A 72,089-nucleotide genomic window follows, 5' to 3' on the forward strand; every position below is an offset into this window, starting at 1 on the left:
CAGGTTGTTACGGACACTACTAAGGAAGAATCCAAGAAAATTCGACCCGGACCCCCGGCACCTAAAAAATCTGTGGGCTAACACACACGAAAAAGTGGCAAAATTTCTTAATTCCTATTGTGCCGCCAATAAAATGCTTCTAAACCCCTCTAAAGCACCGTCGGGGCTACTGGAGTCGTTCCCCAGGTCGTTACGGACGTTACTATGGAAGAAATCAAAAAAATCGACCCAGACCCCCAGCACCTAAAAATTCGTGGGTTAACACACACGAAAAACTAACAAAATCACCTAATTTCTATTGCGTCACCAATAAAATGCTCCTGAACCCCTCTAAAGCGCCATCGGGGCTACTGGAGTCATTCCCCAGGTCGTTACGGACGCTACTATGGAAGAATCCAAGAAAATTCGACCCGGACCCCCGGCACCTAAAAAATCTATGGGCTAACACACACGAAAAACTGGCAAAATCGCCTAATTCCTACTGCGTCGCCAATAAAATACTCCTAAGCCCCTCTAAAGTGCCGTCGGGGCTACTATAGTCATTCTCCAGGTCGTTACTGACGCTACTAAGGAAAAATCCAAGAAAATTTGACCCGGACCCCCTTCACCTAAAAAATATGTGGGCTAACACACAAGAAAAACTGGCAAAATTGCCTAATTCCTATTGCGTAGCCAATAAAATGCTCCTAAACCCGTCTAGATCGCCGCCGGGGCTACTGGAGTCGTTCCCCAGGTCGTTACAAACGCTACTATGGAAAAATACAAGAAAATTCGACTCGGACCCCCAACACCTAAAAAATCAATGGGCTAACACACTCGAAAAATTGGCAAAATCGCCTAATTCTATTGCATCGCAAATAAAATGATCCTAAACCCCTCTAAAGCGCTGTCGGAGCTACAAGAGTCGTTCTATAGGTCATAACGGATGTTACTATGGACGAAATAAAGAAAATTCGACCCGGACCCCCGGCACCTAAAAAATCTGTGGGCTAACACACACGAAAAAGTGGCAAAATTTCTTAATTCCTATTGCGCCGCCAATAAAATTCTCCTAAACCCCTCTAAAGCGCCGTCGGGGCTACTGGAGTCGTTCCTCAGGTCGTTACGGACGTTACTATGGAAGAAATCAAAAAAATCAACCCAGACCCCCAGCACCTAAAAATTCGTGGGTTAACACACACGAAAAACTAACAAAATCGCCTAATTCCTATTGCGTCGCCAATAAAATGCTCCTGAACCCCTCTAAAGCGCCATCGGGGCTACTGGAGTCATTCCCCAGGTCGTTACGGACGCTACTATGGAAGAATCCAAGAAAATTCGACCCGGACCCACGGCACCTAAAAAATCTATGGGCTAACACACACGAAAAACTGGCAAAATTGCCTAATTCCTACTGCGTCGCCAATTAAATGCTCCTAAGCCCCTCTAAAGTGCCGCCGGGGCTACTATAGTCATTCTCCAGGTTGATACTTACGCTACTAAGGAAAAATCTAAGAAAATTTGACCCGGACCCCCTTTACCTAAAAAATCTGTGGGCTAACACACAAGAAAAACTGGCAAAATTGCCTAATTCCTATTGCGTCGCCAATAAAATGCTCCTAAACCCGTCTAGATCGCCGTCGGGGCTACTGAAGTCATTCCCCAGGTCGTTACAAACGCTACTATGGAAGAATACAAGAAAATTCGACTCGGACCCCCAACACCTAAAAAATCAATGGGCTAACTCACTCGAAAAATTGGCAAAATCGCCTAATTCTATTGCGTCGCAAATAAAATGATCCTAAACCCCTCTAAAGCGCTGTCGGAGCTACTGGAGTCGTTCTATAGGTCGTAACGGATGTTACAATGGACGAAATAAAGAAAATTCAACTCGGAACCCTGGTACCTAAAAATTCTGTGGGCTAACACACACGAAAAACTAGCAAAATTGCCTAATTCCTATTGCGTCGCCAATAAATGCTCCTAAACCCCTCTATTGCACCGCCAGGGCTACTGGAGTCGTTCCACAGGTCGTTACGAACGCTACTATGGAAGAAATCAAGAAAAATCGACCCAGACCCCCAGCACCTAAAAATTCGTGGGTTAACACACACGAAAAACTAGCAAAATTGCCTAATTCCTATTGCATCGCCAATAAAATGCTCCTAAACCCCTCTAAAACGCCGCTGAGGCTATTGGATTCGTTCCCCTGGTTGTTACGGATGCTACTATTGAAGAATCCAACAAAATTTGACCCAAACCCCCGGCACCTAAAAATCTGAGGGTTAACACACACGAAAAACTGGCAAAATCGCCTAATTCCTATTGCGTCGCTAATAAAATGCTCCTAAACCACTCTATAGCGCCCCCGGGGCTACTGGAGTCGTTCCCCAGGTTGTTACGAACACTACTATGGAAGAATCCAAGAAAATTCGACCCGGACCCCCGGCACCTAAAACATCTGTGGGCTAACACACACGAAAAAGTGACAAAATTTCTTAATTCCTATTGCGCCGTCAATAAAATGCTCCTAAACCCCTCTAAAGTGCCGTCGGGGCTACTGGAGTCGTTACCCAGGTCGTTACGGACGTTACTATGGAAGAAATCAAAAAAATCGATCCAGACCCCCAGCACCTAAAAATTCGTGGGTTAACACACACGAAAAACTAACAAAATCGCCTAATTCCTATTGCGTCGCCAATAAAATGCTCCTGAACCCCTCTAAAGCGCCGCCGGGGCTACTGGAGTCATTCCCCAGGTCATTACGGACGCTACTATGGAAGAATCCAAGAAAATTTGACCCGGACCCCCGGCACCTAAAAAATCTATGGGCTAACACACACGAAAAACTGGCAAAATCGCCTAATTCCTACTGCGTCGCCAATAAAATGCTCCTTACCCCGTCTAAAGTGCCGCCGGGGCTACTATAGTCATTTTGCAGGTCGTTACTGACGCTACTAAGGAAAAATCCAAGAAAATTTGACCCGGACCCCCTTCACCTAAAAAATCTGTGGGCTAACACACAAGAAATATTGGCAAAATCGCCTAATTCCTATTGCGCCGCCAATAAAATGCTCTTAAACGGCTTTAAAGCGCCGTCGGGGCTACTGGAGTTGTTACCCAGGTCGTTAAGGACGCTACTATTGAAAAATCCATGAAAATTTAACCCAGACCCACGGCGCCTAAAAAATCTGTGGGATAACACACACGAAAAATTGGCAAAATCCCCTAATTCCTATTGCGTCGCCAATAAAATTCTCCTAAACCCCTCTATAGCACCTCTGGGCTACTAAAGTCCTTCCCCAGGTCGTTACGGACGCTACTATGGAAGAATCCAAGAGAATTTGACCCGGACCCCCGGCACATAAAATATCTGTGGGCTAACACACACGAAAAAGTGGCAAAATTACTTAATTTCTATTACGCCGCCAATAAAATGCTCCTAAACCCCTCTAAAGCGCCGCCGGGGCTACTAGAGTCGTTCCCCAGGTCATTACGTATGCTACTATGAAATAATTCTAAAAAATTTGATTCGTACCCCCTTCACCTAAAAAATCTGTGGGCTAACACACAAGAAATACTGGCAAAATTGCCTAATTCCTATTGCGTCGCCAATAAAATGCACCTAAACCCCTCTATAGAACCTCCGGGGCTACTGGAGTCCTTCCCCAGGTCATTACAGACGCTACTATGGAAGATTCCAAGAAATTTTGACCCGTCCTCCCGGCACGTAAAAAATCTGTGTGCTAACACACACGAAAAACTGGCAAAATCACCCAATTCCTATTGCGTCTCAAATAAAATGCTCCTAAACCCCTTTAAAGCCCCGCCGGGGCTACTGGAGTCGTTCCCCAGGTCGTTACGGATGCTACTGTGGAAGTATCTAAGAAAATTTGACTCGGACCCCCGGCACCTAAAAAATCCGTGGGCTAACACACACGAAAAACTGGCAAAATCGCCTAATTCCTATTGCGTCGCCAATAAAATGCCCCTAAACCCCTCTATAGCACCTCCGGGGCTACTGGAGTCCTTCCCCAGGTCGTTACGGACGCTACTATGGAAGAAATCAAGAAAATTCGACCCGTACCCCCGGCACCTAAAATTTCTATGGGCTAACACACACGAAAATCTAGAAAAATTGCTTAATACCTATTGCGTCTCTAATATAATGATCCTAAACACCTCTAAAGCACCGCCGGGGTGGATGGAGTCGTTCCCCAGGTCGTTACGGACGCTACTATGATAGAATGCAAAAAATTTGACCCATACCCCCTTCACCTAAAAAGTCTGTGGGATAACACACAAGAAATAATGGCAAAATCGCCTAATTCCTATTGCGTCGCCAATAAAATACTCCTAAACCCCTCTATAGAATCGCCGGGGTTACTGGAGTCGTTCCCCAGGTCGTTGCGGATGCTACTATGGCAGAATAGAAGAAAATTCGACTCGGACCCCCAACACCTAAAAAAGCCGTGGGCTAACACACACGAAAAACTGGCAAAATCGCCTAATTCTATTGCATCGCAAATAAAATGATCCTAATCCCCTCTAAAGCGCTGCTGGAGCTAGTGGAGTCGTTCCCCAGGTCGTAACGGACGCTACTATGGAAGAAATCAAGAAAATTCAACCCAGACCCCCGGCACCTTAAATATTCAGTGGGCTAACACACACGAAAAATTGGCAAATTCACCTAATTCCTATTACGTCTCCAATAAATGCTCCTAAACCCCTTTATTGCACCGCCGAGGCTACTGGAGTCTTTCCCGAGGTCGTTACGGACGCTACTATGGAAGAATCCAAGAAAACTCGACACGGACCCCTGGCACGTAAAAATTCGTGGTCTAACACACACGAAAATCTAGCAAAATCGCTTAATTCCTATTGCGTCTCTAATAAAATGATCCTAAACCCCTCTAAAGCGCAGACGGGGCTACTGGAGTCTTTCCCCAGGTCGTTATGGACGCTAGTATGGAAGAATCCAAGAAAATTTGACCCAGACCCCCGGTACCTAAAAAATCCGTGGTCTAACACACACGAAAAACTGGCAAAATTGCCTAATTCCTATTGTGTCTCCAATAAAATGCTCCTATACCCCTCTAAAGCGCCGCTGGGGCAACTGGAGTCGTTCCTCGGGTCGTTACAGACGCTACTATGGAAGAATCCAAGAAAATTTAACCCGAACCCCCGTCACCTAAAATATCCGTGGGTTAACACACACGAAAAAGTGGCAAAATTTCTTAATTCCTATTGCGCCGCCAATAAAATGCTCCTAAACCCCTCTAAAGCACCGTCGGGGCTACTGGAGTCGTTCCCCAGGTCGTTTCGGATGCTACTATGGAAAAATCCAAGAAAATTTGACCCGTACCCCCGACACCTAAAAAATCTGTGGGCTAACACACACAAAAAACTAGCAAAATCCCCTAATTCCTATTGCGTCACCAATAAAATGCTCCTACGCCCCTCTATAGCACCTCTGGGGCTACTGGATTCATTCCCCAGTTCGTTACGGACGCTACTATGGAAGAATACAAGAAAATTTGACCCAGACCCCTTTCACCTAAAAAATATGTAGGCTAACACACAAGAAAAACTGGCAAAATCTGCTAATTCCTATTGCGTCACCAATACAATGCTCCTAAACCCCTCTATAGTGACACCGGGGCTACTGGAGTCGTTCCTTAGGTCGTTATAGTTGCTACTATGAAAGAATAAAAGAAAATTTGACACGAACCCCCGGCACCTAAAAAATCCGTGGGCTAACACACATGAAAAACTGGCAAAATCGCCTAATTCCTATTGCGTCGCCAATAAAATGCTCCTAAACCCCTCAATAGCATCGCCGGGGCTATTGGAGTCGTTCCCCAGGTCGTTACGGACTCTACTATGGAAGAATCCAAGAAAATTTGACCCGGACCCCCGGCACCTAAAAAATCCGTGGGGTAACACACACGAAAAACTGGCAAAATCGCCTAATTCCTATTACGTCGCCAATAAAATGCCCCTAAACCCCTCTATAGCATCGCCGGGGCTATTAGAGTCGTTCCCCAGGTCGTTACGGACTCTACTATGGAAGAATCCAAGAAAATTTGACCCAGACCCCCGGCACCTAAAATATCCGTGGGCTAACACACATGAAAAACTTGCAAAATCGCCTAATTCCTATTGCGTCGCCAATAAAATGCTCCTGAACCACTCTAAAGTGCCGCTCGGGCTACTGGAGTCGTTCCCCAGGTCGTTACGGATGCTACTATGGAAGAATCCAAGAAATTTTGACTCGAACCCCCGACACCTAAAAAATTCGTGGGCTAACACACAGGAAAAACTGGCGAAATCGCCTAATTCCTATTGCGTCGCCAATAAAATGCTCCTAAACCTCTCTATAGCTCCGTCAGGGCTACTGAAGTCTTTCCCCAAGTAGTTACGGACGCTATTATGGAAGAATGGAAGAAATTTCGACCCGTACCCCCGGCACTTAAAAAGTCCGTGGACTAAATCACACGAAAAACTTGCAAAATCGCCTAATTCCTATTGCGTCACCAATAAAATGCTCCTAAACCACTATAAAGCGCCGCCGGGGCTACTGGAGTTGTTCCCTAGGTTGTTACGGAAGCTACTATGGACGAATCCAAGAAAATTTGACCCGGACCCCCGGTACCTTAAAAATTCAATGGGATAACACACACGAAAAACTGGCAAAATCGCCTAATTCTCATTGCGTCGCCAATAAAATGCTCCTAAACCCCTCTATAGCACCATCGGGGCTACTAGATTCATTCCCCAGGTCGTTACGGATTCTACTATGGAAGAATCCAAGAAAATTCGACTCGGACCCCTAGCACGTAAAAAATCTGTGGGCTAACACACACGAAAATCTGGAAAAATTACCTAATTCCTATTGCATCTCTAATAAAATGATCCTAAACCCCTCTAAAGCACCGCCGGAGCTACTGGAGTCATTCCCCAGGTCGTTACGGACGCTAGTATGGAAGAATCTAAGAAAATTTGACCAGACCCCGGTACCTAAAATATCCGTGGGCTAACACACACGAAAAACTGGCAAAATTGCCTAATTCCTATTCTGTCTCTAATAAAATGCTCCTATACCCATCTAAAGCACCGCTGGGGCAACTGGAGTCGTTCCCCAGGTCGTTACAGACGCTACTATGGAAGAATCCAAGAAAATTTGACACGAACCCCCGTCACCTAAAAAATCTGTGGGTTAACACACACGAAAAACTGGCAAAATCGCCTAATTCCTATTGCGTCGCCAATAAAATGCTCCTAAATCCCTCTATAGCACCGCCGGGGCTACTACAGTCGTTCCCCAGGTCGTTACGGACGCTACTATGCAAGAATCCAAGAAAATTCGACCTGGACCTCCGGCACCTAAAAAATCTGTGGGCTAACACACACGAAAAACTGGCAAAATTGCCTAATTCCTATTGCATCTCTAATAAAATGCTCCTATACCCCTCTAAAGCGCCGCTGGGGCTACTAGAGTCATTCCCCAGGTCGTTACGGATGCTACTATGGAAGAATCCAAGAAACTTTTACCCGGACCCCCTTCACCTAAAAAATATGTGGGCTAACACACAAGAAAAACTGGCAAAATCTGCTAATTCCTATTGTGTCGCCAATAAAATGCTCCTAAACCCCTCTATAGTGCCGCCGGGGCTACTGGAGCCGTTCCCCAGGTCTTTACGGATGCTACTATGGAAAAATAATAAAAAAAATTGACCCGAACCCCCGGCACCTAAAAAATCCGTGGGCTAACATACACAAAAAATTGACAAAATCGCCTAATTCCTATTGCGTTGCCAATAAAATGCCCCTAAACCCCTCTATAGAATCACCGGGGTTATTGGAGTCGTTCCCCAGGTCGTTACGGACTCTACTATTGAAGAATCCAAGAAAATTTAACCCGGATTCCCGGCACCTAAAAAATCCGTGGGCTAACACACACGAAAAACTTGCAAAATCGCCTAATTCTTATTGCGTCGCCAAATAACGGACGCTACTATCAAAAAAATCAAGAAAATTCGACCCGGACCCCCTTCACCTAAAAAATATGTGTGCTAACACACAAGAAATACTGGCAAAATCGCCCAATTCCTATTGCGTCTCCAATAAAATGCTCCTAAACCCCTCTAAAGTGCCGCCGGGGCTACTGGAGTCGTTCCCCAGGTCATTACGGATGCTACTGTGTAATAATCCAAGAAAATTTGACCCGGCCCCCCGGCACGTAAAAACTCTGTGTGCTAACACACACGAAAAACTGGCAAAATCACCTAATTCCTATTGCGTCTCAAATAAAATGCTCCTAAACCCCTCTAAAGCGCCGCCGGGGCTACTGGAGTCGTTCCCCAGGTCGTTACGGATGCTACTGTGGAAAATTGCAAGAAAATTTGACCCCGACCCCCGGCACCTAAAAAATCCGTAGGCTAACACACACGAAAAACTGGCAAAATCGCCTAATTCCTATTGCGTCGCCAATAAAATGCCCCTAAACCCCTCTATAGCATCGCCGTGGCTATTTGAGTCGTTCCCCAGGTCGTTACGAACTCTACTATGGAAGAAATCAAGAAAATTCAACCCGGACCCCCGGCACCTAAAAAATCCGTGGGCTAACACACACGAAAAACTTGCAAAATCGACTAATTCCTATTGCGTTGCCAATAAAATGCCCCTAAACCCCTCTATAGAATCACCGGGGTTATTGGAGTCGTTCCCCAGGTCATTACGGATGCTACTATGGAAGAATCTAAGAAATTTTGACTCGAACCCCCAGGACCTAAAAAATTTGTGGGTTAACACACACGAAAAACTGGCGAAATTGCCTAATTCCTATTGCGTCGCCAATAAAATGCTCTAAAACCCCTTTATAACGCCACCGGGGCTACTGGAGTCGTTCCCCAGGCCGTTACCAACGCTACTATAGAAGAATCCAAGAAAATTTGACCCGGACCCCCGGCACTTAAAAAATCCGTGGGCTAACACACACGAAAAACTAGCAAAATTGCTTAATTCCTATCGCCAATAAAATGCTCCTAAACCCCTCTAAAGCGCCGCCAGGGATACTGGAGTCGTTCCCCAGGTCGTTACGGACGATACTATGGAAAAATCCAATAAACTTTGACCCGGACCCCGGCACCTAAAACATCTGTGGGCTAACACACACGAAAAACTGACAAAAGCCCCTAATTCCTATTGCGTCGCCACTAAAATGCTCCTAAACCCTCTATAGCACTTCCGTGGCTACTGGAGTCATTCCCTTGTTCGTTACGGACACTACTATGGAAGAATCCAAGAAAATTTGACCCAGACCCCCGGCACCTAAAATATCCGTGGGCTAACACACACGAAAAAGTGGCAAAATTACTTAATTCCTATTGCGCCGCCAATAAAATGCTCCTAAACCCCCCTAAAGTGCCGCCGGGGCTACTAGAGTCGTTCCCCAAGTCGTTACGGATGCTACTATAGAAGAATTCAAGAAACTTTGACCCGGACCCCGTTCACCTACAAAATCTGTGGGCTAACACACAAGAAATACCGGCAAAATCGCCAAATTCCTATTGCGTTGCCAATAAAATGATCCTAAACCCGTCTAAAGCGCCACCGGGGCTACTGGAGTCATTCCCCAGGTCGTTACGGACGCTACTCTGGAAGAAATCAAGAAAATTCGACCCATACCCCCGGCATCTAAAATTTCAGTGGGCTAACACACACGAAAAACTGGCAAAATCGCCTAATTCCTATTGCGTCGCTAATAAAATGCTCCTAAACCACTCTATAGCGCCGCCGGGGCTACTGGAGTCGTTCCCCAGGTTGTTACGGACACTACTATGGAAGAATCCAAGAAAATTCGACCCGGACCCCCGGCACCTAAAAAATCTGTGGGCTAACACACAAGAAAAAGTGGCAAAATTTCTTAATTCCTATTGCGCCGTCAATAAAATGCTCCTAAATCCCTATATAGCGCCGCCGGGGCTACTGACGTCATTGCCAGGTCGTTACGGATGCTATTATAGAAGAATCCAAGAAAATTCTACCCAGACCCCCGGCACCTAAAAAATCTGTGAGCTAACACACACAAAAACTGGCAAAATCGCCTAATTCCTATTGCGTCTCCAATAAAATTCTCCTATACCCCTCTAAAGCGCCGCCGGGGCTACTGGAGTAGTTCCCCAGGTCGTTACGGACCCTACTATGGAAGAATCCAAGAAAATTTGACGTGGACCCCCGGCACCTAAAAAATCTGTGAGCTAACACACACGAAAAACTGGCAAAATCTCTTAATTCCTATTGCGTCGCCAATAAAATGCTCCTAAACCCCTCTATAGCACCGTCGGGGCTACTGGAGTCGTTCTCCAGGTCATTACGGACGCTACTATGGAAGAAATCAAGAAATTTGACCCGCACCCCCGACACCTAAAAAATCTGTGGGCTAACACACATGAAAAATTGGAAGAATCGCCTAATTCCTATTGCGTCGCCAATAAAATGCTCTTAAACCCCTCTAAAGCGCCGCCGGGGCTACTAGAGTTGTTCTCCAGGTCGTAACGGATTCTACTATGGAAGAAATCAAGAAAATTCCACCCGAACCCCCGGTACCTAAAAATTCTGTGGGTTAACACACACGAAAATCTTGGCAAAATCGCCTAATTCCCATTGCGTCGCCAATAAAATGCTCATGAACCCCTTTAAAGCACCGCCGGGGCTACTGGAGTCTTTCCCCAGGTCGTTACAGACGCTACTATGGAAGAATCCAAGAAAATTTGACCCGAACCCCCGGCACCTAAAAAATCTGTGGGTTAACACAAACGAAAAACTAGCAAAATCGCCTAATTCCTATTGCGTCGCCAATAAAATGCTCCTGAACCACTTTAAAGCGCCGCCAGGGCTACTGGAGTCGTTCCCCAGGTCGTTATGGATGCTACTATAGAAGAATCTAAGAAATTTTGACCCGAACCTCCGGGACCTAAAAAATTCGTGGGTTAACACACACGAAAAACTGGCGAAATTGCCTAATTCCTATTGCGTCGCCAATAAAATGCTCCAAAACCCCTCTATAACGCCGCCGGGGCTACTGGAGTCGTTCCCCAGGCCGTTACCAACGCTACTATAGAAGAATCCAAGAAAATTTGACCCGGACCCCCGGCACCTAAAAAATCTGTGGGCTAACACACACGAAAAACTAGCAAAATCGCCTAATTCCTATTGCATCGCAAATAAAATGATTCATAACCCCTCTAAAGCGCGGACGGGGCTGCTGGAGTCATTCCCCAGGTCGTTACGGACGCTATTATGTAACAATCCAAGAAAATTTGACCCAAACCCCCGAGACCTAAAAAATCTGTGGGTTAACACACACGAAAAACTGGCAAAATCGCCTAATTCCTATTGCGTCGCCAATAAAATGCTACTAAACCCCTCTATAGCGACGCCGGGCTACTGGAGTCTTTCCCCAGGTCGTTAAAGACGCTACTATGGAAGAATCCAAGAAAATTTGACCCGAACCCCCGGCACCTAAAAAATCTATGGGTTAACACACACGAAAAACTAGCAAAATCGCCTAATTCCTATTGCGTCGCCAATAAAATGCTCCTGAACCACTTTAAAGCGCCGCCAGGGCTACTGGAGTCGTTCCCCAGGTCGTTACGGATGCTACTATGGAAGAATCTAAGAAATTTTGACCCGAACCCCCGGGACCTAAAAAATTCGTGGGTTAACACACACGAAAAACTGGCGAAATCGCCTAATTCCTATTGCATCGCCAATAAAATGCTCCAAAACCCCTCTATAACGCCGCCGGGGCTACTGGAGTCGTTCCCCAGGCCGTTACCAACGCTACTATAGAAGAATCCAAGAAAATTTGACCCGGACCCCCGGCACCTAAAAAATCCGTGGGCTAACACACACGAAAAACTAGCAAAATCGCCTAATTCCTATTGCATCGCAAATAAAATGATTCATAACCCCTCTAAAGCGCGGACGGGGCTGTTGGAGTCATTCCCCAGGTCGTTACGGACGCTATTATGTAACAATCCAAGAAAATTTGACCCAAACCCCCGAGACCTAAAAAATCTGTGGGTTAACACACACGAAAAACTGGCAAAATCGCCTAATTCCTATTGCGTCGCCAATAAAATGCTACTAAACCCCTCTATAGCAACGCCGGGCTACTAAAGTCGTTCCCCAGGTCGTTACGGAAGCTACTATGGAAGAATCCAAGAAATTTCGACCCAGACCCTCAGCACCTAAAAAATCCATGGGCTAACACACATGAAAAACTGGCAAAATCGCCTAATTCCTATTGCGTCGCTAATAAAATTCTCCTAAACCCCTCTAAAGCGCTACCGGGGCTAGTGTAGTCATTCTCAAGGTTGTTATGGACGCTACAATGGAAGAATCCAAGAAAATTTGACCCGGACCCCCGACACCAAAAAAATCCGTGGGCTAACACACACGAAAAAGTGGCAAAATCGCCTAATTTCTATTGCGTCGCCAATAAAATGCTCCTAAACCCCTCTAAAGCGCCGTCGGGGCTACTGGAGTCATTTGCCAAGTCGTTACGGACGTTACTATAGATGAATCCAAGAAAATTTGACCCGGACCCCCAACACCTAAAAAATCTGTTGTCTAACACACACGAAAAACTGGCAAAATAGCCTAATTCCTATTATGTCGCCAATAAAATGCTCCTAAACCTCTCTAAAGCATCGCCGGGGCTACTGGAGTCGTTCCCCAGGTCGTTATGGACGCTACTATGGAAGAATCCAAGAAACTTCGACCCAGACCCCCGGCACCTAAGAAATCTGTGGCTAACACACACAAAAAACTTGCAAAATTGCCTATTCCTATTGCATCGCCAATAAAATGCTCCTGAACCACTCTAAAGCGCCGCCGGGGCTACTAGAGTCGTTATCCAGGTCATTACAGACGCTACTATGGAAGAATCTAAGAAAATTTGAACCGAACCCCCGACACCTAAAAAATTCGTGGGTTAACACACACGAACAACTGGCAAAATCGCCTAATTCCCATTGTATCGCCAATAAAATGCTCCTAAATCCCTCTATAGCACCGCCGGGGCTACTGGAGTCATTCCCCAGGTCGTTACGGATGCTACTATAGAAAAATCGAAGAAAATGTGACCCAGACCCCTGGCACCTAAAAAATCTGTGGGCTAACACACACGAAAAACTTGCAAAATTGCCTAAATCCTATTGCGTCTCCAATAAAGTGCTCCTAAACCCCTCTATAGCACCGCTGGGGCTACTGAGTCTTTCCCCAGGTCGTTACGGACGCTAATATGGAAGAATGGAAGAAAATTTGACTCGTACCCCCAGCACCTAAAAAATCCGCGGGCTAGCACACACGAAAAACTGGCAAAATCGCCTAATTCCTATTGCGTCGCCAATAAAATGCTCCTAAACCACTCTAAAGCGCCGCCGGGGCTACTAGAGTCGTTCCCCTGGTCGTTACGGATGCTACTATGGAAGAATCCAAAAATATTCGACCCTTACCTCCGGCACCTAAAAAATCCGCGGGCCAACACACACGAAAAACTGGAAAAATCGCCTAATTCCTATTGTGTCGCCAATAAAATGCTCCTAAACCACTCTATAGCGCTGCCGGGGCTACTGGAGTCGTTCCCCAGGTCGTTACGGATGCTACTATGGAAGAATTAGAAAAAAATTCAACCCGGACCCCCTGCACCTGAAAAATCCTTACGATAATACACACGAAAAACTAGCAAAATTGTCTAATTTTTATTGCGTCTCCAATAAAATTCTTCTAAACCCCTCTACAGCGCCGCCGGGGCTACTTGAGTCATTCGCCAAGTCGTTACGGACACTAATATTGAAGAATCCAAGAAAATTTGACCCGAACCCCCGGCACGTAAAAATTCGTGGTCTAACACACACGAAAATCTAGCAAAATCGCTTAATTCCTATTGCGTCTCTAATAAAATAATCCTAAACCCCTCTAAAGCGCAGACGGGGCTACTGGAGTCTTTCCCCAGGTCGTTATGGACGCTAGTATGGAAGAATCCAAGAAAATTTGACCCAGACCCCCGGTACCTAAAAAATCCGTGGTCTAACACACACGAAAAACTGGCAAAATTGCCTAATTCCTATTGTGTCTCCAATAAAATGCTCCTATACCCCTCTAAAGCGCCGCTGGGGCAACTGGACTCGTTCCCCGGGTCGTTACAGACGCTACTATGGAAGAATCCAAGAAAATTTGACCCGAACCCCCGTCACCTAAAATATCCGTGGGTTAACACACACGAAAAAGTGGCAAAATTTCTTAATTCCTATTGCGCCGCCAATAAAATGCTCCTAAACCCCTCTAAAGCGCCGTCGGGGCTACTGGAGTCGTTCCCCAGGTCGTTTCGGATGCTACTATGGAAATTTCCAAGAAAATTTGACCCGGACCCCCGGCGCCTAAAAAATCTGTGGGCTAACACACACGAAAAACTGGCAAAATCCCCTAATTCCTATTACGTCGCCAATAAAATGCTCCTAAACCCCTCTATAGCACCTACGGGGCTACTGGAGTCATTCCCCAGTTCGTTACGGACGCTACTATGGAAGAATACAAGAAAATTTGACCTAGACCCCCTTCACCTAAAAAATATGTAGGCTAACACACAAGAAAAACTGGCAAAATCTGCTAATTCCTATTGCGTCGCCAATAAAATGCTCCTAAACCCCTCTATAGTGATGCCGGGGCTACTGGAGTGGTACCTTAGGTCGTTATAGATGCTACTATGAAAGAATAAAAGAAAATTTGACCCGGACCCCCGGCACGTAAAAATTCGTGGGCTAACACACACAAAAATCTAGCAAAATCGCTTAATTCCTATTGCGTCTCTAATAAAATGATCCTAAACCCCTCTAAAGCGCAGACGGGGCTACTGGAGTCTTTCCCCAGGTCGTTATGGACGCTAGTATGGAAGAATCCAAGAAAATTTGACCCAGACCCCCGGTACCTAAAAAATCCGTGGTCTAAAACACACGAAAAACTGGCAAAATTGCCTAATTCCTATTGTGTCTCCAATAAAATGCTCCTATACCCCTCTAAAGCGCCGCTGGGGCAACTGGAGTCGTTCCCCGGGTCGTTAAAGACGCTACTATAGAAGAATCCAAGAAAATTTGACCCGAACCCCCGTCACCTAAAATATCCGTGGGTTAACACACACGAAAAAGTGGCAAAATTTCTTAATTCCTAATGCGCCGCCAATAAAATGCTCCTAAACCCCTCTAAAGCGCCGTCGGGGCTACTGGAGTCGTTCCCCAGGTCGCTTCGGATGCTACTATGGAAAAATCCAAGAAAATTTGACCTGGACCCCCGGCGCCTAAAAAATCTGTGGGCTAACACACACGAAAAGCTGGCAAAATCGCCTAATTCCTATTGCGCCGCCAATAAAATGCTCCTAAACCCCCTAAAGCGCCGCCAGGGCTACTAGAGTCGTTCCCCAGGTTTTTACGGACGCTAAAATAGAGGAATGGAATAAAATTTGACCCGTACCCCCGGCACATAAAAAATCCACAGGCTAACACACACGAAAAACTGGCAAAATCGCCTAATTTCTATTGCGTCGCCAATAAAATGCTCCTAAACCACTCTAAAGCGCCGCCGGGGCTACTAGAGTCGTTCCCCAGGTCATTACGGAAGCTACTATGGAAGAATCCAAGAAAATTTGACCCGTACCCCCGGTACCTTAAAAATCCGTGAGCTAACACACACGAAAAACTAGCAAAATTACCTAATTTCTATTGCGTATCCAATAAAATGCTTCTAAACCCCTCTACAGCGTCGCCGGGGCTACTGGAGTCGTTCCCCAGGTTGTTACGGACACTACTATGGAAGAATCCAAGAAAATTCGACCCGGACCCCCGGCACCTAAAAAATCTGTGGGCTAACACATACGAAAAAGTGGCAAAATTTCTTAATTCCTATTGCGCCGTCAATAAAATGCTCCTAAATCCCTATATAGCACCGCCGGGGCTACTGACGTCATTGCCAGGTCGTTACGGATGCTACTATGGAAGAATCCAAGAAAATTCGACCCAGACCTCCGGCACCTAAAAAATCTGTGAGCTAACACACACAAAAAACTGGCAAAATCGCCTAATTCCTATTGCGTCTCCAATAAAATTCTCCTATACCCCTCTAAAGCGCCGCCGGGGCTACTGGAGTAGTTCCCCAGGTCGTTACGGACGCTACTATGGAAGAATCCAAGAAAATTTGACGTGGACCCCCGGCACCTAAAAAATCTGTGAGCTAACACACACGAAAAACTAGCAAAATCTCTTAATTCCTATTGCGTCGCCAATAAAATGCTCCTAAACCCCTCTATAGCACCGTCGGGGCTACTGGAGTCGTTCTCCAGGTCGTTACGGATGCTACTATGGAAGAAATCAAGAAATTTGACCCGCACCCTTGACACCTAAAAAATCTGTGGGCTAACACACACGAAAAATTGGAAGAATCGCCTAATTCCTATTGCGTCGCCAATAAAATGCTCTTAAACCCCTCTAAAGCGCCGCCGGGGCTACTAGAGTCGTTCTCCAGGTCGTAACAGATTCTACTATGGAAGAAATCAAGAAAATTCCACCTGAACCCCCGGTACCTAAAAATTCTGTGGGTTAACACACACGAAAATCTTGGCAAAATCGCCTAATTCCCATTGCGTCGCCAATAAAATGCTCATGAACCCCTTTAAAGCACCGCCGGGGCTACCGGAGTCTTTCCCCAGGTCGTTACAGACGCTACTATGGAAGAATCCAAGAAAATTTGACCCAAACCCCCGGCACCTAAAAAATCTGTGGGTTAACACATACGAAAAACTAGCAAAATCGCCTAATTCCTATTGCATCGCAAATAAAATGATTCATAACCCCTCTAAATTGCGGACGGGGCTGCTGGAGTCATTCCCCAAGTCGTTACGGACGCTATTATGTAACAATCCAAGAAAATTTGACCCAAACCCCCGAGACCTAAAAAATCTGTGGGTTAACACACACGAAAAACTGGCAAAATCGCCTAATTCCTATTGCGTCGCCAATAAAATGCTACTAAACCCCTCTATAGCAACGCCGGGCTACTGAAGTCGTTCCCCAGGTCGTTACGGAAGCTACTATGGAAGAATCCAAGAAATTTCGACCCAGACCCTCAGCACCTAAAAAATCCATGGGCTAACACACATGAAAAACTGGCAAAATCGCCTAATTCCTATTGCGTCGCTAATAAAATTCTCCTAAACCCCTCTAAAGCGCTACCGGGGCTAGTGTAGTCATTCTCAAGGTTGTTACGGACGCTACAATGGAAGATTCCAAGAAAATTTGACCCGGACCCCCGACACCAAAAAAATCCATGGGCTAACACACACGAAAAAGTGGCAAAATCGCCTAATTTCTATTGCGTCGCCAATAAAATGCTCCTAAACCCCTCTAAAGCGCCGTCGGGGCTACTAGAGTCATTTCCAAAGTCGTTATGGACGTTACTACAGATGAATCCAAGAAAATTTAACCCGGACCCCCAGCACCTAAAAAATCCGTTGGCTAACACACACGAAAAACTGGCAAAATAGCCTAATTCCTATTATGTCGCCAATAAAATGCTCCTAAACCTCTCTAAAGCGTCGCCGGGGCTACTGGAGTCGTTCCCCAGGTCGTTACAGACGCTACTATGGAAGAATCCAAGAAACTTCGACCCAGACCCCCGGCACCTAAGAAATCTGTGGCTAACACACACAAAAAACTTGCAAAATTGCCTATTCCTATTGCGTCGCCAATAAAATGCTCCTGAACTACTTTAAAGCGCCGCCAGGGCTACTGGAGTCGTTCCCCAGGCCGTTACGGATGCTACTATGGAAGAATCTAAGAAATTTTGACCCGAACCCCTGGGACCTAAAAAATTCGTGGGTTAACACACACGAAAAACTGGCGAAATCGCCTAATTCCTATTGCGTCGCCAATAAAATGCTCCAAAACCCCTCTATAACGCCGCCGGGGCTACTGGAGTCGTTCCCCAGGCCGTTACCAACGCTACTATAGAAGAATCCAAAAAAATTTGACCCGGACCCCCGGCACCTAAAAAATCCGTGGGCTAACACACACGAAAAACTAGCAAAATCGCCTAATTCCTATTGCATCGCAAATAAAATGATTCATAACCCCTCTAAATTGCGGACGGGGCTGCTGGAGTCATTCCCCAAGTCGTTACGGACGCTATTATGTAACAATCCAAGAAAATTTGACCCAAACCCCCGAGACCTAAAAAATCTGTGGGTTAACACACACGAAAAACTGGCAAAATCGCCTAATTCCTATTGCGTCGCCAATAAAATGCTACTAAACCCCTCTATAGCAACGCCGGGCTACTGAAGTCGTTCCCCAGGTCGTTACGGAAGCTACTATGGAAGAATCCAAGAAATTTCGACCCAGACCCTCAGCACCTAAAAAATCCATGGGCTAACACACATGAAAAACTGGCAAAATCGCCTAATTCCTATTGCGTCGCTAATAAAATTCTCCTAAACCCCTCTAAAGCGCTACCGGGGCTAGTGTAGTCATTCTCAAGGTTGTTACGGACGCTACAATGGAAGAATCCAAGAAAATTTGACCCGGACCCCCGACACCAAAAAAATCCGTGGGCTAACACACACGAAAAAGTGGCAAAATCGCCTAATTTCTATTGCGTCGCCAATAAAATGCTCCTAAACCCCTCTAAAGCGCCGTCGGGGCTACTAGAGTCATTTCCAAAGTCGTTATGGACGTTACTACAGATGAATCCAAGAAAATTTAACCCGGACCCCCAGCACCTAAAAAATCCGTTGGCTAACACACACGAAAAACTGGCAAAATAGCCTAATTCCTATTATGTCGCCAATAAAATGCTCCTAAACCTCTCTAAAGCGTCGCCGGGGCTACTGGAGTCGTTCCCCAGGTCGTTACAGACGCTACTATGGAAGAATCCAAGAAACTTCGACCCAGACCCCCGGCACCTAAGAAATCTGTGGCTAACACACACAAAAAACTTGCAAAATTGCCTATTCCTATTGCGTCGCCAATAAAATGCTCCTGAACCACTCTAAAGCGCCGCCGGGGCTACTAGAGTCGTTATCCAGGTCATTACAGACGCTACTATGGAAGAATCTAAGAAAATTTGAACCGAACCCCCGACACCTACAAAATTCGTGGGTTAACACACACGAAAAACTGGCAAAATTGCCTAATTCCCATTGTATCGCCAATAAAATGCTCCTAAATCCCTCTATAGCACCGCCGGGGCTACTGGAGTCATTCCCCAGGTCGTTACGGATGCTACTATAGAAAAATCGAAGAAAATTTGACCCGGACCCCTGGCACCTAAAATATCTGTGGGCTAACACACACGAAAAACTTGCAAAATTGCCTAAATCCTATTGCGTCTCCAATAAAATGCTCCTAAACCCCTCTATAGCACCGCTGGGGCTACTGAGTCTTTCCCCAGGTCGTTACGGACGCTACTATGGAAGAATGGAAGAAAATTCAACTCGTACCCTCAGCACCTAAAAAATCCGCGGGCTAGCACACACGAAAAACTGGCAAAATCGCCTAATTTCTATTGCGTCGCCAATAAAATGCTCCTAAACCACTCTAAAGCGCCGCCGGGGCTACTAGAGTCGTTCCCCTGGTCGTTACGGATGCTACTATGGAAGAATCCAAAAAAATTCGACCCTTACCTCCGGCACCTAAAAAATCCGCGGGCCAACACACACGAAAAACTGGCAAAATCGCCTAATTCCTATTGTGTCGCCAATAAAATGCTCCTAAACCACTCTATAGCGTTGCCGGGGCTACTGGAGTCGTTCCCCAGGTCATTACGGACGCTACTATGGAAGAATTAGAAAAAAATTTAACCCGGACCCCCAGCACCTGAAAAATCCTTACGATAATACACACGAAAAACTAGCAAAATTGTCTAATTTTTATTGCGTCTCTAATAAAATTCTTCTAAACCCCTCTACAGCGCCGCCGGGGCTACGGGAGTCATTCTCCAAGTCGTTACGGACACTAATATTGAAGAATCCAAGAAAATTTGACCCGGACCCCCGGCACCTAAAAATCCGTGGGGTAACACACATGAAAAACTAGCAAAATCTCCTAATTCCTATTGTGTTGCTAATAAAATGCTCCTAAACCTCTCTATAGCGCTGCCGAGGCTACTGGAGTCGTTCCCCAGGTTTTTACGGATGCTACAATAGAAGAATGGAATAAAATTTGACCCGTACCCCAGGCACCTAAAAAATCCGCAGGCTAACACACACGAAAAACTGGCAAAATCGCCTAATTCCTATTGCGTCGCCAATAAAATGATCCTACACCACTCTAAAGCGCCGCCGGGGCTACTAGAGTCGTTCCCCAGGTCATTACGGAAGCTACTATGGAAGAATCCAAGAAAATTTGACCCGGACCCCCGGCACCTTAAAAATCCATGGGCTAACATACACGGAAAACTGGCAAAATCGCCAAATTCCTATTGCCTCGCCAATTCAATTCTCCTAAACCCCTCTATAGCGTTGCTGGGGCTACTGGAGTCGTTCCCCAAGTCGTTACGGACGCTACTATGGAAGAATTAGAGAAAATTCAACCCGGACCCCCTGCACCTAAAAAATCCTTACGATAATACACACGAAAAACTAGCAAAATTGTCTAATTTTTATTGCGTCTCCAATAAAATCGCCTAATTCCTATTGTGTCGCCAATAAAATGCTCCTAAACCACTCTAAACCGCCGCCGGGGCTACTGGAGTCGTTCTCCAGGTCGTTACGGAAGCTACTATGGAAGAATCCAAAAAATTTAACACGGACCCCCGGCACCTTAAAAATCTGTGGGCTAACACACACGAAAAACTGGCAAAATTGCCTAATTCCTATTGCCTCGCCAATTCAATTCTCCTAAACCCCTCTATAGAGTTGACGGGGCTACTGGATTCGTTCCCCAAGTCGTTACGGACGCTACTATGGAAGAATTAGAGAAAATTCAACCCGGACCCCCTGCACCTAAAAAATCCTTACGATAATACACACGAAAAACTAGCAAAATTGTCTAATTTTTATTGCGTCTCCAATAAAATTCTTCTAAACCCCTCTACAGCGCCGCCGGGGCTACTGGAGTCATTCGCCAAGTCGTTACGGACACTAATATTGAAGAATCCAAGAAAGTTTGACCCAGACCCCCGGCACCTAAAACTCCATGGGGTAACACACACGAAAAACTAGCAAAATCTCCTAATTCCTATTGTGTTGCTAATAAAATGCTCCTAAACCTCTCTATAGCGCCGCCGGGGCTACTGGAGTCGTTCCCCAGGTTTTTACGGACGCTAAAATAGAGGAATGGAATAAAATTTGACCCGTACCCCCGGCACATAAAAAATCCACAGGCTAACACACACGAAAAACTGGCAAAATCGCCTAATTCCTATTGCGTCGCCAATAAAAAGCTCCTAAACCACTCTAAAGCGTCGCCGGGGCTACTAGAGTCGTTCCCCAGGTCATTACGGAAGCTACAATGGAAGAATCTAAGAAAATTTGACCCGGACCCCCGACACCAAAAAAATCCGTGGGCTAACACACACGAAAAAGTGGCAAAATCGCCTAATTTCTATTGCGTCGCCAATAAAATGCTCCTAAACCCCTCTAAAGCGCCGTCGGGGCTACTGGAGTCATTTGCCAAGTCGTTACGGACGTTACTATAGATGAATCCAAGAAAATTTGACCCGGACCCCCAGCACCTAAAAAATCTGTTGGCTAACACACACGAAAAACTGGCAAAATAGCCTAATTCCTATTATGTCGCCAATAAAATGCTCCTAAACCTCTCTAAAGCATCGCCGGGGCTACTGGAGTCGTTCCCCAGGTCGTTATGGACGCTAATATGGAAGAATCCAAGAAACTTCGACCCAGACCCCCGGCACCTAAGAAATCTGTGGCTAACACACACAAAAAACTTGCAAAATTGCCTATTCCTATTGCATCGCCAATAAAATGCTCCTGAACCACTCTAAAGCGCCGCCGGGGCTACTAGAGTCGTTATCCAGGTCATTACAGACGCTACTATGGAAGAATCTAAGAAAATTTGAACCGAACCCCCGACACCTAAAAAATTCGTGGGTTAACACACACGAACAACTGGCAAAATCGCCTAATTCCCATTGTATCGCCAATAAAATGCTCCTAAATCCCTCTATAGCACCGCCGGGGCTACTGGAGTCATTCCCCAGGTCGTTACGGATGCTACTATAGAAAAATCGAAGAAAATGTGACCCAGACCCCTGGCACCTAAAAAATCTGTGGGCTAACACACACGAAAAACTTGCAAAATTGCCTAAATCCTATTGCGTCTCCAATAAAGTGCTCCTAAACCCCTCTATAGCACCGCTGGGGCTACTGAGTCTTTCCCCAGGTCGTTACGGACGCTACTATGGAAGAATGGAAGAAAATTCGACTCGTACCCCCAGCACCTAAAAAATCCGCGGGCTAGCACACACGAAAAACTGGCAAAATCGCCTAATTCCTATTGCGTCGCCAATAAAATGCTCCTAAACCACTCTAAAGCGCCGCCGGGGCTACTAGAGTCGTTCCCCTGGTCGTTACGGATGCTACTATGGAAGAATCCAAAAATATTCGACCCTTACCTCCGGCACCTAAAAAATCCGCGGGCCAACACACACGAAAAACTGGAAAAATCGCCTAATTCCTATTGTGTCGCCAATAAAATGCTCCTAAACCACTCTATAGCGTTGCCGGGGCTACTGGAGTCGTTCCCCAGGTCGTTACGGATGCTACTATGGAAGAATTAGAAAAAAATTCAACCCGGACCCCCTGCACCTGAAAAATCCTTACGATAATACACACGAAAAACTAGCAAAATTGTCTAATTTTTATTGCGTCTCCAATAAAATTCTTCTAAACCCCTCTACAGCGCCGCCGGGGCTACTGGAGTCATTCGCCAAGTTGTTACGGACACTAATATTGAAGAATCCAAGAAAATTTGACCCGAACCCCCGGCACGTAAAAATTCGTGGTCTAACACACACGAAAATCTAGCAAAATCGCTTAATTCCTATTGCGTCTCTAATAAAATAATCCTAAACCCCTCTAAAGCGCAGACGGGGCTACTGGAGTCTTTCCCCAGGTCGTTATGGACGCTAGTATGGAAGAATCCAAGAAAATTTGACCCAGACCCCCGGTACCTAAAAAATCCGTGGTCTAACACACACGAAAAACTGGCAAAATTGCCTAATTCCCATTGTGTCTCCAATAAAATGCTCCTATACCCCTCTAAAGCGCCGCTGGGGCAACTGGACTCGTTCCCCGGGTCGTTACAGACGCTACTATGGAAGAATCCAAGAAAATTTGACCCGAACCCCCGTCACCTAAAATATCCGTGGGTTAACACACACGAAAAAGTGGCAAAATTTCTTAATTCCTATTGCGCCGCCAATAAAATGCTCCTAAACCCCTCTAAAGCGCCGTCGGGGCTACTGGAGTCGTTCCCCAGGTCGTTTCGGATGCTACTATGGAAATTTCCAAGAAAATTTGACCCGGACCCCCGGCGCCTAAAAAATCTGTGGGCTAACACACACGAAAAACTGGCAAAATCCCCTAATTCCTATTACGTCGCCAATAAAATGCTCCTAAACCCCTCTATAGCACCTACGGGGCTACTGGAGTCATTCCCCAGTTCGTTACTGACGCTACTATGGAAGAATACAAGAAAATTTGACCCAGACCCCCTTCACCTAAAAAATATGTAGGCTAACACACAAGAAAAACTGGCAAAATCTGCTTATTCCTATTGCGTCGCCAATAAAATGCTCCTAAACCCCTCTATAGTGATGCCGGGGCTACTGGAGTGGTTCCTTAGGTCGTTATAGATGCTACTATGAAAGAATAAAAGAAAATTTGACCCGGACCCCCGGCACGTAAAAATTCGTGGGCTAACACACACAAAAATCTAGCAAAATCGCTTAATTCCTATTGCGTCTCTAATAAAATGATCCTAAACCCCTCTAAAGCGCAGACGGGGCTACTGGAGTCTTTCCCCAGGTCGTTATGGACGCTAGTATGGAAGAATCCAAGAAAATTTGACCCAGACCCCCGGTACCTAAAAAATCCGTGGTCTAAAACACACGAAAAACTGGCAAAATTGCCTAATTCCTATTGTGTCTCCAATAAAATGCTCCTATACCCCTCTAAAGCGCCGCTGGGGCAACTGGAGTCGTTCCCCGGGTCGTTACAGACGCTACTATTGAAGAATCCAAGAAAATTTGACCCGAACCCCCGTCACCTAAAATATCCGTGGGTTAACACACACGAAAAAGTGGCAAAATTTCTTAATTCCTAATGCGCCGCCAATAAAATGCTCCTAAACCCCTCTAAAGCGCCGTCGGGGCTACTGGAGTCGTTCCCCAGGTCGCTTCGGATGCTACTATGGAAGAATCCAAGAAAATTTGACCCAGACCCCTGGCACCTAAAAAATCTGTGGGCTAACACACACGAAAAACTGGCAAAATCACCTAATTCCTATTGTGTCGCCAATAAAATGTTTCTAAACCTCTCTATAGCGCCACCGGGGCTACTGGAGTCTTTCCCCAGGTCGTTACGGACACTACTATTGAAGAATGGAAGAAAATTCGACCCGTACCCCCAGCACCTAAAATATCCGTCGGCTAACACACACGAAAAACTGGCAAAATCGTCTAATTTCTATTGCGTATCTAATAAAATACTCCTAATCCTCTCTAAAGAATCGCCAGGGCTACTGGAGTCATTCCCCAGGTTGTTACGGACGCTACTATGGAAGAATGAAAGAAAATTTGACCCAAACCCCCGGCACCTAAAAGATTCGTGGGTTAACACACATGAAAAACTGGCAAAATCGCCTAATTCCTATTGCATCGCTAATAAAATTCTCCTAAACCTCGCTATAGCTCCAACGGGGCTACTGGAGTCTTTCCCAGGTCGTTACGGACGCTACTATTGAAGAATAGAAGAAAATTCGACCTGTACCCCCGGCACCTAAAAAATCCGCGGGCTAACACACACGAAAAACTGGCAAAATCCCCTAATTCCTATTGCGTCGCAAATAAAATGCTCCTAAACCACTCTAAAGCGCCGCCGGGGCTACTGGAGTCGTTCCCAAGGTCGTTAGAGAAGCTACTATGGAAGAATCTAAGAAACTTTGACCCGGACCCCCGGTACCTTAAAAATCCGTGGGCAAAATCGCCTAATTCCTATTGCCTCGCTAATTCAATGCTCCTAAACCCCTGTATAGTGCCGTCGGCGCTACTGGAGTCGTTCTCCAGGTTGTAACGGATGATACTATGGAAGAAATCAAGAAAATTTGACCCGGACCCCCGGTACCTAAAAATTTAGTGGGCTAACACAGACGAAAAACTGGCAAAATCGCCTAATTCCTATTGCGTCGCCAATAAAATGCTCATAAACCCCTCTATAGCACCGCCAGGGCAACTGGAGTCTTTCCCTAAGTCGTTACGGACGCTACTATAGAAGAATCCATGAAAATTTGACCCGAACCCCCGGCACCTAAAAAATCTGTGGGTTAACACACACGAAAAACTAGCAAAATTGCCTAATTCCTATTGCGTCGCCAATTAAATGCTCCTATACCCCTCTAAAACGCTGCCGGGGCTACTGGAGTCGTTCCTCAGGTCGTTACGGACGCTACTATGGAAGAATCCAAAAATATTTGACCCGAACCCTCGGCACCTAAAACATCTGTGGGCTAACACAGACGAAAAACTAGCAAAATTACCTAATTTCTATTGCGTATCCAATAAAATGCTTCTAAACCCCTCTACAGCGTCGCCGGGGCTATTGGAGTCGTTCCCCAAGTCGTTACGGACGCTACTATTGAAGAATCCAAGAAAATTTGACCCAGACCCCTGGCACCTAAAAAATCTGTGGGCTAACACACACGAAAAACTGGCAAAATCACCTAATTCCTATTGTGTCGCAAATAAAATGCTTCTAAACCTCTCTATAGCGTCGCCGGGGCTACTGGAGTCTTTCCCCAGGTCGTTACGGACACTACTATGGAAGAATGGAAGAAAATTCAACCCGTACCCCCGGCACCTAAAAAATCTGTCGGCTAACACACACAAAAAACTGGCAAAATCGTCTAATTTCTATTGCGAATCTAATAAAATACTCCTAATCCTCTCTAAAGAATCGCCAGGGCTACTGGAGTCGTTCCCCAGGTTGTTACGGACGCTACTATGGAAGAATGAAAGAAAATTTGACCCAAACCCCCGGCACCTAAAAGATTCGTGGGTTAACACACATGAAAAACTGGCAAAATCGCCTAATTCCTATTGCATCGCTAATAAAATTCTCCTAAACCTCGCTATAGCTCTACCGGGGCTACTGGAGTTTTTCCCAGGTCGTTACGGACGCTACTATGGAAGAATAGAAGAAAATTCAACCTGTACCCCCGGCACCTAAAAAATCCGCGGGCTAACACACACGAAAAACTGGCAAAATCCCCTAATTCCTATTGCGTCGCCAATAAAATGCTCCTAAACCACTCTAAAGCGCCGCCGGGGCTACTGGAGTCGTTCCCAAGGTCGTTAGAGAAGCTACTATGGAAGAATCTAAGAAACTTTGACCCGGACCCCCGATACCTTAAAAATCCGTGGGCAAAATCGCCTAATTCCTATTGCCTCGCCAATTCAATGCTCCTAAACCCCTCTATAGCGCCGCCGGCGCTACTGGAGTCGTTCTCCAGGTCGTAACGGATGATACTATGGAAGAAATCAAGAAAATTTGACCCGGACCCCCGGTACCTAAAAATTCAGTGGGCTAACACAGACGAAAAACTGGCAAAATCGCCTAATTCCCATGGCGTCGCCAATAAAATGCTCATAAACCCCTCTATAGCACCGCCGGGGCAACTGGAGTCTTTCCCTAGGTCGTTACGGACGCTACTATAGAAGAATCCATGAAAATGTGACCCGAACCCCCGGCACCTAAAAAATCTGTGGGTTAACACACACGAAAAACTAGCAAAATTGCCTAATTCCTATTGCATCGCCAATTAAATGCTCCTATACCCCTCTAAAATACCGCCGGGGCTACTGGAGTCATTCCTCAGGTCATTACGGACGCTACTATGGAAGAATCCAAAAATATTTGACCCGAACCCCCGGCACCTAAAACATCCGTGGGCTAACACAGACGAAAAACTGGCAAAATTGCCTAATTCCTATTGCGTCTCCAATAAAATTATCCTATACCCCTCTAAAGCAATGTCGGGGCTACTGGTGTCATTCCCCAGGTCGTTACGGACATTACTATAGAAGAAACCAAGAAAATTTGACCCGGACCCCCGACAGCAAAAAAATCCGTGGGCTAATACACATGAAAGCACTGGAAAAATCTTCTAATTCTTATTGCGTCACCTATAAAATGCTCCTATACCCCTCTAAAGCGCCGTCGGGGCTACTGGAGTCGTTCCCCAGGTCGTTACGGACGCTACTATGAAAGAACCCAAAAAATTTTGACCCGAACCCCCGGCACCTAAAAATTCCGTGGCTAACACATACGAAAAACTGGCAAAATCTCCTAATTCCTATTGCATCGCCAATAAAATGCTACTAAACCCCTCTATAGCACTGTCGGGGCTACTGGAGTCGTTCCCCAGGTCGTTACGGACGCTACTATGGAAGAATCCAAGAAAATTTGACCCGGACCCCCGGCACCTAAAATATCTGTGGGCTAACACACACGAAAAAGTGGCAAAATTACTTAATTCCTATTGCACCGCCAATAAAATGCTCCTAAACCCCTCTAAAGCGCCGCCGGGGCTACTGTAGTCGTTCCCCAGGTCGTTACGGACGCTACTATTGAAGAAATCAAGAAAATTCGACCCGCACCCCTGGTACCTAAAAAATATGTGGGCTAACACATACGAAAAACTGGCAAAATCGCCTAATTCCTATTGCGTCGCCAATAAAATGCTCTTAAACCCCTCTAAAGCGCCGCCGGGGCTACTGGAGTTGTTTTCCAGGTCATAACGGATGCTACTATGGAAGAAATCAAGAAAATTCGACCCGGACCCTCGGTACCTAAAAATTCAGTGGGCTAACACACACGAAAAAATGGCAAAATTGTCTAATTCCTATTGCGTCGCCAATAAAATGCTCCTAAACCCCTCTATAGCACCATCGGGGCTACTGGAGTCTTTCCCCAGGTCGTTACGGACGCTACTATTGAAGAATTCATGAAAATTTAACCCGAACCCCCGGCACCTAAAAAATCCATGGGTTAACACACACGAAAAACTGGCAAAATCGCCTAATTCCTATTGCGTCGCCAATTAAATGCTCCTAAATCCCTCTATAGCACTGCCGGGGCTACTGGAGTCGTTCCCAGGTCGTTACGGACGCTACTATAGAATAATCTAAGAAAATTCGACCCGGACCCCCAGCACCTAAAAAACCGAGGGCTAACACACATGAAAAACTGGCAAAATCGCCTAATTCCTACTTCGTCGCCAATAAAATACTCCTAAGACCCTCTAAAGCGCCACCGGGGCTACTGTAGTCGTTCCCCAGGTCGTTAGGACGCTACTATGGAAGAATCCAAGAAATTTTGACCCGGACCTCCGGCACCTAAAAAATCCGTGGGCTAACACACACGAAAAACTACCAAAATCTCCTAATTCCTATTGTGTCGCCAATAAAATGCTCCTAAACCATTCTGTAGCACCGTCGGGGCTACTGGAGTCGTTCTCCAAGTCGTTATGGATGCTACTATTGAAGAAATCAAGAAAATTCGACCCGCACCCCTGGAACCTAAAACATCCGTGGGCTAACACACACGAAAAACTGGCAAAATCACCTAATTCCTATTGCGTCGCCAATAAAATACTCTTAAACCCCTCTAAAGAGCTGTCGGGGCTACTGGAGTCGTTCTCTAGGTCGTAACGGATGCTACTATGGAAGAAATCAAGAAAATTCGACCCAGACCCCCGGTATCTAAAAATTCTGTGGGCTAACACACATGAAAAACTGGCAAAATTGTCTAATTCCTATTACGTCGCAAATAAAATGCTCCTAAACCCCTCTATTGCACCGCCGGGGCTACTGGAGTCGTTCCCCAGGTCGTTACGGACGCTACTATGGAAGAAATCAAGAAAATTCAACCCAGACCCCCGGCACCTAAAAATTCAGTGGGCTAACACAGATGAAAAATTGGCAAAATCGCGTAATTCCCATTGCGTCGCCAATAAATTGCTCATAAACCCCTCTATAGCACCGCCGGGGCTACTGGAGTCTTTCCACAGGTCGTTACAGACGCTACTATGGAAGAATCAATGAAAATTTGACCCGAACCCCCGGCACCTAAACATTCCGTGGGTTAACACACACGAAAAACTGGCAAAATCACGTAATTCCTAATGCGTCGCCAATAAAATGCTCTTAAACCCCTCTAAAACGCCGCCGGGGCTACTAGAGTCATTCCCCAAGTTGTGACGGACGCTACTATGGAAGAATCCAAAAATAATTGACCCGAACCCCCGGTACCTAAAAAATCCATGGCTAACACACACGAAAAACTGGCAAAATAGCCTAATTCCTAGTGCGTCTCTAATAAAATGCTCATATACCCCTCTAAAGCGCCGTTGGGGCTACTGGAGTCTTTCCCAGGTCGTTACGGACGCTACTATGGAAGAATCCATGAAAATTTGACCCGAACCCCCGGCACCTAAAAAATCTGTGGGTTAACACACACGAAAACCTGGCAAAATCGCCTAATTTCTATTGCGTCGCCAATTAAATGCTCCTATACCACTCTAAAACGCCGTCGGGGCTACTGGAGTCGGTCCCCAGGTTGTTACGGACGCTACTATGGAAGAATCCAAAAAATTTGACCTAAACCCCCGGCACCTAAAAAATCCGTGGGCTAACACACACGAAAAACTGGCAAAATCGCCTAATTCCTATTGCGTCTCCAATAAAATGCTCCTATACCCCTCTAAAGCGACGTCGGTGCTACTGGAGTCATTCCCCAGGTCGTTACGGACGTTACTATGGAAGAATCCAAGAAAATTTGACCCGAACCTCCGGCAGGTAAAAAATCTGTGGGCTAACACACACGAAAGAACTAGCAAAATCTCCTAATTCCTATTGCGTCGCCTATAAAATGCTCCTATACCCCTCTTAAGCGCAGTCGGGGCTACTGGAGTCGTTCCCCAGGTCGTTACGGACGCTACTATGGAAGAATCCAAGAAAATTTGACCCGGACCCCCAGCACCTAAAAAATCCGTGGGTAACACACACAAAACACTAGTAAAATCTCCTAATTCCTATTGCGTCGCCAAAATATTGCTCCTAAACCCCTCTATAGCACCGTCGGGGCTACTGGAGTCGTTCTCCACGTCGTTATGGACGCTACTATTGAAGAAATCAAGAAAATTCGACCCGCACCCCTGGCACCTAAAAATCCGTGGGCTAACACATACGAAAAACTGGCAAAATCACCTAATTCCTATTGCGTCGCTAATAAAATGCTCTTAAACCCCTCTAAAGCGTTGCCGAGGCTACTGGAGTCATTCTCCAGGTCGTAACGGATGCTACTATTGAAGAAATCAAGAAAATTCGACCCGTACCCCCGGTACCTAAAAATTCAGTGGGCGAACACACATGAAAAACTGGCAAAATTTCCTAATTCCTATTGCGTCACCAATAAAATGCTCCTAAACCCCTCTATAGCACCATCGGGGCTACTAGAGTTGTTCTCCAGGTCGTTACGGACGCTACTATGGAAAAAATCAAGAAAATATGACCTGCACCCTTGGCATCTAAAAAATCTGTGGGCTAACACACACGAAAAACTGGCAAAATTGCCTAATTCCTATTGCGTCGCCAATAAAATATTAATAAACCCCTCTATAGCACCGCCGAGGCTATTGGAGTCTTTCCCAGGTCGTTACGGATGCTACTATTGAAGAATCCATGAAAATTTGACCCGAACCCCCGGCACCTAAAAAATCTGTGGGTTAACACACACAAAAAACTGGCAAAATCGCCTAATTCCTATTGCGTCGCCAATTAAATGCTCCTAAATCCCTCTATAGCACTGCCGGGGCTACTGGAGTCGTTCCCCAGGTCGTTACGGATGCTACTATTGAAAAATCTAAGAAAATTCGACCCGGACCCCCGGCACCTAAAAATCCGTGGGATAATACATACGAAAAACTGGCAAAATCGCCTAATTCCTACTGCATCGCTAATAAAATACTCCTAAGCCCCTCTAAAGCACCACCGGGGATACTGTAGTCGTTCCCCAGGTCGTTACGGACGCTACTATGGCAGAATCCAAGAAAATTTGACCCGGACCTCCGGCACCTAAAAAATCTATAGGCTAACACACACGAAAAACTGGCAAAATCTCTTAATTCCTATTGCGTCGCCAATAAAATGATACTAAACCCCTCTATAGCACCGTCGGGGCTACTGGAGTCGTTCTCCAGGTCGTTACGGATGCTACTATTGAAGAAATCAAGAAAATTCGACCCGCACCCCTAGCACCTAAAAAATCCGTGGGCTAACACACACGAAAAACTAGCAAAATTGCCTAATTCCTATTGCGTCGCCAATAAAATACTCTTAAATCCCTCTAAAGCGCCGCTGGGGCTACTGGAGTCGTTCTCCAGATCGTAATGGATGCTACTATGGAAGAAATCAAGAAAATTCAACTCGGACCCCCGACAACTAAAAATTCTGTGCGCTAACAAACACGAAAAACTGGCAAAATTGCCTAATTCCTATTGTGTCGCCAATAAAATGCTCCTAAACCTCTCTATAGCACTGCCGGGGCAACTGGAGTCTTTCCCTAGGTCGTTACGGACGCTACTATGGAAGAATCCATGAAAATTTGACCCGAACCCCCGGCACCTAAAAAATCTGTGGGTTAACACACACGAAAAACTAGCAAAATCGCCTAATTCCTATTGCGTTGCCAATTAAATGCTCCTATACCCCTCTAAAACGCCGCCGGGGCTACTGGAGTCGTTCCTCAGATCGTTACGGACGCTACTATGGAAGAAATCAAGAAAATTCAACCAAGACCCCCGGCACCTAAAAATTCAGTGGGCTAACATAGACGAAAAACTGGCAAAATCGCCTAATTCTCATTGCGTCGCCAATAAAATGCTCATAAACCCCTCTATAGCACCGCCGGGGCTACTGGAGTCTTTCCCCAGGTTATTACGGACGCTACTATGGAAGAATCCATGAAAATTTGACCCGAACCTCCGACACCTAAAAATCTGTGGGTTAACACACACTAAATTGGCAAAATGGCCTAATTCCTATTGCGTCGCCAATTAAATGCTCCTAAACCCCTTTATAGCACCTCCATTTCTACTGGAGTCGTTCTCCAGGTCGTTACGGATGCTACTATTGAAGAAATCAAGAAAATTCGACCCGCACCCCTAGCACCTAAAAAATCCGTGGGCTAACATACACGAAAAACTAGCAAAATTGCCTAATTCCTATTGCGTCGCCAATAAAATGCTCTTAAATCCCTCTAAAGTGCCGCCGGGGCTACTGGAGTCGTTTTACAGATCGTAATGGATGCTACTATGGAAGAAATCTAGAAAATTCAACCCGGACACCCGGCACCTAAATATTCTGTGGGCTAACAAACACGAAAAACTGGCAAAATTGCCTAATTCCTATTGCATCGCCAATAAAATGCTCATAAACCCCTCTATAGCACCGCCGGGGCAACTCGATTCTTTCCCTAGGTCGTTACGGATGCTACTATGGAAGAATCCATGAAAATTTGACCTGAACCCCCGGCACCTAAAATATCCGTGGGCTAACACACACGAAAAACTAGCAAAATCGCCTAATTCCTATTGCGTCGCCAATTAAATGCTCCTATACCCCTCTAAAGTGCCGCCGGGGCTACTGGAGTCGTTCGCCAGGTCGTTACGGACGCTACTATGGAAGAATCCAAAACAATTTGACCCGAACCCCCGGCACCTAAAATATCTGTGGGCTAACACACACGAAAAACTGGAAAAATCGCCTAATTCCTATTGTGTCGCCAATAAAATGATCCTAAACCCCTCTAAAGCGCCGTCGGGGCTACTGGAGTCGTTCCCCAGGTCGTTATGGACGCTACTATGGAAGAATCCAAGAAAATTTGACCCGGACCCCTGGCACCTAAAAAATCCGTGGGCTAACATACACGAAAGAACTGGCAAAATCGCCTAATTCTTATTGTGTCGCCAATAAAATGCTCATAAACCCTTCTAATGCTCCGTCGGGGCTACTGGAGTCGTTCTCGAGGTCGTTACAGACGCTACTATGGAAGAAATCAAGAAAATTCGACCCGAACCCCCAGCACCTAAGAAATCTGAGGGTTAACACACACGAAAAACAGGTAAAATCGCCTATTTCCTATTGCGTCACCAATAAAATACTCCTTAACCCCAATATAGGATCGCCGGGGCTACTGGAGTCATTTCCTAGGTCGTTACGGATGCTACTATGGAAGAATCTTAGAAAATTCGACCCGAACCCTCGGCACCTAAAAAATCCGTGAGCTAACACACACGAAAAACTAGCAAAATTGCCTAATTCCTATTGTGTCGCCAATAAAATGCTCTTAAATCCCTCTAAAGCACTGCCGGGGCTGCTGGAGTCATTCTCCAGGTCGTAATGGATGCTACTATGGAAGAAATCAAGAAAATTCAACCCGGTCCGCCGGCACCTAAAAATTCTGTGGGCTAACAAACACGAAAAACTAGCAAAATTGCCTAATTCCTATTGCGTCGCCAATAAAATGCTCCTAAACCCCTCTATTGCACCGCTGGGGCTACTGGAGTCTTTCCCTAGGTCGTTACGGACGCTACTATGGAAGAAATCAAGAAAATTTGACCCGAACCCCCGGCACCTAAAAAATCTGTGGGTTAACACATACGAAAAACTAGCAAAATCGCCTAATTCCTATTGCGTCGCCAATTAAATGCTCCTAAATCCCTCTATAGCACTGCCGGGGCTACTGGAGTCGTTCCCCAGGTCGTTACGGACGCTACTATTGAAGAATCTAAGAAAATTCGACCCGGACCCCCGGCACCTAAAAATCCGTGGGCTAACACATACGAAAAACTGGAAAAATCGCCTAATTCCTACTGTATCGCCAATAAAATACTCCTAAGCCCCTCTAAAGCGTCGCCGGGTCTACTGTAGTCGTTCCCCAGGTCGTTACGACGCTACTATGGAAGAATCCAAGAAAATTTGACCCGGACCTCCGGCACCTAAAAAATCCATAGGCTAACACACACGAAAAACTGGCAAAATCTCTTAATTCCTATTGCATCGCCAATAAAATGATACTAAACCCCTCTATAGCACCATCGGGGCTACTGGAGTCGTTCTCCAGGTCGTTACAGATGCTACTATTTAAGAAATCAAGAAAATTCGACCCGCACCCCTAGCACCTAAAAAATCTGTGGGCTAACACACGAAAAACTAGCAAAATTGCCTAATTACTATTGCGTCGCCAATAAAATGCTCTTAAATCCCTCTAAAGCGCCGCCGGGGCTACTGGAGTCGTTCTCTAGGTCGTAATAGATGCTACTATGGAAGAAAACAAGAAAATTCAACCCGGACCCCCGGCACCTAAAAATTCTGTGGGCTAACAAACACGAAAAACTGGAAATATTTGTGTGTGTTAGCCCACACAAATCCTCCTATACCCCTCTAAAACGCTGCCGGGGCTACTGGAGTCGTTCCCCAGGTCGTTACGGATGCTACTATGGAAGAATCCAAAAATATTTGACCCGGACCTCCGACACCTAAAAAATCCGTGGGCTAAAAAACACGAAAGAACTGGCAAAATATCCTAATTCCTATTGTGTCTCCAATAAAATGCTCCTATAACCCTCTAAAGCGCCGTCGGGGCTACTAGAGTCGTTACCTAGGTCGTTATGGACGCTACTATGGAAGAATCCAAGAAAATTTGACCCAGACCCCGGCACCTAAAAATCCGTGGGCTACCACACACGAAAGAACTGGCAAAATCTCCTAATTTCTATTACGTCGCCAATAAAATGCTCCTATATCCCTCTAAAGCGCCGTCGGGCCACTGGAGTCGTTCCCCAGGTCGTTACGGATGCTACTATGAAGAATCTAAGAAAATTTGACCCGGACCTCCGGCACCTAAAAAATCCATGGCTAACACTCACGAAAAACTGGCAAAATCTCCTAATTCCTATTGCGTCGCCAATAAAATGCTCTTAAATCCCTCTATATCACCGTCGGGGCTACTGGAGTCGTTCTCCAGGTCGTTACGGATGCTACTATTGAAGAAATCAAGAAAATTCGACCCGCACCCCTGGCACTTAAATAATCCGTGGGCTAACACACATGAAAAACTGGCAAAATCGCCTAATTCCTATTGCGTCGCCAATAAAATGATCTTAACCCCCTCTAAAGCGCCGCCGGGGCTACTGGAGTCGTTCTCCAGGTCGTAATGGATGCTACTATGGAAGAAATCAAGAAAATTTGACCCGGACCCCCGGTACCTAAAAATTCAGTGGGCTAACACACACGAAAAACTGGCAAAATTGCCTCATTCCTATTGCATCGCCAATAAAATGCTCCTAAACCCCTCTATAGCACCATCGGGGCTATTGGAGTCGTTCTCCAGGACGTTACGGACGCTACTATGGAAAAAATCAAGAAAATTCGACCCTCACCCTTGGCACCTAAAAAATCCATGGGCTAACACACACGAAAAACTGGAAAAATCGCCTAATTCCTATTGCGTCGCCAATAAAATGCTCATAAACCCCTCTATAACACCGCCGGCGCTACTAGTCTTTCCCCAGGTCGTTACGGACGCTACTATGGAAAAAATCAAGAAAATTCGACCCGCACCCTTGGCACCTAAAAAATCCATGGGCTAACACACACGAAAAACTGGAAAAATCGCCTAATTTCTATTGCATCGCCAATAAAATGCTTATAAACCCCTCTATAACACCGCCGGCGCTACTAGTCTTTCCCCAGGTCGTTACGGACGTTACTATGGAAAAAATCAAGAAAATTCGACCCGCACCCTTGGCACCTAAAAAATCCATGGGCTAACACACACGAAAAACTGGAAAAATCGCCTAATTCCTATTGCGTCGCCAATAAAATGTTCATAAACCCCTCTATAACACCGCCGGCGCTACTAGTCTTTCCCTAGGTCGTTACGGACGCTACTATGGAAGAATCCATGAAAATTTGACCCGAACCCTTGGCACCTAAAAAATCCGTGGGCTAACACACATTAAAGAATTGGCAAAATCTCCTAATTCCTATTGCGTCGCCAATAAAATACTCCTATACCCCTCTAAAGCGCCGTCGGGGCTACTAGAGTCGTTCCCCAGGTCGTTACAGACGCTACTATGGAAGAATCCAAGAAAATTTGACCCGGATCCCCGGTACCTAAAAATTCTGTGAGCTAACACACACGAAAAACTGGCAAAATCTACTATTTCCTATTGCGTCGCCAATAAAATGCTCCTAAACCCCTCTATAGCACCGTCGGGGCTACTGGAGTCGTTCTCCAGGTCTTTACGGACACTACAATTGAAGAAATCAAGAAAATTCGACCCGCACCCCTGGCACCTAAAAAATCCGTGGGCTAACACACACGAAAAACTGGCAAAATTGCCTAATTCCTATTGCGTCGCCAATAAAATGCTCTTAAACCCCTCTAAAGCGCCGCCGGGGCTACTGGAGTCGTTCTCCTGGTCGTAACGGATGCTACTATGAAAGAAATCAAGAAAATTCGAACCGGACCCTCAGTACCTAAAAATTCAGTGGGCTAACACACACGAAAAATTGGCAAAATCTCCTAATTCCTATTGCGTCGCCAATAAAATGCTCCTAAACCCCTCTATTGCACCGCCGAGGCTACTAGAGTCGTTCCCCAGGTCATTACGGACGCTTCTATTGAAGAAATCAAGAAAATTTGACCCACACCCCTGGCACCTAAAAATTCCGTGGGCTAACATACGAAAAACTGGCAAAATCGCCTAATTCCTATTGCGTCGCCAAAAAAATGCTCTTAAACCCCTCTAAAGCGCCACCGGAGCTACTGGAGTTGTTCTCCAGGTCGTAATGGATGCTACTATGGAAGAAATCAAGAAAATTTGACCCATACCCCCGGTACCTAAAAATTCTGTGGGCTAACAAACACGAAAAACTGGCAAAGTCTCCTAATTCCTATTATGTCGCCAATAAAATGCTCCTAAACCCCTCTATAGCACCATCGGGGCTACTGGAGTCGTTCTCCAGGTCTTTACGGACGCTACAATTGAAGAAATCAAGAAAATTCGACCCGCACCTCTGGCACCTAAAAAATCTGTGGGCTAACACACACAAAAAACTGGCAAAATCGCATAATTCCTATTGCGTCGCCAATAAAATGCTCCTAAACCCCTCTAAAGCGCCACCGGGGCTACTGGAGTCGTTCCCCAAGTCGTTACGGACGTTACTATTGAAGAGTCCAAGAAAATTTGACCCGGATTCCCGGCATCTAAAAAATCCGTGGGCTAACAGACACGAAAAACTGGCAAAATCGCCTAATTCCTATTGCGTATCTAATAAAATGCTCCTAAACCCCTCTAAAGCACCGCCGATCCTACTAGAGTTGTTACGGACGCTACTATCGAAGAATTTAAGAAAATTCGATCCGGACCCTCGGCATCTAAAAAATCCTTACGCTAATACACACGAAAAACTGGCAAAATTGCCTTATGCCTATTGCGTCTACAATAAAATGCTTCTAAACCACTCTATAGCGCCGCCGGGGCTACTGGAGTCGTTCCCAGGTCGTTATGGACGCTACTATGGAAGAATCCAAGAAAATTTGACCCGAACCCCCGGCACCTAAAAAATCCGCTAATACACACGAAAAACTAACAAAATTCCCTAATTTCTATTGCGTCTCCAATAAAATGCTCCTAAACCCCTCTAAAGCACCGTCGGGGCTACTGGAGTCATTCCCCAGGTCGTTACGGACACTACTATTGAAGAATCCAAGAAAATTTGACCCAGACCCTTGGCACCTAAAAATCTGTGGGCTAACATACACGAAAAAGTGGCAAAATTGCCTAATTTCCATTGCATCGCCAATAAAATTCTCCTAAACCCCTCTTTAGCACAGCCGGGGCTATTAGAGTCGTTCCCTAGGTCGTTACGGATGCTACAATGGAAGAATCCAAGAAATTTCGACATGGCCCTCCAGCTTGTAAAAAATCGGTGGGCTAACACACACGAAAAACTGGCAAAATTGCCTAATTCCTATTGCGTCTCAAATAAAATGCTCCTAAACCCCTCTAAAGTGCCGTCGGGGCTACTGGAGTCGTTCCCAAGGTCGTTACGGATGCTACTATGGAACAAATCAAGAAAATTGGACCCGCACCCCCGGCATCTAAATAATTTATGGGCTAACACACACGAAAAACTTGCAAAATCGCCTAATTCCTATTGTGTCACAAATAAAATGCTCCATAACCCCTCTAAAGCGCCGCCGAGGCTACTGGAGTCGTTCCCCAGGTCGTTACGGACACAACTATAGAAGAAATCAAGAAAATTTAATCCGCACCCCCGGCACCTAAAAATCTGTGGGCTAACATACACGAAAAACTTGCAAAATCGCATAATTCCTATTGCGTCGGCAATAAAATGCTCCTGAACCCCTCTAAAGCGCCGCCAAGGCTACTGGAGTCATTCTCCAGGTCGTTACGGACGCTACTATTGAAGAATCCAAGAAATTTTGACCCAAACCCCCGACACCTAAAAAATTCTGTGGGTTAACACACACGAAAAACTAGCAAAATCGCCTAATTCCTATTGCGTCTCCAATAAAATGCTCCTAAATCCCTCTATAGCACCGCCGGGGCTACTGGAGTCGTTCCCCAGGTCGTTACGGACGCTACTATGAAAGAATCAAAGAAAATTCGACTCGTACCCCTGGCACCTAAAATATCTGTGGGCTAACACACACGAAAAACTGGCAAAATCGCCTAATTCCTATTGCGTCACCAATAAAATGCTCCTATACCCCTCTAAAGCGCCGCCAGGGCTACTGGAGTCGTTCCCCAGGTCGTTACAGACGCTACTATGGAAGAAACTAAGAAAATTAGACCCGGACCTCCGACACCTAAAAAATTCGTGGGCTAACACACACGAAAAACTAGCAAAATCGCTTAATTCCTATTGCGTCGCAAATAAAATGATCCCAAACCCCTCTAAAGCGTCGCCGGGGCTACTGGAGTTGTTCCCCTGGTCGTTACGGACGCTACTATGGAAGAATCCAAGAAAATTTGACCCGGACCCCCGACACCTAAAAAATCCATGGGCTAATACACACGAAAGAACTAGCAAAATCTCCTAATTCCTATTGCATCGCCAATAAAATGCTCTTAAACCCCTCTAATGCGCCGCCGGGGCTACTGGAGTCGTTCGCCAGGTCGTAACGGATGCTATTATGGAAGAAATAAAGAAAATTTGACCCGGACCCCCTGTACATAAAAATTCTGTGGGCTAACACACAAGAAAAACTGCAAAATTGCCTTATTCCTATTGCGTCGCCAATAAAATATTCCTAAACCCCTATATTGCACCGCCGGGGCTACTGGTGTCGTTTCCCAGGTCGTTACGGAAGCTACAATAGAAGAAATCAAGAAAATTCGACCCAGACCCCCGGTACATAAAAATTCAGTGGGCTAACACAGACGAAAAACTGGCAAAATTGCCTAATTTCTATTGCGTCGCCATTTAAATGCTCCTAAATCCCTCTATAGCACCGCCGGGGCTACTAGAGTCGTTCCCCAGGTCGTTACGGACGCTACTATGGAAGAATCCAAAAATATTTGACCCGAACCCCCGGCACCTAAAAAATTTGTGGGCTAACACACACGAAAAACTGGCAAAATCGCCTAATACCTATTGCGTCTCCAATAAAATGCTCCTATACCCCTCTAAAGCACCGTCGGGGCTACTGGAGTCATTCTCCAGGTCGTTACGGACTCTACTATGGAAGAATAAGAGAAAATTCAACCCGGACCCCTCGCACCTAAAAATTCCTTACGCTAATACACACAAAAAACTGGCAAAATTGCCTAATTTCTATTGCGTCTTCAATAAAATGCTTCTAAACCCATCTACAGCACCGCCGGGGCTTTTAGAGTCGTTCCCCAGGTCGTTACGGATGCTACTATTGAAGAATCCAAGCAAATTTGACCCGAACCCCCGGCACCTAAAAAATCTGTGGGCTAACACACACGAAAAACTGGCAAAATCGCCTAATTCCTATTGTGTCGCCAATAAAATGCTACTAAACCCCTCAAAAATGCCGCCGAGGCTACTGGAGTCATTCCCAGATCGTTACGGACGCTACTATAAAAGAATCCAAGAAAATTTGACCTGAACCCCCGGCACCTAAAAAATCTGTGGGCTAACACACACGAAAAACTGGAAAAATCGCCTAATTCCTATTGCGTCTCCAATAAAATGCTCTTAAACCCTCTAAAGCGCCACCGGGGCTACTTGAGTCATTCCCCAAGTCGTTACGGATGCTACTATGGAAGAATCCAAGAAAATTCGACCTGGACCCCCGGCATCTAAAAAATCTGTGGGCTAACACACACGAAAAACTGGCAAAATTGCCTAATTCCTATTGCGTCACCAATAAAATGCTTTTATACCCCTCTAAAGCGCCGCCGGGGCTACTGGAATCGTTCCCTAGGTCGTTACGGACGCTACTATGGAATAATGCAAGAAAATTCGACCCGGACCCCCGGCACCTAAAACATCCATGGGCTAACACATATGAAAAACTGGCAAAATCGCTTAATTCCTATTGCGTAGCAAATAAAATGATCTTAAACCCCTCTAAAGCGCCGCCGGGGCTACTGGAGTCGTTTCCTTGGTCGTTACGGACACTACTATGGAAGAATCCAAGAAAATTTGACCCGTACCCCAGGCACCTAAAAATATCCATGGGCTAACACACACGAAAGAACTGGCAAAATCTCCTAATTCCTATTGCGTCGCCAATAAAATGCTCTTAAACCCCTCTAAAGCGCCGCTGGGGCTTCTGGAGTCGTTCCCCAGGTCGTTACGGAAGCTACTATGGAAGAAATCAAGAAAATTCGACCCAAACCCCCGGCACCTAAAAATTCAGTGGGCTAACACACACGAAAAACTGGCAAAATCGGCTAATTTCCATTGCGTCGCCAATAAAATGCTCATAAACCCCTCTTTAGCACCGCCGGGGCTACTGGAGTCGTTCCCCAGGTCGTTACGGATGCTACTATAGAATAATCTTAGAAAATTCGACCCAAAACCCCGGCACCTAAAAAATCTGTGGGCTAACACACACGAAAAACTGGCAAAATCGCCTAATTCCTATTGCGTCTCCAATAAAATGCTCCTATACCCCTCTAAAGCGCCGCCGGAGCTACTAGAGTCGTTCCCCAGGTCGTTACGGACGCTACTATGGAAGAATCCAAGAACATTTGACCCGGACCTCCGGCACCTAAAAAATCTGTGGGCTAACACACACGAAAAACTGGCAAAATCGCTTAATTCCTATTGCGTCGCAAATAAAATGATCCTAAACCCCTCTAAAGCGCCGCCGGGGCTACTGGAGTCGTTCCCCAGGTCGTTACGGACGCTACTATGGAAGAATCCAAGAAAATTTGACCCGGACCCCCGGCACCTAAAAAATCCATGGGCTAACATACACGAAAGAACTAGCAAAATCTCCTAATTCCTATTGCGTCGCCAATAAAATGATCTTAAACCCCTCTAATGCACCGCTGGGGCTACTGGAGTCGTTTGCCAGGTTGTAACGGATGTATTATGGAAGAAATCAAGAAAATTTGACCCGGACCCCCGGCACCGAAAAATTCAGTGGGCTAACACACACGAAAAACTGGCAAAATCGCCTAATTCCCATTGCGTTGCCAATAAAATGCTCATAAACCCCTCTATAGCACCGCCAGGGCTACTGGAGTCGTTCCCCAGGTCGTTACGGATGCTACTATGGAAGATTCTTAGAAAATTCGACCCGAAATCCCGGCACCTAAAAAATCTGTTGGTTAACACACACGAAAAACAGGCAAAATTGCCTAATTCCTATTGCGTCGCCAATTAAATGCTCCTAAATCCCTCTGTAGCACCGCCGGGGCTACTAGAGTCGTTCCCCAGGTCGTTACGGACGCTACTATGAAAGAATCCAAAAAAATTTGACCCGAAGCCCCGGCACCTAAAAAATCCGTGGGCTAACACACACGAAAACCTGGCAAAATCGCCTAATTCCTATTGCGTCTCCAATAAAATGCTCCTATACCCCTCTAAAGTGCCGTCGGGGCTACTGGAGTCATTCCCCAGGTCGTTACGGACTCTACTATGGAAAAATCAGAGAAAATTCAACCCGGACCCCTCGCACCTAAAAATTCCTTACGCTAATACACACAAAAAACCTGCAAAATTGCCTAATTTCTATTGCGTCTTCAATAAAATGCTTCTAAACCCCTCTACAGCGCCGCCGACGCTACTGGAGTCGTTCCCCAGGTCGTCTCCAATAAAATGCTCTTATACACCTCTAAAGTATCGTCGGGGCTACTGGAGTCGTTCCTCAGGTCGTTACGGATGCTACTATGGAAGAATCCAAAAATATTTGACCCGAACCCCCGGCACCTAAAAAATCCGTGGGCTAACACACACGAAAGAATTGGCAAAATCTCCTAATTCTTATTGCGTCGTGAATAAAATGCTCATAAACCCCTCTATAGCGCCGTCGGGGCTACTTGAGTCATTCCCCTGGTCGTTACGGACGCTACTATAGAAAAATCCAAGAAATTTTGACCCGGACCCCCGGCACCTAAAAAATCTATAGGCTAACACACACGAAAAACTGGCAAAATCGCCTAATTCCTATTGCATCGCCAATAAAATGCTCCTAAACCACTCTATAGCACCGCCAGGGCTACTGGATTCGCTCCCCAGATCGTTACGGACGCTACTATGGAAGAATCCAAGAAAATTTGACCCGGACCCCCAGCTCCTAAAATATCATTGGGCTAACACACACGAAAAAGTAGCAAAATTGCTTAATTCCTATTGCGCCGCCAATAAAATGCTCCTAAACCCTTCTAAAGCGCCGCCGGAGCTACTGGAGTCGTTCCCCAGGTCGTTACAATCGCTACTATGGAAAAATCTTAGAAAATTTGACCCGGACCCCCGGCACCTAAAAAATCTGTGGGCTAACACACACAAAAGAACTGGCAAAATCTCCTAATTCCTATTTCGTCGCCAATAAAATGCTCCTAAACCCCTCTATAGCACCTCCGGGGCTACTGGAGTCATTCACCAGGTCATTACGGACGCTACTATGGAAGAATAAGAGAAAATTCAACCCGGACCCCTCGCACCTAAAAATTCCTTACGCTAATACACACAAAAAACTAGAAAAATCGCCTAATTTCTATTGCGTCTCCAATAAAATGCTCTTAAACCCTCTAAAGCGCCACCGGGGCTACTTGAGTCATTCCCCAAGTCGTTACGGATGCTACTATGGAAGAATCCAAGAAAATTCGACCTGGACCCCCGGCATCTAAAAAGTCTGTGGGCTAACACACACGAAAAACTAGCAAAATTGCCTAATTCCTATTGCGTCACCAATAAAATGCTTTTATACCCCTCTAAAGCGCCGCCGGGGCTACTGGAATCGTTCCCCAGGTCGTTACGGACGCTACTATGGAATAATGCAAGAAAATTCGACCCGGACCCCCGGCACCTAAAACATCCATGGGCTAACACATATGAAAAACTGGCAAAATCGCTTAATTCCTATTGCGTAGCAAATAAAATGATCTTAAACCCCTCTAAAGCGCCGCCGGGGCTACTGGAGTCATTTCCTTGGTCGTTACGGACACTACTATGGAAGAATCCAAGAAAATTTGACCCGTACCCCAGGCACCTAAAAATATCCATGGGCTAACACACACGAAAGAACTGGCAAAATCTCCTAATTCCTATTGCGTCGCCAATAAAATGCTCTTAAACCCCTCTAAAGCGCCGCCGGGGCTTCTGGAGTCGTTCCCCAGGTCGTTACGGAAGCTACTATGGAAGAAATCAAGAAAATTCGACCCAAACCCCCGGCACCTAAAAATTCAGTGGGCTAACACACACGAAAAACTGGCAAAATCGGCTAATTTCCATTGCGTCGCCAATAAAATGCTCATAAACCCCTCTTTAGCACCGCCGGGGCTACTGGAGTCGTTCCCCAGGTCGTTACGGATGCTACTATAGAATAATCTTAGAAAATTCGACCCAAAACCCCGGCACCTAAAAAATCTGTGGGCTAACACACACGAAAAACTGGCAAAATCGCCTAATTTCTATTGCGTCACCAATAAAATGCTCCTATACCCCTCTAAAGCGTCGCCGGAGCTACTAGAGTCGTTCCCCAGGTCTTTACGGACGCTACTATGGAAGAATCCAAGAACATTTGACCCGGACCTCCGGCACCTAAAAAATCTGTGGGCTAACACACACGAAAAACTGGCAAAATCGCTTAATTCCTATTGCGTCGCAAATAAAATGATCCTAAACCCCTTTAAAACGTCGCCGGGGCTACTGGAGTCGTTCCCCTGGTCGTTACGGACGCTACTATGGAACAATCCAAGAAAATTTGACCCGGACCCCCGGCACCTAAAAAATCCATGGGCTAACATACACGAAAGAACTAGCAAAATCTCCTAATTCCTATTGCGTCGCCAATAAAATGATCTTAAACCCCTCTAATGCACCGCTGGGGCTACTGGAGTCGTTTGCCAGGTTGTAACGGATGATATTATGGAAGAAATCAAGAAAATTTGACCCGGACCCCCGGCACCGAAAAATTCAGTGGGCTAACACACACGAAAAACTGGCAAAATCGCCTAATTCCCATTGCATCGCCAATAAAATGCTCATAAACCCCTCTATAGCACCGCCAGGGCTACTGGAGTCGTTCCCCAGGTCGTTACGGATGCTACTATGGAAGATTCTTAGAAAATTCGACCCGAAATCCCGGCACCTAAAAAATCTGTTGGTTAACACACACGAAAAACAGGCAAAATTGCCTAATTCCTATTGCGTCGCCAATTAAATGCTCCTAAATCCCTCTGTAGCACCGCCGGGGCTACTAGAGTCGTTCCCCAGGTCGTTACGGACGCTACTATGAAAGAATCCAAAAAAATTTGACCCGAAGCCCCGGCACCTAAAAAATCCGTGGGTTAACACACACGAAAACCTGGCAAAATCGCCTAATTCCTATTGCGTCTCCAATAAAATGCTCCTATACCCCTCTAAAGTGCCGTCGGGGCTACTGGAGTCATTCCCCAGGTCGTTACGGACTCTACTATGGAAAAATCAGAGAAAATTCAACCCGGACCCCTCGCACCTAAAAATTCCTTACGCTAATACACACAAAAAACCTGCAAAATTGCCTAATTTCTATTGCGTCTTCAATAAAATGCTTCTAAACCCCTCTACAGCGCCGCCGACGCTACTGGAGTCGTTCCCCAGGTCGTCTCCAATAAAATGCTCTTATACACCTCTAAAGTATCGTCGGGGCTACTGGAGTCGTTCCTCAGGTCGTTACGGATGCTACTATGGAAGAATCCAAAAATATTTGACCCGAACCCCCGGCACCTAAAAAATCCGTGGGCTAACACACACGAAAGAATTGGCAAAATCTCCTAATTCCTATTGCGTCGCGAATAAAATGCTCATAAACCCCTCTATAGCGCCGTCGGGGCTACTTGAGTCATTCCCCTGGTCGTTACGGACGCTACTATAGAAAAATCCAAGAAATTTTGACCCGGACCCCCGGCACCTAAAAAATCTATAGGCTAACACACACGAAAAACTGGCAAAATCGCCTAATTCCTATTGCGTCGCCAATAAAATGCTCCTAAACCCCTCTATTGCACCGCCGGGGCTACTGGAGTCGTTCCCCAGGTCGTTACGGATGCTACTATGGAATAAATAAAAATAATTCGACCCAGACCCCTGCACCTAAAAATTCAGTGGGCTAACACACATGAAAAACTGGCAAAATCGCCTAATTCCCATTGTGTCGCCAATAAAATGCTCATAAACCCCTCTATATCACCGCCGAGGCTACTGGAGTCATTCCTCAGGTCGTAACGGATGCTACTATGGAAGAATTCAAGAATATTTGACCCGGACCCCCTTCACCTAAAAAATCTGTGGGCTAACACATAAGAAATACTGGCAAAATCGCCTAATTCCTATTGCATCGCCAATAAAATGCTCCTAAACCCCTCTATAGCACCGCCGGGGCTACTAGAGTTGTTCCCCAGGTCGTTACAGACGCTACAATGGAAGAATACAAGAAAATTCAACTCGAACCCCCGGCACCTAAAAAATCTGTGGGCTAACACAAACGAAAAACTGGCAAAATCGCCTAATTCCTATTGCATCGCAAATAAAATGATCCTAAACCTTTCTAAAGCGCCGCCAGGGCTACTGGAGTCGTTCCCCAGGTCGTTACGGACGCTACTATGGAAGAATCCAAGAATATTTGACCCGGACCCCCGGCACCTAAAAAATCCGTGGGCTAACACACACGAAAGAACAAGCAAAATCTCCTAATTCCTATTGCGTCGCAAATAAAATGATCCTAAACCCCTCTAAAGCGCCGCCGGGTCTACTGGAGTCATTCCCCAGGTCGTTACGGACGCTACTATGGAAGAATCCAAGAAAATTTGACCCGGACCCCCAGCACCTAAAACATCCGTGGGATAACACACACGAAAAAAGTGGCAAAATTGCTTAATTTCTATTGCATCGCAAATAAAATGATCCTTAACACCTCTAAAGCGTCGCCGGGGCTTCTGGAGTCGTTCCCGGGGTCGTTAAGGACGCTACTATGGAAGAATCCAAAAAACTTTGACCCGGACCCCTGGCACCTAAAAATTCTATGGGCTAACACACACGAAAGAACTGACAAAATCTCCTAATTCCTATTGCGTCGCCCATAAAATGCTCCTAAACCCCTCTAAAGCGCCGTCGGGGCTACTGGAGTCGTTCCCCAGGTCGTTACGGACGCTATTATGGAAAAATCCAAGAAAAATTGACCCGGACCCCCGGCGCCTAAAAAATCTTTGGGCTAACACACACGAAAAACTGGCAAAATCCCCTAATTCCTATTGCGTCGCCAATAAAATGCTCCTAAACCCCTTTATAGCACCTCCAGGGCTACTGGAGTCATTCCCCAGGTCGTTACGGACGCTACTATGGAAGAATCCAAGAAAATTTGACCGGGACCCCCGGCACCTAAAATATCCTTGGGCTAACACATACGAAAAAGTGGCAAAATTGTATAATTCTGATTACGCCGCCAATAAAATGCTCCTAAACCCCTCTAAAGCGCCGCCGGGGCTATTGGAGCCGTTCCTTAGGTCGTAACGGATGCTACTATGGAAGAATTCAAGAATATTTAACCCGGACCCCCTTCACCTAAAAAATCTATGGGCTAACACACAAGAAATACTGGCAAAATCGCCTAATTCCAATTGCGTCGCCAATAAAATGCTCCTAAACCCCTCTATAGCATCGCCGGGGCTACTAGAGTCGTTCCCCAGGTCGTTACAGACGCTACTATGGAAGAATGAAAGAAAATTCGACTCGGACTCCCGGCACCTAAAAAATCCATGGGCTAACACATATGAAAAACTGGCAAAATCGCTTAATTCCTATTGCGTAGCAAATAAAATGATCCTAAACCCCTCTAAAGCGCCGCCGGGGCTACTGGAGTCGTTCCCAGGTCGTTACGGACGCTACTATAGAAGAAACCAAGAAATTTGACCCGGACCCCCGGCACCTAAAAAATCCATGGGCTAACACACACGAAAGAACTGGCAAAATCTCCTAATTCCTAATGTGTCGCCAATAAAATAATCCTAAACCCCTCTAAAGCGCCGTCGGGCTACTAGAGTCGTTCCCCAGGTCGTTACGGATGCTACTATTGAAGAATCCAAGAAAATTTGACCCGAACCCCCGGCACCTAAAAAATCTGTGGGCTAACACACACGAAAAACTGGCAAAATCGCCTAATTCCTATTGCGTCGCCAATAAAATGCTCTTAAACCCCTCTAAAGCGCCAACGGGGCTACTAAAGTCGTTCCCCAAGTTGTTACAGACGTTATTATTGAAGAATCCAAGAAAATTTGACCCGGACCCCCGGCACCTAAAAAATCCGTGGGCTAACACACACGAAAAACTGGCAAAATTGTCTAATTCCTATTGCGTATCTAATAAAATGCTCCTAAACCCCTCTAAAGCACCGCCGGGGCTACTAGAGTCGGTACGGACGCTACTATCGAAGAATCTAAGAAAATTCGACCCGGACCCTCGGCACCTAAAAAATCCTTACGCTAATACACACGAAAAACTGGCAAAATCGCCTAATTTCTATTGCGTCGCCAATTAAATGCTCCTAAATCCCTCTATAGCGCTGCCGGAGCTACTAGAGTCGTTCCCCAGGTCGTTACGGATGCTACTATGGAAGAATCTAAGAAAATTCGACCCGAACCCCCGGCACCTAAAAAATCCATGGGCTAACACACAAAAAACTGGCAAAAATCGCCTAAATCCTATTGCGTCTCCAATAAAATGCTCTTATACGCCTCTAAAGTATCGCCGGGGCTACTGGAGTCGTTCCTCAGGTTGTTACGGATGCTACTATGGAAGAATCCAAAAATATTTGACCCGAACCCCCGGCACCTAAAAAATCTGTGGGCTAACACACACGAAAGAATTGGCAAAATCTCCTAATTCCTATTGCGTCGCGAATAAAATGCTCATTAACCCCTCTATAGCGCCATCGGGGCTACTTGAGTCATTCCCGTGGTCGTTACGAACGCTACTATAGAAAAATCCAAGAAATTTTGACCCAGACCCCCGGCACCTAAAAAATCTGTAGGCTAACACACAAAAACAACTGGCAAAAACGCCTAATTCCTATTGCATCGCCAATAAAATGCTCCTAAACCACTCTATAACACCGTCGGGGCTACTGTAGTCGTTCCCCAGGTCGTTACGGACGCTATTATGGAAAAATCCAAGAAAATTTGACCCGGACCCCCGGCGCCTAAAAAATCTTTGGGCTAACACACACGAAAAACTGGCAAAATCCCCTAATTATTATTGCGTCGCCAATAAAATACTCCTAAACCCCTTTATAGCACCTCCAGGGCTACTGGAGTCATTCCCCAGGTCGTTACGAACGCTACTATGGAAGAATCCAAGAAAATTTGACCGGGACCCCCGGCACCTAAAATATCCTTGGGCTAACACACACGAAAAAGTGGAAAAATTGCTTAATTCCGATTGTGCCGCCAATAAAATGCTCCTAAACCCCTTTAAAGCGCCGCCGGGGCTATTGGAGTCGTTCCTTAGGTCGTAACGGATGCTACTATGGAAAAATTCAAGAATATTTAACCCGGACCCCCTTCACCTAAAAAATCTGTGGGCTAACACACAAGAAATACTGGCAAAATCGCCTAATTCCTATTGCGTCGCCAATAAAATGCTCCTAAACCCCTATATAGCATCGCCGGGGCTACTAGAGTCGTTCCCCAGGTCGTTACAGACGCTACTATGGAAGAATAAAAGAAAATTCGACTCGGACCCCCGGCACCTAAAAAATCCATGGGCTAACACACAAGAAAAACTGGCAAAATCGCTTAATTCCTATTGCGTAGCAAATAAAATGATCCTAAACCCCTCTAAAGTGCCGCCGGGGCTACTGGAGTCGTTCCCTAGGTCGTTACGGACGCTACTATAGAAGAATCCAAGAAATTTGACCCGGACCCCCGGCACCTAAAAAATCAATGGGCTAACACACACGAAAGAACTGGCAAAATCTCCTAATTCTTATTGTGTCGCCAATAAAATGATCCTAAACCCCTCTAAAGCACCGTCGGGGCTACTGGAGTCGTTCCCCAGGTCGTTATGGACACTACTATGGAAGAATCCAAGAAAATTTGACCCGGACCCCCGGCACCTAAAAAATCCGTGGGCTAACATACACGAAAGAACTGGCAAAATCGCCTAATTCTTATTGTGTCGCCAATAAAATGCTCATAAACCCTTCTAATGCTCCGTCGGGGCTACTGGAGTCGTTTTTGAGGTCGTTACAGACGCTACTATGGAAGAAATCAAGAAAATTCGACCCGAACCCCCAGCACCTAAAAAATCTGAGGGTTAACACACACGAAAAACTGGTAAAATCGCCTATTTCCTATTGCGTCGCCAATAAAATACTTCTAAACCCCTATATAGGATCGCCAGGGCTACTGGGGTCGTTCCCTAGATCGTTACGGATGCTACTATGGAAGAATCTTAGAAAATTCGACCCGAACCCTCGGCACCTAAAAAATCCGTGGGCTAACACACATGAAAAACTGGCAAAATCGCCTAATTTCTATTGCGTCGCCAATAAAATGCTCCTAAACCCCTCTAAAGTGCCACTGGGGCTACTGGAGTCGTTATCCAGGTCTTAACGGATGCTACTATGGAATAAATCAAGAAAATTTGACCCGGACCCCTGGTACCTAAAAATTATGTGGGCTAACACACACGTAAAACTCGCAAAATTGCCTAATTCCTATTGCGTCGCCAATAAAATGCTCCTAAACCCGTCTATTATACCGCCGGGGCTACTGGAGTCGTTCCCCAGTTCGTTACAGACGCTACTATGGATGAAATCAAGAAAATTCGACCCATACCCCCGGCACCTAAAAATTCAGTGGGTTAACACACACGAAAAACTGGCAAAATCGCTAATTCCCATTGCGTCGCCAATAAAATGCTCATAAACCCATCTATAGCACCGTCGGGGCTACTATAGTCTTTCCCAAGGTCGTTACGGATGCTACTATGGAAGAATCTATGAAAATTTGACCCGAACCCCCGGCACCTAAAAAATCTGTGGGTTAACACACACAAAAAACTGGCAAAATCGCCTAATTCCTATTGCATCGCCAATAAATGCTCCTAAATCGCTCTATAGCGCCGCCGGAGCTACTCGAGTCGTTCCCCAAGTCGTTACGGATGCTACTATTGAAGAATACAAGAAAATTCAACCCGAACCCCCAGCCCCTAAAAAATCCGTGGGCTAACACACACGAAAAACTGGCAAAATTACCTAATTCCTATTGCGTCTCCAATAAAATGCTCCTATACCCCTCTAAAGCACCGCCGGGGCTACTGGAGTCGTTCCCCAGGTCGTTACGGATGCTACTATGGAAGAATCCAAAAATATTTGACCCGAACCCCCGGTACCTAAAAAATCTGTGGGCTAACACATACGAAAAACTGGCAAAATCGCCTAATTCCTATTGCGTCTCAAATAAAATGATCCTAAACCCCTCTGAAGCGCCATCGGGGCTACTAGAATCGTTCCCCAGGTCGTTACGGACGCTACTATAGAAGAATCCAAGAAAATTTGACCCGGACCCCCAGCACCTAAAAAATCTGTAGGCTAACACACACGAAAGAACTGGCAAAATCTCCTAATTCCTATTGCGTCGCCAATAAAATGTTCCTATACCCCTCTAAAGCATTGTCAGGGCTACTGGAGTCGTTCCCCAGGTAGTTATGGACGCTACTATGGAAGAATCCAAGAAAATTCGACCCGGACTCTCGAGACCTAAAAAATTCTTACGCTAATACACACGAAAAACTGGCAAAATTGCATAATTCCTATTGCGTCTCCAATAAAATGCTCCTAAACCGCTCTATAGCGGCGCCGAGGCTACTGAAGTGATTCTCAAGGTCGTTACGGACGCTACTATGGAAGAAATCAAGAAAATTCGACCCGAACCCCCAGCACCTAAAAAATCCGAAGGTTAACACACACGAAAAACTGGCAAAATCGCCTATTTCCTATTGTGTCGCGAATAAAATGCTCCTAAACCCCTATATAGCATCGCCGGGGCTACTGGAGTCGTTCCCTAGGTCGTTACGGATACTACTATGGAAGAATATTAGAAAGTTCGACCCGAACCCCCGGCACCTAAAAATTCCATGGGCTAACACACACGAAAAATTGGCAAAATCGCCTGATTCCTACTGCGTCGCCAATAAAATACTCCTAAGCCCCTATATAGCGTCGTCGGGGCTACTGTAGTTGTTCCCCAGGTCGTTACGGATGCTATTATGGAAAAATCAAAGAAAATTTGACTCGGACCTCCGGCACCTAAAAAATCCGTGGGCTAACACAAACGAAAAACTGGCAAAATCTCCTAATTACTATTGCGTCGCCAATAAAATGCTCCTAAACCCCTCTATAGCACCGTCGGGGCTACTGGAGTCATTCTCCAGGTCGTTATAGACGCTACTATTGAATAAATAAAGAAAATTCGACCCGCAACCCTGGCACCTAAAAAATCTGTGGCTAACACACACGAAAAACTGGCAAAATTGCTTAATTTCTATTGCGTCACCAATAAAATGCTTTTATACCCCTCTAAAGCGCCGCCGGGGCTACTGGAATCGTTCCCCAGGTCGTTACGGACGCTACTATGGAATAATGCAAGAAAATTCGACCCGGACCCCCGGCACCTAAAACATCCATGGGCTAACACATATGAAAAACTGGCAAAATCGCTTAATTCCTATTGCGTAGCAAATAAAATGATCTTAAACCCCTCTAAAGCGCCGCCGGGGCTACTGGAGTCGTTTCCTTGGTCGTTACGGACACTACTATGGAAGAATCCAAGAAAATTTGACCCGTACCCCAGGCACCTAAAAATATCCATGGGCTAACACACACGAAAGAACTGGCAAAATCTCCTAATTCCTATTGCGTCGCCAATAAAATGCTCTTAAACCCCTCTAAAGCGCCGCTGGGGCTTCTGGAGTCGTTCCCCAGGTCGTTACGGAAGCTACTATGGAAGAAATCAAGAAAATTCGACCCAAACCCCCGGCACCTAAAAATTCAGTGGGCTAACACACACGAAAAACTGGCAAAATCGGCTAATTTCCATTGCGTCGCCAATAAAATGCTCATAAACCCCTCTATAGCACCGCCGGGGCTACTGGAGTCGTTCCCCAGGTCGTTACGGATGCTACTATAGAATAATCTTAGAAAATTCGACCCAAAACCCCGGCACCTAAAAAATCTGTGGGCTAACACACACGAAAAACTGGCAAAATCGCCTAATTTCTATTGCGTCTCCAATAAAATGCTCCTATACCCCTCTAAAGCGCCGCCGGAGCTACTAGAGTCGTTCCCCAGGTCGTTACGGACGCTACTATGGAAGAATCCAAGAACATTTGACCCGGACCTCCGGCACCTAAAAAATCTGTGGGCTAACACACACGAAAAACTGGCAAAATCGCTTAATTCCTATTGCGTCGCAAATAAAATGATCCTAAACCCCTCTAAAGCGCCGCCGGGGCTACTGGAGTCGTTCCCCAGGTCGTTACGGACGCTACTATGGAAGAATCCAAGAAAATTTGACCCGGACCCCCGGCACCTAAAAAATCCATGGGCTAACACACACGAAAGAACTAGCAAAATCTCCTAATTCCTATTGCGTCGCCAATAAAATGATCTTAAACCCCTCTAATGCACCGCTGGGGCTACTGGAGTCGTTTGCCAGGTTGTAACGGATGTATTATGGAAGAAATCAAGAAAATTTGACCCGGACCCCCGGCACCTAAAAATTCAGTGGGCTAACACACACGAAAAACTGGCAAAATCGCCTAATTCCCATTGCGTTGCCAATAAAATGCTCATAAACCCCTCTATAGCACCGCCAGGGCTACTGGAGTCGTTCCCCAGGTCGTTACGGATGCTACTATGGAAGATTCTTAGAAAATTCGACCCGAAATCCCGGCACCTAAAAAATCTGTTGGTTAACACACACGAAAAACAGGCAAAATTGCCTAATTCCTATTGCGTCGCCAATTAAATGCTCCTAAATCCCTCTGTAGCACCGCCGGGGCTACTAGAGTCGTTCCCCAGGTCGTTACGGACGCTACTATGAAAGAATCCAAAAAAATTTGACCCGAAGCCCCGGCACCTAAAAAATCCGTGGGCTAACACACACGAAAACCTGGCAAAATCGCCTAATTCCTATTGCGTCTCCAATAAAATGCTCCTATACCCCTCTAAAGTGTCGTCGGGGCTACTGGAGTCATTCCCCAGGTCGTTACGGACTCTACTATGGAAAAATCAGAGAAAATTCAACCCGGACCCCTCGCACCTAAAAATTCCTTACGCTAATACACACAAAAAACCTGCAAAATTGCCTAATTTCTATTGCGTCTTCAATAAAATGCTTCTAAACCCCTCTACAGCGCCGCCGACGCTACTGGAGTCGTTCCCCAGGTCGTCTCCAATAAAATGCTCTTATACACCTCTAAAGTATCGTCGGGGCTACTGGAGTCGTTCCTCAGGTCGTTACGGATGCTACTATGGAAGAATCCAAAAATATTTGACCCGAACCCCCGGCACCTAAAAAATCCGTGGGCTAACACACACGAAAGAATTGGCAAAATCTCCTAATTCTTATTGCGTCGTGAATAAAATGCTCATAAACCCCTCTATAGCGCCGTCGGGGCTACTTGAGTCATTCCCCTGGTCGTTACGGACGCTACTATAGAAAAATCCAAGAAATTTTGACCCGGACCCCCGGCACCTAAAAAATCTATAGGCTAACACACACGAAAAACTAGCAAAATCGCCTAATTCCTATTGCATCGCCAATAAAATGCTCCTAAACCACTCTATAGCACCGCCAGGGCTACTGGATTCGCTCCCCAGATCGTTACGGACGCTACTATGGAAGAATCCAAGAAAATTTGACCCGGACCCCCAGCTCCTAAAATATCATTGGGCTAACACACACGAAAAAGTAGCAAAATTGCTTAATTCCTATTGCGCCGCCAATAAAATGCTCCTAAACCCTTCTAAAGCGCCGCCGGAGCTATTGGAGTCGTTCCCCAGGTCGTTACAATCGCTACTATGGAAAAATCTTAGAAAATTTGACCCGGACCCCCGGCACCTAAAAAATCTGTGGGCTAACACACACAAAAGAACTGGCAAAATCTCCTAATTCCTATTTCGTCGCCAATAAAATGCTCCTAAAACCCTCTATAGCACCTCCGGGGCTACTGGAGTCATTCACCAGGTCATTACGGACGCTACTATGGAAGAATAAGAGAAAATTCAACCCGGACCCCTCGCACCTAAAAATTCCTTACGCTAATACACACAAAAAACTAGAAAAATCGCCTAATTTCTATTGCGTCTCCAATAAAATGCTCTTAAACCCTCTAAAGCGCCACCGGGGCTACTTGAGTCATTCCCCAAGTCGTTACGGATGCTACTATGGAAGAATCCAAGAAAATTCGACCCGGACCCCCGGCATCTAAAAAGTCTGTGGGCTAACACACACGAAAAACTAGCAAAATTGCCTAATTCCTATTGCGTCACCAATAAAATGCTTTTATACCCCTCTAAAGCGCCGCCGGGGCTACTGGAATCGTTCCCCAGGTCGTTACGGACGCTACTATGGAATAATGCAAGAAAATTCGACCCGGACCCCCGGCACCTAAAACATCCATGGGCTAACACATATGAAAAACTGGCAAAATCGCTTAATTCCTATTGCGTAGCAAATAAAATGATCTTAAACCCCTCTAAAGCGCCGCCGGGGCTACTGGAGTCATTTCCTTGGTCGTTACGGACACTACTATGGAAGAATCCAAGAAAATTTGACCCGTACCCCAGGCACCTAAAAATATCCATGGGCTAACACACACGAAAGAACTGGCAAAATCTCCTAATTCCTATTGCGTCGCCAATAAAATGCTCTTAAACCCCTCTAAAGCGCCGCTGGGGCTTCTGGAGTCGTTCCCCAGGTCGTTACGGAAGCTACTATGGAAGAAATCAAGAAAATTCGACCCAAACCCCCGGCACCTAAAAATTCAGTGGGCTAACACACACGAAAAACTGGCAAAATCGGCTAATTTCCATTGCGTCGCCAATAAAATGGTCATAAACCCCTCTTTAGCACCGCCGGGGCTACTGGAGTCGTTCCCCAGGTCGTTACGGATGCTACTATAGAATAATCTTAGAAAATTCGACCCAAAACCCCGGCACCTAAAAAATCTGTGGGCTAACACACACGAAAAACTGGCAAAATCGCCTAATTTCTATTGCGTCACCAATAAAATGCTCCTATACCCCTCTAAAGCGCTGCCGGAGCTACTAGAGTCGTTCCCCAGGTCTTTACGGACGCTACTATGGAAGAATCCAAGAACATTTGACCCGGACCTCCGGCACCTAAAAAATCTGTGGGCTAACACACACGAAAAACTGGCAAAATCGCTTAATTCCTATTGCGTCGCAAATAAAATGATCCTAAACCCCTTTAAAACGTCGCCGGGGCTACTGGAGTCGTTCCCCTGGTCGTTACGGACGCTACTATGGAACAATCCAAGAAAATTTGACCCGGACCCCCGCCACCTAAAAAATCCATGGGCTAACATACACGAAAGAACTAGCAAAATCTCCTAATTCCTATTGCGTCGCCAATAAAATGATCTTAAACCCCTCTAATGCACCGCTGGGGCTACTGGAGTCGTTTGCCAGGTTGTAACGGATGATATTATGGAAGAAATCAAGAAAATTTGACCCGGACCCCCGGCACCGAAAAATTCAGTGGGCTAACACACACGAAAAACTGGCAAAATCGCCTAATTCCCATTGCATCGCCAATAAAATGCTCATAAACCCCTCTATAGCACCGCCAGGGCTACTGGAGTCGTTCCCCAGGTCGTTACGGATGCTACTATGGAAGATTCTTAGAAAATTCGACCCGAAATCCCGGCACCTAAAAAATCTGTTGGTTAACACACACGAAAAACAGGCAAAATTGCCTAATTCCTATTGCGTCGCCAATTAAATGCTCCTAAATCCCTCTATAGCACCGCCGGGGCTACTAGAGTCGTTCCCCAGGTCGTTACGGACGCTACTATGAAAGAATCCAAAAAAATTTGACCCGAAGCCCCGGCACCTAAAAAATCCGTGGGTTAACACACACGAAAACCTGGCAAAATCGCCTAATTCCTATTGCGTCTCCAATAAAATGCTCCTATACCCCTCTAAAGTGCCGTCGGGGCTACTGGAGTCATTCCCCAGGTCGTTACGGACTCTACTATGGAAAAATCAGAGAAAATTCAACCCGGACCCCTCGCACCTAAAAATTCCTTACGCTAATACACACAAAAAACCTGCAAAATTGCCTAATTTCTATTGCGTCTTCAATAAAATGCTTCTAAACCCCTCTACAGCGCCGCCGACGCTACTGGAGTCGTTCCCCAGGTCGTCTCCAATAAAATGCTCTTATACACCTCTAAAGTATCGTCGGGGCTACTGGAGTCGTTCCTCAGGTCGTTACGGATGCTACTATGGAAGAATCCAAAAATATTTGACCCGAACCCCCGGCACCTAAAAAATCCGTGGGCTAACACACACGAAAGAATTGGCAAAATCTCCTAATTCTTATTGCGTCGCGAATAAAATGCTCATAAACCCCTCTATAGCGCCGTCGGGGCTACTTGAGTCATTCCCCTGGTCGTTACGGACGCTACTATAGAAAAATCCAAGAAATTTTGACCCAGACCCCCGGCACCTAAAAAATCTATAGGCTAACACACACGAAAAACTGGCAAAATCGCCTAATTCCTATTGCGTCGCCAATAAAATGCTCCTAAACCCCTCTATTGCACCGCCGGGGCTACTGGAGTCGTTCCCCAGGTCGTTACGGATGCTACTATGGAATAAATAAAAATAATTCGACCCAGACCCCTGCACCTAAAAATTCAGTGGGCTAACACACACGAAAAACTGGCAAAATCGCCTAATTCCCATTGTGTCGCCAATAAAATGCTCATAAACCCCTCTATATCACCGCCGAGGCTACTGGAGTCATTCCTCAGGTCGTAACGGATGCTACTATGGAAGAATTCAAGAATATTTGACCCGGACCCCCTTCACCTAAAAAATCTGTGGGCTAACACATAAGAAATACTGGCAAAATCGCCTAATTCCTATTGCATCGCCAATAAAATGCTCCTAAACCCCTCTATAGCACCGCCGGGGCTACTGGAGTTGTTCCCCAGGTCGTTACAGACGCTACAATGGAAGAATACAAGAAAATTCAACTCGAACCCCCGGCACCTAAAAAATCTGTGGGCTAACACAAACGAAAAACTGGCAAAATCGCCTAATTCCTATTGCATCGCAAATAAAATGATCCTAAACCTTTCTAAAGCGCCGCCAGGGCTACTGGAGTCGTTCCCCAGGTCGTTACGGACGCTACTATGGAAGAATCCAAGAATATTTGACCCGGACCCCCGGCACCTAAAAAATCCGTGGGCTAACACACACGAAAGAACAAGCAAAATCTCCTAATTCCTATTGCGTCGCAAATAAAATGATCCTAAACCCCTCTAAAGCGCCGCCGGGTCTACTGGAGTCATTCCCCAGGTCGTTACGGACGCTACTATGGAAGAATCCAAGAAAATTTGACCCGGACCCCCAGCACCTAAAACATCCGTGGGATAACACACACGAAAAAAGTGGCAAAATTGCTTAATTTCTATTGCATCGCAAATAAAATGATCCTTAACACCTCTAAAGCGTCGCCGGGGCTTCTGGAGTCGTTCCCGGGGTCGTTAAGGACGCTACTATGGAAGAATCCAAAAAACTTTGACCCGGACCCCTGGCACCTAAAAATTCTATGGGCTAACACACACGAAAGAACTGACAAAATCTCCTAATTCCTATTGCGTCGCCCATAAAATGCTCCTAAACCCCTCTAAAGCGCCGCCGGGGCTACTGGAGTCGTTCCCCAGGTCGTTACGGACGCTATTATGGAAAAATCCAAGAAAAATTGACCCGGACCCCCAGCGCCTAAAAAATCTTTGGGCTAACACACACGAAAAACTGGCAAAATCCCCTAATTCCTATTGCGTCGCCAATAAAATGCTCCTAAACCCCTTTATAGCACCTCCAGGGCTACTGGAGTCATTCCCCAGGTCGTTACGGACGCTACTATGGAAGAATCCAAGAAAATTTGACCGGGACCCCCGGCACCTAAAATATCCTTGGGCTAACACACACGAAAAAGTGGCAAAATTGTTAGTTCCGATTACGCCGCCAATAAAATGCTCCTAAACCCCTCTAAAGCGCCGCCGGGGCTACTGGAGTCGTTCCTTAGGTCGTAACGGATGCTACTATGGAAGAATTCAAGAATATTTAACCCGGACCCCCTTCACCTAAAAAATCTATGGGCTAACACACAAGAAATACTGGCAAAATCGCCTAATTCCAATTGCGTCGCCAATAAAATGCTCCTAAACCCCTCTATAGCATCGCCGGGGCTACTAGAGTCGTTCCCCAGGTCGTTACAGACGCTACTATGGAAGAATGAAAGAAAATTCGACTCGGACTCCCGGCACCTAAAAAATCCATGGGCTAACACATATGAAAAACTGGCAAAATCGCTTAATTCCTATTGCGTAGCAAATAAAATGATCCTAAACCCCTCTAAAGCGCCACCGGGGCTACTGGAGTCGTTCCCAGGTCGTTACGGACGCTACTATAGAAGAAACCAAGAAATTTGACCCGGACCCCCGGCACCTAAAACATCTGTGGGCTAACACACACGAAAGAACTGGCAAAATCTCCTAATTCCTAATGTGTCGCCAATAAAATGCTCCTAAACCCCTCTAAAGCGCCGTCGGGCTACTAGAGTCGTTCCCCAGGTCGTTACGGATGCTACTATTGAAGAATCCAAGAAAATTTGACTCGAACCCCCGGCACCTAAAAAATCTGTGGGCTAACACAAACGAAAAACTGGCAAAATCGCCTAATTCCTATTGCGTCGCCAATAAAATGCTCTTAAACCCCTCTAAAGCGCCAACGGGGCTACTAAAGTCGTTCCCCAAGTTGTTACAGACGTTATTATTGAAGAATCCAAGAAAATTTGACCCGGGACCCCCGGCACCTAAAAAATCCGTGGGCTAACACATACGAAAAACTGGCAAAATTGTCTAATTCCTATTGCGTATCTAATAAAATGCTCCTAAACCCCTCTAAAGCACCGCCGGGGCTCCTAGAGTCGGTACGGACGCTACTATCGAAGAATCTAAGAAAATTCGACCCGGACCCTCGGCACCTAAAAAATCCTTACGCTAATACACACGAAAAACTGGCAAAATCGCCTAATTTCTATTGCGTCGCCAATTAAATGCTCCTAAATCCCTCTATAGCGCTGCCGGAGCTACTAGAGTCGTTCCCCAGGTCGTTATGGATGCTACTATGGAAGAATCTAAGAAAATTCGACCCGAACCCCCGGCACCTAAAAAATCCATGGGCTAACACACAAAAAACTGGCAAAAATCGCCTAAATCCTATTGCGTCTCCAATAAAATGCTCTTATACGCCTCTAAAGTATCGCCGGGGCTACTGGAGTCGTTCCTCAGGTTGTTACGGATGCTACTATGGAAGAATCCAAAAATATTTGACCCGAACCCCCGGCACCTAAAAAATCTGTGGGCTAACACACACGAAAGAATTGGCAAAATCTCCTAATTCCTATTGCGTCGCGAATAAAATGCTCATTAACCCCTCTATAGCGCCATCGGGGCTACTTGAGTCATTCCCGTGGTCGTTACGAACGCTACTATAGAAAAATCCAAGAAATTTTGACCCAGACCCCCGGCACCTAAAAAATCTGTAGGCTAACACACAAAAAAAACTGGCAAAATCGCCTAATTCCTATTGCATCGCCAATAAAATGCTCCTAAACCACTCTATAACACCGTCGGGGCTACTGTAGTCGTTCCCCAGGTCGTTACGGACGCTATTATGGAAAAATCCAAGAAAATTTGACCCGGACCCCCGGCGCCTAAAAAATCTTTGGGCTAACACACACGAAAAACTGGCAAAATCCCCTAATTATTATTGCGTCGCCAATAAAATACTCCTAAACCCCTTTATAGCACCTCCAGGGCTACTGGAGTCATTCCCCAGGTCGTTACGAACGCTACTATGGAAGAATCCAAGAAAATTTGACCGGGACCCCCCGGCACCTAAAATATCCTTGGGCTAACACACACGAAAAAGTGGAAAAATTGCTTAATTCCGATTGCGCCGCCAATAAAATGCTCCTAAACCCCTTTAAAGCGCCGCCGGGGCTATTGGAGTCGTTCCTTAGGTCGTAACGGATGCTACTATGGAAGATTTCAAGAATATTTAACCCGGACCCCCTTCACCTAAAAAATCTGTGGGCTAACACACAAGAAATACTGGCAAAATCGCCTAATTCCTATTGCGTCGCCAATAAAATGCTCCTAAACCCCTATATAGCATCGCCGGGGCTACTAGAGTCGTTCCCCAGGTCGTTACAGACGCTACTATGGAAGAATAAAAGAAAATTCGACTCGGACCCCCGGCACCTAAAAAATCCATGGGCTAACACACAAGAAAAACTGGCAAAATCGCTTAATTCCTATTGCGTAGCAAATAAAATGATCCTAAACCCCTCTAAAGTGCCGCCGGGGCTACTGGAGTCGTTCCCTAGGTCGTTACGGACGCTACTATAGAAGAATCCAAGAAATTTGACCCGGACCCCCGGCACCTAAAAAATCAATGGGCTAACACACACGAAAGAACTGGCAAAATCTCCTAATTCTTATTGTGTCGCCAATAAAATGATCCTAAACCCCTCTAAAGCACCGTCGGGGCTACTGGAGTCGTTCCCCAGGTCGTTATGGACACTACTATGGAAGAATCCAAGAAAATTTGACCCGGACCCCCGGCACCTAAAAAATCCGTGGGCTAACATACACGAAAGAACTGGCAAAATCGCCTAATTCTTATTGTGTCGCCAATAAAATGCTCATAAACCCTTCTAATGCTCCGTCGGGGCTACTAGAGTCGTTTTTGAGGTCGTTACAGACGCTACTATGGAAGAAATCAAGAAAATTCGACCCGAACCCCCATCACCTAAAAAATCTGAGGGTTAACACACACGAAAAACTGGTAAAATCGCCTATTTCCTATTGCGTCGCCAATAAAATACTTCTAAACCCCTATATAGGATCGCCAGGGCTACTGGAGTCGTTCCCTAGATCGTTACGGATGCTACTATGGAAGAATCTTAGAAAATTCGACCCGAACCCTCGGCACCTAAAAAATCCGTGGGCTAACACACATGAAAAACTGGCAAAATCGCCTAATTTCTATTGCGTCGCCAATAAAATGCTCCTAAACCCCTCTAAAGTGCCACTGGGGCTACTGGAGTCGTTATCCAGGTCTTAACGGATGCTACTATGGAATAAATCAAGAAAATTCGACCCGGACCCCTGGTACCTAAAAATTATGTGGGCTAACACACACGTAAAACTCGCAAAATTGCCTAATTCCTATTGCGTCGCCAATAAAATGCTCCTAAACCCGTCTATTATACCGCCGGGGCTACTGGAGTCGTTCCCCAGTTCGTTACAGATGCTACTATGGATGAAATCAAGAAAATTCGACCCATACCCCCGGCACCTAAAAATTCAGTGGGTTAACACACACGAAAAACTGGCAAAATCGCTAATTCCCATTGCGTCGCCAATAAAATGCTCATAAACCCATCTATAGCACCGTCGGGGCTACTATAGTCTTTCCCAAGGTCGTTACGGATGCTACTATGGAAGAATCTATGAAAATTTGACCCGAACCCCCGGCACCCAAAAAATCTGTGGGTTAACACACACAAAAAACTGGCAAAATCGCCTAATTCCTATTGCATCGCCAATAAATGCTCCTAAATCGCTCTATAGCGCCGCCGGAGCTACTCGAGTCGTTCCCCAAGTCGTTACGGATGCTACTATTGAAGAATACAAGAAAATTCAACCCGAACCCCCGGCCCCTAAAAAATCCGTGGGCTAACACACACGAAAAACTGGCAAAATTACCTAATTCCTATTGCGTCTCCAATAAAATGCTCCTATACCCCTCTAAAGCACCGCCGGGGCTACTGGAGTCGTTCCCCAGGTCGTTACGGATGCTACTATGGAAGAATCCAAAAATATTTGACCCGAACCCCCGGTACCTAAAAAATCTGTGGGCTAACACATACGAAAAACTGGCAAAATCGCCTAATTCCTATTGCGTCTCAAATAAAATGATCCTAAACCCCTCTGAAGCGCCATCGGGGCTACTAGAATCGTTCCCCAGGTCGTTACGGACGCTACTATAGAAGAATCCAAGAAAATTTGACCCGGACCCCAGCACCTAAAAAATCTGTAGGCTAACACACACGAAAGAACTGGCAAAATCTCCTAATTCCTATTGCGTCGCCAATAAAATGTTCCTATACCCCTCTAAAGCATTGTCAGGGCTACTGGAGTCGTTCCCCAGGTAGTTATGGACGCTACTATGGAAGAATCCAAGAAAATTCGACCCGGACTCTCGAGACCTAAAAAATCCTTACGCTAATACACACGAAAAACTGGCAAAATTGCATAATTCCTATTGCGTCTCCAATAAAATGCTCCTAAACCGCTCTATAGCGGCGCCGAGGCTACTGAAGTCATTATCAAGGTCGTTACGGACGCTACTATGGAAGAAATCAAGAAAATTCGACCCGAACCCCCAGCACCTAAAAAATCCGAAGGTTAACACACACGAAAAACTGGCAAAATCGCCTATTTCCTATTGTGTCGCGAATAAAATGCTCCTAAACCCCTATATAGCATCGCCGGGGCTACTGGAGTCGTTCCCTAGGTCGTTACGGATACTACTATGGAAGAATATTAGAAAGTTCGACCCGAACCCCCGGCACCTAAAAATTCCATGGGCTAACACACACGAAAAATTGGCAAAATCGCCTGATTCCTACTGCGTCGCCAATAAAATACTCCTAAGCCCCTATATAGCGTCGTCGGGGCTACTGTAGTTGTTCCCCAGGTCGTTACGGATGCTATTATGGAAAAATCAAAGAAAATTTGACTCGGACCTCCGGCACCTAAAAAATCCGTGGGCTAACACAAACGAAAAACTGGCAAAATCTCCTAATTACTATTGCGTCGCCAATAAAATGCTCCTAAACCCCTCTATAGCACCGTCGGGGCTACTGGAGTCATTCTCCAGGTCGTTATAGACGCTACTATTGAATAAATAAAGAAAATTCGACCCGCAACCCTGGCACCTAAAAAATCTGTGGGCTAACACACACGAAAAACTGGCAAAATTGCTTAATTTCTATTGCATCGCAAATAAAATGATCCTTAACACCTCTAAAGCGTCTCCGGGGCTACTGGAGTCGTTCCCCGGGTCATTAAGGACGCTACTATGGAAGAATCCAAAAAAATTTGACCCGGACCCCCGGCACCTAAAAATTCTATGGGCTAACACACACGAAAGAACTGACAAAATCTCCTAATTCCTATTGCGTCGCCAATAAAATGCTCCTAAACCCCTCTATTGCACCGCCGGGGCTACTAGAGTCGTTCCCTAGGTCATTACGGACGCTACTATGGAGGAAATCAAGAAAATTTGACCCAGACCCCCTGCACCTAAAAATTCAGTGGGCTAACACAGATGAAAAACTGGCAAAATCGCATAATTCCCATTGCGTCGCCAATAAAATGCTCATAAACCCCTCTATAGCACCGCCGGGGCTAGTGGAGTCTTTCCCCAGGTCGTTACAGACGCTACTATGGAAGAATCCATGAATATTTTACCCGAACCCCCGGCACCTAAAAAATCTGTGGGTTAACACACACGAAAAACTGGCAAAATTGCCTAATTCCTATTGCGTCGCCAATAAAATGCTCCTAAACCCCTCTATTGCACCACCGGGGCTACTGGAGTCGTTCCCCAGGTCGTTACGGATGCTACTATGGAAGAAATCAAGAAAATTCGACCCAGACCCCCGGCACCTAAAAATTCAAAGGGCTAACACAGATGAAAAACTGGCAAAATCGCGTAATTCCCATTGCGTCGCCAATAAAATGCTCATAAACCCCTCTATAGCACCGCCGGGGCTAGTGGAGTCTTTCCCCAGGTCGTTACGGACGCTACTATGGAAGAATCCATGAAAATTTGACCCGAACCCCCAGCACCTAAAAAATCCGTGGGTTAACACACACGAAAAACTGGCAAAATCGCATAATTCCTATTGCGTCGCCAATTAAATGCTCCTATACCCCTCTAAAACGCCGCCGGGGCTACTGGAGTCATTCCCCAGGTCGTTACGGATGCTACTATGAAAGAATCCAAAAACATTTGACCCGAACCCCCGGCACCTAAAAAATCCGTGGGCTAACACACACAAAAAACTGGCAAAATCGCCTAATTCCTATTGCGTGTCCAATTAAATTCTCCGATACCCCTCTAAAGTGCCGTCGGGGCTACTGGAGTCGTTCCCAAGGTCGTTACGGACGCTATTATGGATGAATCCAAGAAAATTTGACCCAGACCCCCGGCTCCTAAAAAATCCGTGGGCTAACACACACGAAAGAACTGGCAAAATCTTCTAATTCCTATTGCGTCGCTAATAAAATGCTACTATAACCCCTCTAAAGTGCTGCCGGGGCTACTGGAGTCGTTCTCCAGGTCGTAACGGATGCTACTACGGAAGAAATAAAGAAAATTTGACCCGGACCCCCGGTATCTAAAAATTCAGAGGGCTAACACACACGAAAAACTGGCAAAATTGCCTAATTCCTATTGCGTCGCCAATAAAATGCTCCTAAACCCCTCTATTGCACCGCCGGGGCTACTGGAGTCGTTCCCCAGGTCGTTACGGACGCTACTATAGAAGAAATCAAGAAAATTCGACCCAGACCCCCGGAACCTAAAAATTCAGTGGACTAACACAGATGAAAAACTGGCAAAATCGCGTAATTCCCATTGCGTCGCTAATAAAATGCTCATAAACCCCTCTATAGCACCGCCGGGGCTAGTGGAGTCTTTCCCAGGTCGTTACAGACGCTACTATGGAAGAATCCATGAATATTTGACCCGAACCCCTGGCACCTAAAAATCTGTGGGGTTAACACACACGAAAAACTGGCAAAATCGCCTAATTCCTATTGCGTCGCTAATAAAATGCTCCTTAATCCCTCTAAAGCGCCGCCGGGGCTACTGGAGTCTTTCCCCGGGACGTTACGGACGCTACTATAGAAGAATCTATGAAAATGTGACCCGAACCCCCGGCACCTAAAAAATCAGTGGGTTAACACACACGAAAAACTGGCAAAATCGCATAATTCCTATTGCGTCGCCAATTAAATGCTCCTATACCCCTCTAAAACGCCGTCGGGGCTACTGGAGTCATTCCCCAGGTCGTTACGGACGCTACTATGGAAGAATCCAAAAATATTTGACCCGAACCCCCGGCACCTAAAAATCCATGGGCTAACACACATGAAAAACTGGCAAAATCGCCTAATTCCTATTGCGTGTCCAATTAAATTCACCTAAACCCCTCTAAAGTGCCGCCGGGGCTACTGGAGTCGTTCCCCAGGTCGTTACGGACGATATTATGGAAGAATCCAAGAAAATTTGACCTGGACCCTCGGCTCCTAAAAAATCCGTGGGCTAACACACACGAAAGAACTGGCAAAATCTTCTAATTCCTATTGCGTCGCTAATAAAATGCTCCTATAACCCCTCTAAAGTGCTGCCGGGGCTACTGAAGTCGTTCTCCAGGTCGTAAAGGATGCTACTATGGAAGAAATAAAGAAATTTCGACCCGGACCCCCGGTATCTAAAAATTCAGAGGGCTAACACACACGAAAAACTGGCAAAATTGCCTAATTCCTGTTGCGTCGCCAATAAAATGCTCCTAAACCCCTCTATTGCACCGCCGGGGCTACTGGAGTCGTTCCCCAGGTCGTTACGGACGCTACTATAGAAGAAATCAAGAAAATTCGACCCAGACCCCCGGCACCTAAAAATTCAGTGGACTAACACAGATGAAAAATTGGCAAAATCGCGTAATTCCCATTGCGTCGCCAATAAAATGCTCATAAACCCCTCTATAGCACCGCCGGGGCTAGTGGAGTCTTTCCCAGGTCGTTACAGACGCTACTATGGAAGAATCAATGAATATTTGACCCGAACTCTCGGCACCTAAAAAATCCGTGGGTTAACACACACGAAAAACTGGCAAAATCGCCTAATTCCAATTGCGTCGCCAATAAAATGCTCCTTAGCCCCTCTAAAGCGCCGCCGGGGCTACTGGAGTCATTCCCCGGGACGTTACGGACGCTACTATGGAAGAATCCATGAATATTTGACCCGAACCCCCGGCACCTAAAAAATCCGTGGGTTAACACACATGAAAAACTGGCAAAATCGCATAATTCCTATTGCGTCGCCAATTAAATGCTCCTATACCCCTCTAAAACGCCGCCGGGGCTACTGGAGTCATTCCCCAGGTCGTTACGGACGCTACTATGGAAGAATCCAAAAAAATTTGACCCGAACCTCCGGCACCTAAAAAATCCATGGGCTAACACACATGAAAAACTGGTAAAATCGCCTAATTCCTATTGCGTGTCCAATTATATTCACCTAAACCCCTCTAAAGTGCCGCTGGGGCTACTGGAGTCGTTCCCAGGTCGTTACGGACGCTATTATGGCAGAATCCAAGAAAATTTGACCCGGACCCCCGGCACCTAAAAAATCCATGGGCTAACACACATGAAAGAACTGGCAAAATCTTCTAATTCCTATTGCGTCGCTAATAAAATGCTCCTATAACCCCTCTAAAGTGCTGTCGGGGCTACTAGAGTCGTTCTCCAAGTCGTAACGGATGCTACTATGGAAGAAATAAAGAAAATTCGACCCGGACCCACGGTATCTAAAAATTCAGAGGGCTAACAAACACGAAAAACTGGCAAAATTGCCTAATTCCTATTGCATCACCAATAAAATGCTCCTAAACCCGTCTATTGCACCGCCAGGGCTATTGGAGTCGTTCCCCAGGTCGTTACGGACGCTACTATGGAAGAAATCAAGAAAATTCGACCCAGACCCCCGGCACCTAAAAATTCAGTGGACTAACACAGATGAAAAACTGGCAAAATCGCGTAATTCCCATTGCGTCGCCAATAAAATGCTCATAAACCCCTCTATAGCACCGCCGGGGCTAGTGGAGTCTTTCCCAGGTCGTTACAGACGCTACTATGGAAGAATCCATGAATATTTGACCCGAACTCCCGGCACCTAAAAAATCCGTGGGTTAACACACACGAAAAACTGGGAAAATCGCCTAATTCCTATTGCGTCGCCAATAAAATGCTCCTTAGCCCCTCTAAAGCGCCGCCGGGGCTACTGGAGTCTTTCCCCGAGACGTTACGGACGCTACTATGGAAGAATCCATGAAAATTTGACCCGAACCCCCGGCACCTAAAAAATCCGTGGGTTAACACACACTAAAAACTGGCAAAATCGCATAATTCCTATTGCGTCGCCAATTAAATGCTCCTATACCCCTATAAAACGCCGCCGGGGCTACTGGAGTCATTCCCCAGGTCGTTACGGATGCTACTATGGAAGAATCCAAAAAATTTGACCCGAACCCCCGGCACCTAAAAAATCCATGGGCTAACATACATGAAAAACTGGCAAAATCGCCTAATTCCTATTGCGTGTCCAATTAAATTCACCGATACCCCTCTAAAGTGCCGCCGGGGCTACTGGAGTCGTTCCCCAGGTCGTTACGGACGCTATTATGGAAGAATCCAAGAAAATTTGACCCGGACCCCCGGCACCTAAAAAATCCATGGGCTAACACACACGAAAGAACTGGCAAAATCTTCTAATTCCTATTGCGTCGCTAATAAAATGCTCCTATAACCCCTCTAAAGTGCTGCCGAGGCTACTGGAGTCGTTCTCCATGTCGTAACGGATGCTACTATGGAAGAAATAAAGAAAATTCGACCCGGACCCCCGGTATCTAAAAATTCAGAGGGCTAACACACACGAAAAACTGGCAAAATTGCCTAATTCCTATTGCGTCGCCAATAAAATGCTCCTAAACCCCTCTATTGCACCGCCGGGGCTACTGGATCGTTCCCCAGGTCGTTACGGACGCTACTATGGAAGAAATCAAGAAAATTCGACCCAGACCCCCGGCACCTAAAAATTCAGTGGACTAGCACAGATGAAAAACTGGCAAAATCGCGTAATTCCCATTGCGTCGCCAATAAAATGCTCATAAACCCCTCTATAGCACCGCCGGGGCTAGTGGAGTCTTTCCCCAGGTCGTTACAGACGCTACTATGGAAGAATCCATGAATATTTGACCCGAACTCCTGGCACCTAAAAAATCCGTGGGTGTTAACACACGAAAAACTGGCAAAATCGCCTAATTCCTATTGCGTCGCCAATAAAATGCTCCTTAGCCCCTCTAAAGCGCCGCCGGGGCTACTGGAGTCTTTCCCCGGGACGTTACGGACGCTACTATGGAAGAATCCATGAAAATTTGACCCGAACCCCCGGCACCTAAAAAATCCGTGGGTTAACACATACGAAAAACTGGCAAAATCGCATAATTCCTATTGCGTCGCCAATTAAATGCTCCTATACCCCTCTAAAACGCCGCCGGGGCTACTGGAGTCATTCCCCAGGTCGTTACGGACGCTACTATGGAAGAATCCAAAAAATTTGACCCGAACCCCCGGCACCTAAAAAATCCATGGGCTAACACACATGAAAAACTGGCAAAATCGCCTAATTCCTATTGCGTGTCCAATTAAATTCACCTAAACCCCTCTAAATTGCCGCCGGGGCTACTGGAGTCGTTCCCCAGGTCGTTACGGACGCTATTGTGGAAGAATCCAAGAAAATTTGACCCGGACCCCCGGCTCCTAAAAAATCCGTAGGCTAACACACACGAAAGAACTGGCAAAATCTTCTAATTCCTATTGCGTCGCTAATAAAATGCTCCTATAACCCTTCTAAAGTGCTGCCGGGGCTACTGAAGTCGTTCTCCAGGTCATAACAGATGCTACTATGGAAGAAATAAAGAAAATTCGACCCGGACCCCCGGTATCTAAAAATTCAGAGGGCTAACACACACGAAAAACTGGCAAAATTGCCTAATTCCTATTGCGTCGCCAATAAAATGCTCCTAAACCCCTCTATTGCACCGCCGGGGCTACTGGAGTCGTTCCCCAGGTCGTTACGGACGCTACTATGGAAGAAATCAAGAAAATTCGACCCAGACCCCCGGCACCTAAAAATTCAGTGGACTAACACAGATGAAAAACTGGCAAAATCGCGTAATTCCCATTGCGTCGCCAATAAAATGCTCATAAACCCCTCTATAGCACCGCCGGGGCTAGTGGAGTCTTTCCCAGGTCGTTACAGACGCTACTATGGAAGAATCCATGAATATTTGACCCGAACTCCCGGCACCTAAAAAATCTGTGGGTTAACACACATGAAAAACTGGCAAAATCGCCTAATTCCTATTGCGTCGCCAATAAAATACTCCTTAGCCCCTCTAAAGCGCCGCCTAGGCTACTGGAGTCTTTCCCCGAGACGTTACGGACGCTACTGTGGAAGAATCCATTAAAATTTGACCCGAACCCCCGGCACCTAAAAAATCCGTGGGTTAACACACACGAAAAACTGGCAAAATCGCATAATTCCTATTGCGTCGCCAATTAAATGCTCCTATACCCCTCTAAAACGCCGCCGGGGCTACTGGAGTCACTCCCCAGGTCGTTACAGATGCTACTATGGAAGAATCCAAAAATATTTGACCCGAACCCCCGGCACCTAAAAAATCTGAGGGTTAACACACACGAAAAACTGGAAAAATCGCCTAATTCCTATTGCGTCGCCAATAAAATGCTCCTTAGCCCCTGTAAAGCGCCGCCGGGGCTACTGAAGTCTTTCCCCGGGACGTTACGGACGCTACTCTGGAAGAATCCATGAAAATTTGACCCGAACCCCCAGCACCTAAAAAATCCGTGGGTTAACACACACGAAAAACTGGCAAAATCGCATAATTCCTATTGCGTCGCCAATTAAATGCTCCTATACCCCTCTAAAACACCGCCGGGGCTACTGGAGTCATTCCCCAGGTCGTTACGGACGCTACTATAGAAGAATCCAAAAAAATTTGACCCGAACCCCCGGCACCTAAAAAATCCATGGGCTAACATACATGAAAAACTGGCAAAATCACCTAATTACTATTGCGTGTCCAATTAAATTCACCTAAACCCCTCTAAAGTACTGCCAAGGCTACTGGAGTCGTTCCCCAGGTCGTTACGGACGCTATTATGGAAGAATCCAAGAAAATTTGACCCGGACCCCCGTCACCTAAAAAATCCATGGGCTAACACACACGAAAGAACTGGCAAAATCTTCTAATTCCTATTGCGTCGCTAATAAAATGCTCCTATAACCCTTCTAAAGTGCTTCCGGGGCTACTGGAGTCGTTCTCCATGTCGTAACGGATGCTACTATGGAAGAAATAAAGAAAATTTGACCCGGACCCCCGGTATCTAAAAATTCAGAGGGCTAACACACACGAAAAACTGGCAAAATTGCCTAATTCCTATTGCGTCGCCAATAAAATGCTCCTAAACCCCTCTATTGCACCGCCGGGGCTACTGGAGTCGTTCCCCAGGTCGTTACGGACGCTACTATGGAAGAAATCAAGAAAATTCGACCCAGACCCCCGGCACCTAAAAATTCAGTGGACTAACACAGATGAAAAACTGGCAAAATCGCGTAATTCCCATTGCGTCGCCAATAAAATGCTCATAAACCCCTCTATAGCACCGCCGGGGCTAGTGGAGTCTTTCCCAGGTCGTTACAAACGCTACTATGGAAGAATCCATGAATATTTGACCCGAACTCCCGGCACCTAAAAAATCTGTGG

Source organism: Solanum dulcamara, chromosome 2 (assembly GCF_947179165.1).
Source record: "Solanum dulcamara chromosome 2, daSolDulc1.2, whole genome shotgun sequence".
NCBI lineage: Eukaryota > Viridiplantae > Streptophyta > Magnoliopsida > Solanales > Solanaceae > Solanum > Solanum dulcamara.